The sequence below is a fragment of the Monodon monoceros genome, unplaced genomic scaffold (genome assembly GCF_005190385.1).
Source record: "Monodon monoceros isolate NGI ecotype Baffin Bay Population unplaced genomic scaffold, NGI_Narwhal_1 Super_Scaffold_5, whole genome shotgun sequence".
In the NCBI taxonomy this organism is placed as follows: Eukaryota; Metazoa; Chordata; class Mammalia; order Artiodactyla; family Monodontidae; genus Monodon; species Monodon monoceros.
The window spans coordinates 34342015-34414103 of record NW_021703782.1 but is presented as its reverse complement, the minus strand read 5'-3'; the positions used below and the strand labels follow the sequence as shown (position 1 = coordinate 34414103).

Here is a 72089-nt window from a genome sequence, read left to right as displayed (position 1 = left end):
ATGTTCACATGGCAGAAAGAGACCTAGCTAGCTCTCTAGACTCTTTTTCTAAGGGCACTAACCCCATTCATGAGGACTCCACCCTCATGATCTAATCATTTCCCAAAGGGCCCACTTTCAAATACCATCACATTAGGGGAGTCAGGATTTCAACATATAAATTTTGGAAGGACACAAACATTCAGTCCATTGTAGAACCTAACTAATACAGAAAAGAAGTGGGCAATATCTAGCAAAAATGACATGGATTTACCCTTTGACCCATCAATACCACTGATAGTACTCTATGCAGAAAGATATATGGTCTTTCTTTGAAATGCTATTCATAATAGCAAAGATTGGAGACAAAAATGTCTACCAATGGTACATGCACATAATAGGATATTATAAAGTCATAAAAAGAAATGGGAAAAGGCACTATATACAGCCATGGAGTGATCTCCATGATACGTGGTTAGGCAAAAAAAAAAAAAAAAAAAAAGGCAAGAGGGAGAAAATGTGTGTAGGATGCTGCTGTTTGTCTAAGAAAGGAAAGAATAAGAACACAGTCACGTATTTACTTTTATTAAATTAAGTTGAAGGATAAAACAAAAAACAAGATACCCGTTGGAGGTAGGAAAGAATAGGTTGAAGAAGATTGGGACAGAAGCTAGACTTCTCTACATTTACCTTGTTTTACAGATTTGACTTTAAGAGGTTCTGGTGAACAATTCCACCATGTAGGTGTGTATGTGGAGTGGGGGTCCCCACACCAACAAGCAATTCTTCAACACCAGCTAGGTGTCCTAGAAATCAACTGAACACTGACAGTACCTGGAGATGGCATCAGATCCCACAGGTTAAGGGCTCCATCCTATAAGACTGTCCCCCTGACACCCCCAACTTTAGACACCAATCACAAGCCCAGGTTATCACCTGTGCTTCTGACCAACCAACAGTAGATTGGAGGCTCCAATGACCTTCAAATTCAATTAACTTGCTAGAATGACTCACAGAACTCAGAGGAACATTTTACTTATTTATGAGATCCATCAATTTATTATAAAAGGATATAACTCAGGAACAGCCAGATGGAATAGACACACAGGGCAAAGTATGGGGAAAGGGCATGGAGCTTCTATGCCCTCTCCAGGCACACCAGTCTTCCCAAATCTCCACATGTTCACCAGTCTGGAACCCTCCAAACCCTGTCCTTTTGGGGTTTATGGAGGCTTCATTACATATACTGGGTTGATTAAATCATTGGCTATGACTGATTCAACCTCCAGCCCCTCTCCCCTCCCTAGAGGCCAGGGGGTTGGACTAAAATTTCCAGCCCTAATCACAGGTTAGCTCCTCTGGCAAAGAGGTCCCATCCTTAGGTACTTTCCAAAAGCCACGTCATTAACATAACAAAAGACACCTTTATGCTCTTATCACTCAGGAAATCCCAAGGGTTTTAGGAGCTCTGTGCCAGGATCAGGGACAAAGACCAAACATATATTTCTTACTACAAATCACAATATCACAACTTTGCAACCATAAAAATAATTTAAATAATCATAAATAATATTTAATTTTTTAATGATGTATTATATAAACAAATAAACAAAAACTATATCCACTGAAAAGGCAGTGTTTCTACAAAGACCAATCCAACAGCAATGAGGACCCCTAGTGCCCAGGTTATGACTCTAAATACCATTTCCCACTAAGAGGAACCAGGGCTCCTTTGAGAAATGGCAGATTCTAGGTCAGGAGCAGAAAATGTACAAAGCAAGTAAGGAAGCTCTTGTTATACCAGAAAACAAGAACAGTATCAAGGGACTTCCCTGGTGGTGCAGTGGTTAAGAATCCGCCTGCCAATGCAGGGGACACGGGTTCGATCCCTGGTCAGGAAAGATCCCACACACCATGGAGCTACTGAGCTCGTGCGCCACAACTACTGAAGCCCACGTGCCTAGAGCCCATGCTCCACAACAAGACAAGCCACCGCAATGAGAAGCCTGTGCACCGCAACAAAGAGTAGGCCCTGCTCGCTGCAACTAGAGAAAGCCCACGCATAGCAACAAAGACCCAACACAGCCAAAAATAAATTTTAAAAAAATTTTTAAATAATATGTTTTAAAAAAAAAGAACAGTATCAAGGATGACTGGGTTCTGTCAAAAGGACTCAGGAGTCAACTTGAAGAGATTCTATTAGAATATCTTCATTTGCAACCCCTAATGATTAATGAGTCTAAACATTGATCATCAATGCCTGCTCACATTCACAAAAAAAGAGAGACAGTCAGATATAGTAAGTCCCCTACATATGAACAATTTCTGTTCCGAGAGCAAGTTCGTAAGTCCAATTTGTTCCTAAGTCCAACAAAATTAGCCTAGGTACCCAACTAACACAATCGGCTATATAGTACTGTACTGTAATAGGTTTATAATACTTCGCACACAAAAAATACATAAAAAACAAACACAAAAAATAGAGAACACATTTTTAATCTTACAGTACAGTACCTTGAAAAGTATAGTGGTACAGTACAACAGCTGGCATACAGGAGCTGGCATCGAGTAAACAGGCTAGAAGAGTTACTGACTGGAGGAGGGAGAGGAGGTGGGAGATGGTAGAGCTGAAGGATCGTCAGCAATAGGAGACGGAGGGCAAGCTGCAGTTTCACTCATGCCTGACTTTGATGGAATGCATCTTTGAAATTTTGCAACTGGAAATTTCACAACTTGAAGGTTCGTATGTACTGGACTTACTGTATTATATACCTCCTGATAAAAGTACACAGTATCATCTTTGAAGTATTCTTGTGCAAAACATGGGAACCATAATCTAATCAAGCTTCAAGATACATGTATCTATTTGCAGGGGACAGAAGAACATATTAATGACATCATGGAGATGCAATTAGCAAAATCCAGGTGGTAGAACACAATTATTTCTTCAACAAATAAACTACAAGAAAAAAAATAGAGTGTAAATCTGTAGCTTAACAGAGAAAAGATAATGGGCCTGATTTAAACAAACAGATTGTTTCAAAAACTTTATAAGACAGGGAAATTTGAACATGGAATATTTTATGATTTTTGGAATTATTTTTAACTTTGTTATGTGATGATACTATAGTTACATTTTTAAAACAAAATATATAATACATGAAATTGTATAAAGACAGGTATTTACTTCAAAACTGTCAGGTTGGGCTTCCCTGGTGGCGCAGTAGTTAAGAATCTGCCTGCCAATGCAGGGGACACAGATTCGAGCCCTGGTCCAGGAAGATCCCACATGTCGTGGTGCAACTAGGCCCATGCATCACAACTACTGAGCCTGTGCTCTAGAGCCCGCGAGCCACAACTAATGAGCCCATGCACCACAACTACTGAAGCCCGCATGCCTAGAGACCATGTTTTGCAACGAGAGAGGCCACCACAATGAGAAGCCCGCGCACAGGAACAAAGAGTAGCCCCTCTCGTTGCAACTAGAGAAAGCCTGTGCGGAGCAGCAAAGACCCAACACAGCCAAAAATAAAAAATAAATTAAAAAAATAAAAATTTAAAAACAAAAACTGTCAGGTGTGAGGAAGAATTGAGTGAGGATATAGAAGAAAGAAAATTGTCCAAGAATTTATAATTGTAGAGTCTGGGTCATGGGTATGTTGACTGAAAAAAAACCATATGATGTAAAAGTAGTAAGTTTCAGTTTTATTTGGAGACCTTATTGAGGACAATAGCCCAGAAGACAGCCTCTCAGGTAGCTCTGAGGAACTGCTCTGAAGAGGTAGGGGAGGAGCTAGCTTATATATGAATTTTTTGGCTGGAAAATACATGTAGTCAAGCATACATCTTGGGGAAAGGTTACTGCTAAACAAAAAAAGATATCTCAAACTAATGACTTTAGTGTTTTTCTATGAATGGGAAGATGCAAGAATCTGGGGTCATTGAAATTCTTCCTTAGATATGCATCTTTTTTTTTTTTTTTTTTTTTGCGGTTCGCGGGCCTCTCACCGTTGTGGCCTCTCCCGTTGCGGCTCCGGACGCACAGGCTCAGCGGCCATGACTCACTGGCCCAGCCGCTTCGCAGCATGTGGGATCTTCCCGGACCGGGGCACGAACCTGTGTCCCCTGCATCGGCAGGCGGACTCTCAACCACTGCGCCACCAGGGAAGCCCAGATATGCATCTTAACTATCTAGTGGCCCCATACCCAAAGCACAGAATGCCATTTTCCCATTTTTCTCCATCCTGAATTCCCCTCAGGCGTGCTAACACCAGGCGTGCTAAGACTGGGCGTGCTAAGGCGTGGGAGACTGCAGCGGGTTTCCATTTGACCGTTTGGATCAGGGTGACACTCTTTGTTCTTTTTGTTTACAGGTACATGCGGGTTCATTATAAAGTTTTTTATACGTTTATATTTTCCATAATAAAAGGTCCAGGGCTTCCCTGATGGCGCAGCGGTTGGGAGTCCGCCTGCCGATGCAGGGGACGCGGGTTCGTGACCCCGTCCGGGAGGATCCCACATGCCGCGGAGCGGCTAGGCCCGTGAGCCATGGCCGCTGGGCCTGCGCGTCCGGAGCCTGTGCTCCGCAACGGGAGAGACCACAACAGTGAGAGGCCCACGTACCGCAAAAAAAAAAAAAAAAAAAAGTCCATTTAAAAGGCAAAATCATCTCACTTAAGAACATTTTTGAATGTATCTCTTTGATAACTTTTCCTATTACTTGAGTGATTATTGTACTAGCCAAGTTTTTCATTTCTTCTAGAGTCAACTTTTGGTGATACAATAATGTCAACTTCATGTGTATTTATGTAGATTTATTAAAATAAAAAGCTTAAGCGATACATTTACCACTATGTACAGTTTTGGTTACCTCCAAAATATTTCAGGTGTCAGGGAGAAGGAGAATTGTGATGCTTTTCTTATAATTATTATTAGTGGAGCAATATATCCTATGTTCACAAAATAGCTCTTGAGAAATTCAAAGAATACAGATATTTTAAAACAAAGCAAATTCCAGTTAATGATTTTAAAATAAAATATATTACAAATGAAATTATATGATTTTATAAACATGCTTCAAAATTATCAGGGATGGGAAGCAGATATAGAAGTAAGAAGACTGGCTATGAGGTGAAAATTGTTGAACTGAGTGATGTCTATATGGATGCTCATAATACTAATATCTCTGCTTCTGTAAATGGCTGAGATTTTTCATTATTTTAAATCTTTTAAATAAAGCTGAATAAGTGACGAAATTAAAAAGTTCTAAATTTCCAGCTTTGCAGAATTTGGCACAGCTGCAAGACAAGTTTAATAAACTGAATTTTTTCCCCTCAATGTAAAAACAAAATTACACAACTAAATTTGTGCCTGGTGATTTCAAGCAAACACCAGAGCATCCTTCACCCTCCCCAAAAAACACAGATACCTATCAGGGTTTGGGATTTTACCCTACTTACAAGCTAATAAGAGCCTGTTACTATTTTAGGAATATTGGCAGGAGACAGGAGACTCCTAAGTCAAAGAAAAATGTTATTACTCAAGGCACAGCGAGCAGCATGAGCATCATGTCCTTTCCTCGGGTCCCATGGGAGAGATGTGGAGGGTCCAGAAGGATATAATACATACAATGGGTTTGTGCTGCAGAAGAGGAGCACTGAGCTTGGGAATTCACTGCTTTTATGGTGATAACAAAGTCTGCACTTTGAACCCACATGTACCCATGACCCAGACTCAACAATCATAAATTCTTAGACAATATTGTTTCATCTATACCCTCATTCAATTCTTCCCCCCACCTAGTAATTTTGAAGTAAATGCCTGACTTTATATAATTTCAGTGCTCAAAGCCGCTCTCTGTAATCACCACCCTAAGGAACGGCCTGGGTAAAGAGTAGTCAGGACCTTGTGTACTTGGCATACCCAGCAAAAATGTGCAGGGCTGCTCAGGGCCCATGAAAGTTTGCCTTCCCCATCAATCTACCTGTTGTCCCTCCACGTCTTGGCTTCTGGCAAAATTCACAAACACATGCCACTCTGCTGACCACTCTGATTAATTTAACCAACAGAGGCTAGAACTAAATCTGTTCAAATGGCCTCATACAGCATTTAATTAAGGTTACTATCAATAGGACTCCAAACAAGCCAGACAAAGTTAGCCTGCAGTATTGACCTCAAATATGCCTTTGGGGGTCCTGGAGTCAGACAACTGTCCTGGGGAGACCAGAGGATTTTATTTCAGACAGTCAGGATGTAGTCTAGTGTAAGGCCAGTCCATTATCCATTACAAGCCATGAAACAGAGTTTACACAGACCTGCTGATCTTTGGTGTCATTGCCAATAATTACAGAAGGCAACAGATAAGCCAAAGAAAAAACAAAACACCCAAGACAAAACAAAACAAACAAAAAAAACATCCATCCCCAATGAAGAGATATTCTATGGCCCATTTCCAGTCATATGCAAACCCAAACAGGCACAGGTAATTCTGATCAGGTTTTTCATTAAACTTGATTTGGATCAGGCTTAACATTGGTTAAGTCACACGGGCAGTGTCACTGAGTGGTTGTAGCTGGCATAACCTAAAGCCTCTCAAGCATCAGAAAAGCACGTGAATTTATAACAGTCAGAATGAAACAAGGTTGTGCCAGCCCGTGTGTTTGTACCTGCTTAAAGGGGGTCCGTGTTGAGAGCTGCTCTTGATGGCATCAGGCACAGCAGAAGAATTAAGAATCAGCCATGTCCACAGAATGACAGCTGCAGCTGCTATGTGACTCAAGTGGCCGTGGTGGATCTAGGGGACAAAGGGATTATTAAATGCCCCCACCCTTACACATTTTGGGTCTAAAGTGTTCCCATCAGAGGTGCCAGGGTTGTTTAATCTATGAGTCTATAGTATTTCAATTGGCAGACCAGATAGCAGACCAGGCAGCTAACTCATTGGCAATATCCCAAGAATCAATAAAAAAAAATCTTTCATCAAAAGGAGTATTGGCCAGAGTTATGAGAATGGCCTTGAGTTCTGCCCACTATGTGGACAACCACACCAGTTTTCAAGATGGTATATATTGAGCAGCACTTGAACAGCTGAAGCAGCCCGGTGGACACTAACAGGATCCAACTAAGCCAAACCATCAGTGAACAAGAGTTAGGCTTTAAGGAGAACCTCTGTGAGTCAAGGGCCCCATTAAACCAATGGATTTATTTCAGGTTGTATACGTAATGGAAAAGAAAGTTTCTCCAAAACAATAGCTGCCCCTTTTTCATATACACTGAGATGCTGTTGGGGCCAGGTCACTGTGCCCTTAAATATACAATCTCCATTTGACAAGCAAGTAGACTGGACCTTTTCCTTATTAGTTGTCAAGTCTGAATTGACCCACCCAAAAATGGGGACAGCAGGCTTCAGAGTCCTAAGCCCTCTATGCATGTCAGCTTGGCAACACATTAATAGCCACCCCACTTTTTAAAAGGGGTGTACTTAGTGCCTGCATCCGGCAGGTGGCGATGTTGTACTGGGAAATTGCCTCTCTGAGCTGCCACCATTTAAGTCTTTAGAGCTGTGATTTCCATTTCTTCTCAGATTTTATATTCTTTTGGGAGACCGCCGGGAAGAGGACAGAGATTACCTCTCTACACGCCACAGTGCCTGAATGAAAGAATCCCTTCTGGACTTCATGAGCATTTACAATACAAGCATGTACAACATAAATATCAAGTAGATGTTCAGCAGTGAAAGACTCATTACCAAATCATTTTCTGGAAAAAAGTATTAAATAAGTCAGTAGGAGCAGCCTCAGAACAGTAAAATTACTGCTCCTTATTTCCAACACCTCCATCCCCAGGATGGGGAGTTTCTTTACCTGTGTGCACCTAAATCACAGGGCAGCAGCAGGGATCTCCATACTACCATAAAGGAGAAGCAGCCCTGAAAATTTGTGAATAAGGAATTCTAGACCATATGGGAACAGACCACAGTTCCCTCCTAGAACATTTAAGCTCCTCTTCCTTTCTGCAAAGAATTAATAACTTATAATCTCATGGTATCCAATGATTTCATTTAAATAAAATTGTATTTGTTTGCACAGGGTTTCAAGCACAAGCTCTGGAATTAAGACCAGGCTTTGTTCAAATCCCAGCATCACCATTTACAAGTTATGTGACCTGAAGCAAATTACATAATCATTCTGAATCTCAGTTTCCTCATCTGTGAAATGGTAACATGCCACCAGATACAAAGTGTTCTCGTAAAGATTCAATGGGACATTTAATCACATTTGGTTTTTATTATTAGCTTTGTTGAGGGGAACGGTGCTTAATTGTAAAGCCAATGGCCAGAGGACCCTGGTTCCCTGGGAAGGCAGCTCAGGAGTTCAGGCATTTAGGCAGTAAGAAAGCACAAAAATTAAGACTATGAGAGGCATGGAAGGGGATGGCAGTTGCATATCTGTTGGGGGCCAACATAAGCCTAAGAACTGCCTTTCCTTTTTATGAATGTAGCATTTTTTTGTAGAAGAACAGAAAACATTTATCTCAAACTTCCTCTGGTATGAGGAAGAAATACATTCAGTGATGAACTCAGGCATTCTTGAGTCATACCAAACAGGAATTTCAGAAGGGACCACTTTATACCTCATTCATTGCCATACAGATATCTCCCCTCTACTATGCTAGAGAATACTGAATGGTTCTACTATGCTAGAGAACACTGAACACCAATGGAAAGCACAGAGTAGAAGGCAGTAATTAGTCAGCAAACTTGTACTGAGCACCTTCTATGCGCCAGGCTCTGTGTTAGGGGTGATGAGCAAACTGACATTATCCCACATTCAGGGAGGGTATATTTCCAGCTTGCAGCTCCCTGGGGGCAATATGCTGAACATGCAAGAGCAGAATCACCTGTAGTATTTAGAGTCCTCAAACTCTGAGCACAGATCCTACTCCTGAACTAATTCTAGGTCAGGGCACAGGAGGCTGTATTTTTAATACATTCTAACACCCAGTTTGGGAACCACCACTGGTGTTACTCAAAGGGTAGTCAGACCCTCACACTCAGTCTGTCTAAGAGTGCAGTATAGGAATGTGTTTTTTCAATGAACCTCGAGGTTTGAGAACTGCCATGCTAGACTGCCTCTCTCTCTCTCTCTCTTTCCCTTTTCGGCCACGCATGGCATATGGGATCTTAGTTCCCCTGACCAGGGATCGAACCCATGCCCCCTGCAGTGGAAGAGCGGAGTCTTAACCACTGGACCTCCAGGGAAGTCCCTAGACTGCCTTTCTCTTACACCACTTCCTTTCTATTAGATAATATGTGTGAAAATGCATTATGACAGCAAAGCATGATGCCAAGTTAGTGGGGTCCAGTTTATACAAGCAACTGAAGTCAATGTGGAGTATAATGAGGCATTCCTCAGAGCTTAACAGGTCTCTGACCAAAACCTCATGATTCTTTCTCTTTTTTCTTTTTTAATTATTTTATTTATTTATTATTTTTGGCTGCGTTGGGTCTTTGTTGCTCTGAGCGGGCTTTCTCTAGTTGCAGCGATTAGGGGCTACTCTTCATTGCAGTGTGCAGGCTTCTCATTGCGGTGGCTTGTCTTGTTGCAGAGCATGGGCTCTAGGTGTGCAGGCTTCAGCAGTTGTGGCACGCAGGCTCAGTAGTTGTGGCTCGCAGGCTCAGTAGTTGTGGCGCATGGGCTTAGTTGCTCTGCAGCATGTGTGGGATCTTCCCGGGCCAGGGCTCGAACCCGTGTCCCCTGGACTGGCAGGCGGATTCTTAACCACTGTGCCACCAGAGAAGTCCTCATGATTCTCTTTATAGTAGCATAAGCTTCTGGCAGGTAAGGCTGATAGAACAGTGTTGTTACCTCACTGAAGGCCCTTCTGCCACTGGCCCCTGGAGCAGATTCATGGTGCCTGAGCAGTTACCACACCTGGAGGACTTCCTCTCAGAAGGCCCTTAAAGTCTACACATTCCTCTGGGCCACTTGCAGAATCTTTTGTATCATGACCGAAATATTTATTAGGTGAAACTTGTATGAGCATAGTGATGTGGTTCTAACCCCCTTAAATGCTTTCTCAACACGCCATGAAATCCAAACTCAGGATGTGGGATTCAGGATGAGGAAGAAACTGGATGGGTTGGAGGGGACAGGCAGATGTCTAGAGAAGACACTGAACTGCCACTTTAGATGTAAAGAATGGCAAGTGCCTTGGGAATACTCAGGTGGTGATGCCCCACAAATGGCTGCTGACAAAGAGTGTGGAGATCTGAAGAGGGTTAAGGTCAATGACAGAGGCAGAGGGGACTTCAGCTGGAAGTGTGCATACAGAGAAAGTAAATGAAGAAGAATTCATCAGTGTATGGAGTCACATGTGAAGTGAGAGGAGAAAGAGTGCAGTGAAAGAGCCTAAGAAAGAGGGACCAAATTCAGAAGTGAATCATGAGAGCAGAAGGCTCTAAAGCCAAAGGAGGTTAACATCTCAAGGAAATACCTGTCAACCAGTGTCAAACACCACAGAGCAGTCAGCAAGGGCAAGAACAGAAGAGAGGTCACTGGATTTGCAATCTGCACATCACTGGTGATGTTTCCCAGAGCAAAAGAGCAGAGTGATGTGGGAACTATTTCCTTCATGGTTTTGGCCAGAGTGTTTACTAATAAATCTCAATTCCTTTTATAGTTCTGATTTAATTATTTCCTGTCAAGGATTACCAGTTCTTATATTATATGTATGTTATCACTGAACATTAAGAAACTTTGCTTTTTGAAGGGCTCCCTCAGTAAGAACCAAAATGTAGCTGGATGTCTTTTCTCCCTATCCCTCAGCTTTCCCTACACTCTAACTTCCGAGGCGACCCCAGTATTATTTTTCGGGGTTTGTGGTGAGCCTCTGGTGTATGGTGGCCACTCAAGGTAAGTTTGCTCAATGAATGTGAATGCAAGGACTTTAGGAAGTGGGTGGGAAGAAAGTCTTCTCCCATACAGTAAATACATAATATTTACTATAGTAATATGAAATATAGTAAATATGTTCTTTCAAAATTAAATATAACCAGGGAATAGCTGTACCCTGCAGTGCAACATGATGAAGTGTGGGCTTAGGAGTCAGAGCTGAGGACTGAATCCCAGCTACGGATGTCTATAAAACAGGGTCATATTCCTCACTTCATGGGGCAACTGGAGGAACTGAACTAAATAACATATGTAAAGACCCCATCATCGAAGCCTGCAAAGAGTAGGAGCGTGGTAACTAGTAGAGGTCAGTATCAGTATTAGCTATTAGTTAGTCATCTTATAAGCTGTTCATTCAGATAAGATAGAAAACGACAATAACTCTCTATATAAGTTGGGCAGGAAAACCTCACCTTTCATCTAGAAAGATCTAATCACCCACATTTACCTCAGCGGGCGCAACTCCAACCAACCTACGGAAAGTAGGTGCGGTGAAGAAGGCCCTCTTAGCGTCTGCTGAGCCATTTCTCTCACTTCTGACAGGGTGAACAGCGTACATTAGGAAGAGTTGTTACACGTTAAAAATAAATAAGTTGATTAAACATTGAAACTTTGCACTCCTAGCCACGGAAACGTTGAAGTCCCGCCAGGTCACTCAGCACGCTTTGCAAGGCATTAAAGTGGCGATGGGGTGAGGGCAAAAGGGAGAGAGGGGAGGTGACCACACGTACCGGGGGTGCCAGATAGGGAAGCCTCCAGCTTGACGGCCAAATCATTTTAAAAAGCGGCATTTTCCCCTCGTCCCTTCGGCTCCCCTCCTAGAGAGCTGGACAGTCACACTCCACGTCCCAGAGTGAGCGAGTCACAGGCCTGGGCCCGCAGGGGAGGAGCCTGCCGCTGGCCCCTAGGAACCCTCCCTCCCGTGGGGGGCGAGGTCTCCTTCGCCCCGCAGACCCCGCCCCGCCCCGGCTCCGCCCCTCGGCCGGTGGCCCCGGGGCGACAAGGGGAGGAGCTCGGCGTCTGGAATCGCGCAGCGCACGGGATCGTGCCCCGCAGCCTGGTTCCCGGCCGCCGGTCGGAGCCTGCAGTGCAGTTCGCGGTAAGTGAGTACGTCGCGGCCCGACCGACGTCCGGCCCCGGGCGGGAGCGCCGGCCGCCCTGACCCCGGCAGGGTGGGCGCGAGTCCGCGGCGCCCCGGGCACCTTCCCCGAGCCTGGACTGCCCGGACTGCAGCGCGCCGGGCGGCCCGGGGCGGGGATCTGGGGAAGGCCGAGGGGAAAATCGGGGACTAGTTCCTGGGGACTGACCCCTTTGCCCTGTCCCCAGCCTGTGCTGAGCCGAGGACAGGTCTTGGGGACTGGAAATGGCTCTCCTAGGCCTTCTTTGTCTGGGCTGTGCGGGCCGCCCAGAGTCCACGCTGAGACTGTTCCGGCCGACTGAACTGGGGAGTCCTAACCTCAGGGAGGGTGTGCGGGCCTCACCGGGGAGTCCTCGCCGAGCTGGGGGTGGCGGGATAGGGAAATCCTCAGAGGTTCTGACAGATGGGGGAAAACACACCAAGTGGTAAGAGGAAAACGGAGTGCGGGGGGAAGAGACCCTCGATGGAAGGGGTGGGGATAGAGCCCATCTTAATAGATTCAGAGATCCAGGAAGGAGCACGGGCTGCCTTTACTAATTCAGCCAGCACATCAGAATGGCACATCTTCCTTCCTGCCACATACATAACCCTCCTTACAGCGGTGTGTGTGTGTGTGTGTGTGCGCGCGCGCGCGCGCGCGCGGGTGTATGTGTGTGTGTGTGTGTGTCTTGGCGGGGATGGGGGTAGGGAGTCGGGGACAGCCTCTAGGGTAGCAGTTCTCAAACTTTTCTGGGGGCGGTGCTCAAAAACCCCTTTAGACTCTTAAAAATCAGTATACTAAGGAACTTTTATGTGGGTTATATATTTCAATATTTGCCAAATATAACTAAAACTGAGAATATTTTACTATATTTAGTAATGCATTTAGACATAATAGTGGACGTATTGTACATATCTTTATGAAAATAACCATCCTTTACAAAACAGAACGTTACTGAGAAGAGTGACATTGTACTAATTATATTTTTGCAAATCTCTTTAATGTCAGGTTTAAGAGACAGCAGCTAGATTCTTTTTTTGTTTTTCATTTGCTTTTTCATCAGCTAGATTCTTATATCTGCTTCTGCATTCAGTCTGTTGCAGTATTACATGTCATATAGCCTCTGGAAAACTCCACTGTGTACTCTGGAAAATGTGAGAGTGAAAATGTCAAATAGCATCTTGGCATTGTTACGAAAGTGGTTTTGACTTTGTGGATCCCTAGAGTCCCCTGCACCACACTTTGAGAGCCACCGGTGTAGGAAATGCTTCAGAGGCTTAAATCATTGGGCCTGCTTCTTGTTTGTGATCCTTCCTCTGAATGGGAACACACACCACACCATGCATGGATGGTTAACCTCTGGTAGTTGCAACCAAGCTTGACCCCACTCTGGAAACCAAGAACTAGGTCCCCACATAAGACATGATGAGCCCTGCTGGCCTCCTGAAAACTGGCAAGGCTCTCAGATGCCTTTGGTTATTTCTGTTCCTGCAGAGGTGACCTGTGCGTAAGTCCAGACTGTAGCAGTGATGTGGCACACAGGACCCACGCATTTGGAGACGTGCCCATGGGGACCCCATGCCAAGTGTGGAGGGGTTTGTGTGAGAGTTTGCAAGTGTTTGAGAAGTGATTTGCAAAAGAATAGGGAGGCGTGTTGTTGCCTTCCTGTCCTCCATGATCATTTCTGTTGGTGGTTGAGCAGCCTTGAGTTTATTGGAATATGACTGGTGAATAAGAGCACCCAGCCTTGGTGCTCTTTCACTTTCCACTTTCAGAGGGGTGTCCCTGTGAGTGGCCCTTCCTCAGCCTCTGCCAGAGCCCAGTGCCCTGCATGCTGCTGTGTGGTAGGTGGGATCACTCACTGGATTACTTCCGTGGCTCCTTGTTCTGTCAGCACAAATTCCAGATAGAAATTACATACATATTTAGCCTTATAAATGTTTGGAAGACAGACATACCAAACTATCAACAGTAGCCAGTTCTGGACAGTGGAGTCAGAAGGAAGGCAGGGAAATTATCTTTGTTACTCTTTGTGGTAACATATGTCTGCCTGCCTTGCAGCATTCATGTATTGCTTTTACAACCTGAAAACAAAACAAAAAACTAAAATCCCAACAACCTATATACTTTTTCAAGGAAGATAGGATTATTTCTGTTAGAATGTTACCATCACTCCCTCTTTCCTGATAAAACAAATTACTGCATCCTATTTCTAAACTAGTATATATGATACTAGTATATATTAACTCAAAATAATATTGAGAGAGAGAGCCCTCTCAGACCAAAGCATTTTACTGAACAATATTTGTTTGACATAAGCCCCTGTCCAAGGTTAGAAGCGCCAGATCAGACTTTTTAAAAAAATTTTTTGAATTTTATTTATTTTTTTATACAGCAGGTTCTTATTAGTTATCCATTTCATACACATCAGTATATACATGTCAATCCCAATCGCCCAATTCATCACACCACCACCCCCCCCCGCCACTTTTCCCCCTTGGTGTCCATATGTTTGTTCTCTACATCTGTGTCTCCATTTCTGCCCTGCAAACTGGTTCATCTGTACCATTTTTCTAGGTTCCACATATGTGTTAATATACGATATCTGTTTTTCTCTTTCTGACTTACTTCACTCTGTATGACAGTCTCTAGGTCCATCCACACAGATTAGACTGTTTTCTAATGGACTACCGTGCAGCCCTTAAACTGATGTTGTAAAATGCTGTTTCATTAAATGCCATGAAGTACAGTTTTAAAATTGAAAAACATGTTACCCAAGACTGTTTCTCTGTGATCCTACCGTGACGAGAAAGCATGTGCATGTATGTACAGATGTGCACACGCGTGGACAGAGGCAAAGGATGTGCCAAACGCTGGGTGGTTTTTCTCTTGGAGGCGGGGTACAGTGGCTTTTTAATTCTCTTCACTTTGCTTATTAATATTTTCTAGCAAGTACTAAACAAATATTAAAATTGACTTGACCGGACTTCCCTGGTGACGCAGTGGTTAAGAATCCACCTGCCAATGCAGGGGACACGGGTTCGAGCCCTGGTCCGGGAAGATCCCACATGCCACGGAGCAACTAAGCCTGGGCGCCACAACTACCAAGCCTGTGCTCTAGAGCCTGCGAGCCACAACTACTGAGCTCCCGCGCCACAACTACTGAAGCCTGCGCACCTAGAGCCTGTGCTCCAGAACAAGAGAAGCCACCACAATGAGAAGCCCGCGCACCGCAACAAAGAGTAGACCCCCCTCGCCGCAACTAGAGAAAGCCCACGCGCAGCAACGAAGACCCAACGCAGCCAAATATAAATAAATAAAATTAAAAAATTAAAAAAAAATTTGACTTGACCAAAAATAACTCCTACAGTTATTTGTACATTGAGGGCAACATAGTTGGCTTCGTTTTTCTTAGACTGACTTAGCACCAACTTGGCCAGTAGCAGACCCCTGCTACTCCCTTCCTCCCAGTGGAAAATTGAGAAAGAAGTAAGGAGCGAGAGGCATGGGGAACCGAAAAGAGCCCTTAGTTATGTTGTGCAGTGTCTACTTCCGCCTGGGGAGTCAGCTCCATTCTCAGCCTTGCCCATTCCCTCCAACTGACCTAGAGGTTAGAATGTTCTTATCGGATCAGCACCATCACCTGAGAAGCCATCAGCTGACCAGACTGAATGGCCTTCATTTCTTTTTTAGCCATTTTTAATGGAAAATTGCAGACATCCAAAGAAGTGGAGAGTATAACTGCCCCCCCCCCTGCTTCAACAATTATGAACATTAGCATTTGACCAATCTTGTTTCATCGGGACCTTTCCTCAAACTCACTTCTTTTTTTCCCTCTTCCAGGAGTTAGTATCTTGCCAGGCAGGCTTCGAACACTTGCTGTGTGGTCCCCCTTCTCTGCTTCTGCATTTCCTCTCCTCTCTGCCTTCTAGGCTAAATCAGTCTTCCCTCTTTCCTTCTTCCAATTCTCCTCTGTTAAGCCTTTCTCAACTCCCTTAGTTATAGCTGTCACTTTCCTCTGACCTCTCTTATGACCCTTAGCATATTATAGTTCTTTGTGAGTTTATCTCAGTCTCCTTAGATCATAATCTTCATGTAAAACAAGATTTTCCTTATCTCCCTTTCTCCTATGCTACTTAAAAATGCTTTATGCAAAGAAGATGCTCAAGAAATAGATGCTAAATTAATTTAAATTGATTAAGTTCATTGGAGAAAAATTTTGATTACAAAAGAAATGCATTATGTTCAAAGGAAAAATTTCAGGTATTGCCTAGGACCACGAACATTTTATCTCACCTGCAAGATTTTTAAAGATTTTAAAGAACTGCAACAAAAAGAGTCTTCAATTTGAGCCAGTATAAAGAAGACATCTTTTTTTTTTTTTTTTTTTGAGGAAAATGGTCTTTATGGTCTGTTGTCATTTTTTTCACATATATCTGGAGCGTTTAGGTCTTCTCTTATTCTAGAATGCTTTTTTTCCCTTGGTAGGGAAGAGTGACTCTGACAACATTAGAATATCTATTATGTTTTAAGATGTAGGTTTAAATCTTCAGCAGAATAAACTGGCTATGTTTAGGGTCCACACGCCCCATGAAGTAAGTTGGTATCAATCTCATGAATAACGGCAGCTCATAGGTATAGAGTTGCAGCTCATAGGTATAGAGTTGCTCCCGGTGTTCACCATCTCTTCATCTATTGCCTCCTTTAATTATCACAGTGGCCCTTGTGAGCTGGGCAGGGCAGCGCAGGGCAGCTGTTGTTGCCTTAAATCTGCAAAGAAGTAAACTGAGGCTTAGGCAGATAGAGGGAATCTTGTCTACGGCAGAAAGTGGCAGTGTCTGATTTTAAGCGTAGATTGGAAACCAAAGGGCTTTGGGATTGGATGTTGGGAACATGCAAAGATGGGAAACTCTCTCTCTCTAAGCACTACATATATTTGGGGAGCCAGACCAGGTTCTCGAAGTAAGTATGCATATCCCACTGCGTAGAACTATCAAAGTGATATCACACTCTCTGAGCCAATCACTTCCCAGATTCCTCAGGTTCTGCTTTAGTCTTTGTCATAGAAGTTAATCCACTTTCTGATGAATTGGCAAGGCTGCCGTGCGTGCGTGCTGCTAGGGTTCTCTCTCATTCTCTTTTCGTGACTTAAGAAGAAATCTGGGGAAGCCCATCTTTGAACAGTGTGAATTGCCTGAGCTGTTACTCAGACTGACGTGTATGGAACACTTAATTATTCCTTAACCTCGTCATTCTTTCATGACCATTACTGTAAAATTACAAAGCAAATTGTACACATTGTGGCCTAGTTCATGAAGAAGACATGTTGGTCGAAGAAAGTGTCCTCCGACAGGATTGCCAGGTTTGAATTTTTGGTTGAGAAGCGGAGAAGTGAACAAATCATTGTGGATAGTCGGTTACATGCAAGAGCTACACAGATACGCGCAGGACAGTTCTATAATAGTGGTGGGATAAAGACCAGCCTCCAGACTGGTCTTAGGAATTGCTGTGTTTCATAAAAGCCTTATTTGCTTAGATAAGGAATCAGTTACATTTTAAGGGTTGGTGATGCCTGGTGATGGGTTTTTGACATCAACCCATACTTTAAAAGTTATCTGTCTTACAAATTTTGCCAAAATCAAGGATATTTTAGGGGAAATTAGAGGTTGACTATCTAGTCATCGCATGTGTACCTTAGAGTTTGAAGACTGTTTTAAAGTGCGATTTAACTTTTTTAATCCATTTGGTTAATGTGGGTTTTTGGATGAGGAGTGGCTATAAAATGCTATGCCTATTTGGAAGCAGCAGGGTGCGAGGAAGTTGGCCCTGACATCAGGGGCCCTGGGTTTCACTCCCAATCTGGCCACTTACCAGCCACAGGGCATTGGCAAGTTACCCTCTCTGATCCTAAGTCTTCTCATCTGTATAATGGGATGGTAGTCCCTATCTCACAGTTGCTAAGGGACCATATTAGACAATGTGGATAAGGTATCTGGCACTCCACAGGCACTTGGCACATGTCAGCAGGCTGCAGTGCCTATGGAGTGATATAGCACTCATGGCAGAATGCCTGTCCAAACTTCTCTCAGCCCAGACCTCCTGAGCTCCTGGCACATATATGCTGCTGCCTGCTGTTCCTCTTCATCCCAAATTCCCCATGTCTAAAACCGACATCCCGGTTCCCACTGTGGTCATTGGCTCTGCCAGTTTGCCCAAATGAGGAATACAGGAGCTATCCCAGATCTCTCTTTCTCACCCACCCTCAGTCCATTCTCCTTTCTTAACTCTCCCTGGGATTTATTGCCCCTGCCCCCTTCTTCCGACTTGATGACTGTAATAGCACCATAACCTGCCTCCCTGACACCCATCTAGCATCCTTCTCCCAAGTCAGCTCTTACCACTACCAGAGTGATCTCTGAAAATCAAATCAGGTCTTGAAGATTCCAGTTTAGAATCTTTTAATGTGCTTCCTTGTCCTCAGGATAAATCCGAGCCTTTCTGCGAGGTCCCTCATGATGTGGACCCCGCCCCTCCCTTTCCCTCTCCTCTTACCCTGCCCGTCGTGAACCCTGTCCTTCGTCCACATGGAACTGCTTTATGGCTCCCACAGGGTCACGCTTCCGCACCTTTTTTTTTTTTGCGGTACGCGGGCCTCTCACTGTTGCGGCCTCTCCCGTTGTGGAGCACAGGCTCCAGACGCGCAGGCTCAGCAGCCATGGCTCACGGGCCTAGCTGCTCCGCGGCATGTGGGATCCTCCCGGACCGGGGCACGAACCCGTGTCCCCTGCATCGGCAGGCGGACTCTCAACCACTGCGCCACCAGGGAAGCCCTTCCGCACCTTTACATGTGCTGTTTTCTCTGCCCGGAATATTTTTTCCCCAACTCCTTCCCTCAGTGTAGTTCTGGAAGGCTTGTGCATGGCGTGCCTGTCCCTGGAGGTCTTCCTGACCCCCTCCCATGCTGGATTAGGTGCTATCCCTAGATGCTTCTTTTTTTTTTTTGCCTGCACCGTGCAACGTGCAGGCTCTTAGTTCCCCAACCAGGGATCGAACCCGTGCCCCCTGCAGTGGAAGCTCGGAGCCCTAACCACTGGACCGCGAAGGAATCCCAGCACCCCTAGGTGCTTCTTTATCGCTCTCCATCCACTGCTGCTGTAGCATGGACTGCTTGATAGTCTCATAAACTCCTGACCAGTCTGTGTGTGACTGAAGAGCAAGCGGACTCATCTCTTTTTCCCATCAATGTCAAATCAGTGTCTATCAATGTCAAATGTATGAATGAATCTGGGTCAGTCCCTTTTCTTAGACAAGCCGGCGAGGCCCACGTAGTAGATGTGTCATGGTCGAATGCTGCTCTATTACTTGTCACATCTTTGACCCAATGAAATGGCCATTGCGTGTAGATGCCATGCCACTCTGTGGGCCGCTGAGATGGGACTAGAGCATCATTGCTTAAGAGCTGGGCTTAAGGCCAGATGAACGTTCCCTCCATCTGGGTTGAGTTCCCTCTCAGCACGCCTGCAGTCTGGCTGCAGCTTCCCAGCTCCTAACCACATGGCTATACCACTGCGGGGAAAGAACGTGCTGGTCAGAAAACAGGAGCTTCAGGTCCTCCCGGCAGCTGCCTTTCTTCTCAAAAACCAAGAAACATAGGCTTATACCGCAAGCTTCTGGGAACTCTATTAGTACGAGTCATCATTCTTGGGTCTGAGCAGTGCTGAAGTGGGTTGGGGTAGATGACCTCAGAAACATGGTGAATTCATGGAAAGAAATGCTGCCCTGTGAGACCTCCGGCAGCCTGACACCCAGCCTTTCGTGGTGACACTCTTTCTAATTCCTAAAATTTGAGTTAGAAAAGTTTGTTACCAAGGATCTACGAGATGAGTTTGGAGCTTGAGGAAATCACGCCACTCTTAAAGGATGGCTATCGACGAGGCCTGCTCTGTAATGCTAGTAACAACTACAGTTGCTGCCCCCTCGCACCCCCTACTCTCAGGACTTAGATGCAGTAGGACTTCGGGGCTCTGCAGGCATCATTTTTGAAGCCCTGCTGGCAATGGTGGGTTGCTGCAGGGTAGGGGACCCACAGTCTGAGAAGGGGCTGAGGACTAGCCTTAAAGAGGAGAGGATGGAGCTTCCCTGGTGGTGCAGTGGTTGAGAGTCCGCCTGCCGATGCAGGGGACGTGGGTTCGTGCCCCGGTCCGGGAAGATCCCACATGCCGCAGAGCGGCTGGGCCCATGAGCCATGGCCGCTGAGCCTGCGCGTCCAGAGCCTGTGCTCCGCAACGGGAGAGGCCACAACAGTGAGAGGCCCGCGTATTGCAAAAAAAAAAGAGGAGAGGATGAGGTCAGGAACTGAGGACTGGCCAGGACACCTGGTTCTGAGGGGGTCCTGCCCTGCTTCTTCCTTTACTTTCTGGACAAATGTTTCATGACCCCACAAAGACTTTCCTTTCTCAGTGCATCTCTGGAATAATAAATCTGAAGTTCAGCAAGACTTTTTGTGAAACTCTGTTTATATTAGTTCATAGTGATACCAGAAAATAAAGGTAACTATTTCTGTTCTTTGTTGTTTGTGCTACTGCAGTTAATTTAAAATGAGCTTAAAGGATGTGTCAGGCAAGTTTTCTCTTTTGGGAATTTCATATGATGTTGTGCTGTCTTGGCCACTGAGCACAGCACAGTGCTGGGGCAGGGGCTGCTTGATCAGACAGTGCCGTGGTCACGGCTCTGGTCCCCCAAATCCTGACTATTACCTTTGGCAGTGGCTATGGACATCTGCTGAGTGAGTCATGATCATTTTTATGATACATCCTGAAAATTTCCAGTGTTACTTAATGAAGTTCAGGGAAACAGAAGGGTTAGATTTCAGGAAGGTAGCTACTTTTTAAATGACAACCTAATGTTTTCATATTATGAGTTAATATCTTACCAAACCTAAATTCTGATGTTGGAAATGTACAATTTAAACCAAGTGTAAAGTTAGGAGAGTACTTTGTAGTTTGTCCTTAGTCAGAGTTCCTACAGTAGCTGACTCTACCACTCCCCACCTCAATCTTTTCCTTTTCTGCCCTCGCTCACTCTGGCCTCCTTGCCTTCTCTCAAACCCACCTCAGGACCTTTGCACATGATCTGACCCCTCCTCAAGATTGCGCTGAGCTTGCCCCCTCACTTCCTTCAAGCTTGTTCTCAAGTGGCTCCGTATCATTGAGGCCTTCTTTGATCTCCTGATACCCTTCACGGCGACACTCCTTAGTGCCCTGTCCTGCTTTATCCACAGAACTGGTCACAGTCTGACGTTCTGCTTCTATGTTTGTTTATTGTTTAGTCTATCTACCTCCACTGAAATGGAAGCACCATGAGGGGGCTTTGTCAATTTTGTTCCCGGGTTCATCCCTGGTGCCTAATACAGTTCCCGGCACATATTACACAGTTAACATAAATATGTGTTGAACAAATGAATGAATGAAACAGAATTTTTTCACCCAGAAGGGACTTTTTAGATCATCAAGTAACCTTATATTACAGACTGGGAAACTGAGGCACAGAAAGGTTATTCAGAATAAGGCACATGTGGCTTATTCAGAATGAAACTGAATCATTTAAAAACTGTTATAGCTCTTTTTAGAACTCTGGGAATATATGTGGAGCATTCTGGTCAGTGGTCCAGGATGAGACAAAAGAGTTAGTGAAAACAGACTGATAACTTAAAATTTTAGCAAAAAGTGACAAGTTATTGTGTGATGGCAAAGCTTTTTGAAAGCAGAGTCTTGTTGACTTTTGTGGTATAAAGTGCACTTTGCATTAATTAGTGCCCAAGAAAAATGTGTTGATGGATTTGGTTATACTGTTCATAAAGTCATTCTTTCTCTAAGACCCTCCTTCTGCACTGAGACAGGAGGGACAGGGGCAAGGCACAACCTTTAAAAGAATGACATATCCTGAGGATACGACAAAAACTCATTAAAACCAACTAGGTCCAAGATGGCAGAAGATTTAACTTCCCGTATACCTTGAGCCTCATTATACACTCATTGTAATATATTAGCATATGCTAAACAACACACAGACAGGCACCATGACAGTTCTGAGGCCAACCATGAAAGGCCAAAAGGTGGGTGGTGCCCTAATTCCTGGAAATCCCCGCCCCCTCTCCAAGATAGAATATTCCACTCGTTAGCCATGAAATTGCCCAGCGCATAGAAACTAACCAGCCCCACATTTCAGGGGCTGCTCTCACTTTCCAAGAGGACCCCAGCCCTGGGGCTGCTTCTTTCTGTGGAGTGTGTAGCTCTGTAAATAAACCCACTTTCACTTTACTATGGCTCACTCACTTGGCCAGCCATCCCAAGGACTCTAGGCCTGGGACATGACCATTCTCTCATGCCCCATTTTTCCTACAACAGTACTACTCTTTTTCTGTTTTGTTTTTTTTTTTCCTTTCTTTCTTTTTCATTCTCTCCCAAAATATACAATTGCACTTATGGCTTTAAAATTCTTTTGGTTACAAGTATCACATTTAAGAGATTTTTGTGTTGTTTTTGGTGTGTGTGTATTTTTTTTTTTCAATACTTTTATGAACAGCTAAGAAGATCAAAGAAGTGACTTGGTCTCTGGGAAAATTCAGAGCTATTCAGCTATTCCATTTTTCCAGATGCATCTGCATCAAATAAAGCAAAGAACTAATATTTCTAGCTCTCCACTTTGTAAAAGAACCGAGTTGACAAGCCATGGTGGTTTGAGGGCCTGAATGGTTCTGACCTCAATCTTGTTTATAGACATCCTTGGAATCTCACTTTTGACAAAAAGTTGTTTATAAGTAGCATGATGTTTAGATACACAACAGTTTGGGGGTGGGACCAATTAATTTCTCTTTAAACAGAAAAAAATGAAGCACAGCTAATCTTTTTAGTGAACTGAAGTAAACCCTAAAAGATGCAGTGATACTGCTTTAACTTTGGAGTTGGAAGCCATGAAAATTCAGGGAGGGTATATTTAGGAAAATGTGAGAAGAGAAGAAGAGAGGTGGGTAAACCACATGAATACAGAAGAAACCTCTTTCTGTTGTTAGCATAGATTTTAAAAAAATCTACTCTTGTGTCTTTAGATATCCTAAATAAACAATTCTGAGGGTGTGTTGTCTGTACTTTAGACCACACAGAGCAGTGATTCTCAACTAATCGCCTGAAGGCTCTTTCAAACTATCCAAACTCTCCAGGAAACTAATTACACACAATCTCCACCCCACCCCCCAACTTTATTCTCCCCATCCCATTACTGAGGGGAATTCTGCTGCCCAGGGTTACGCCTGTCCTCTGCTCTTTCCCACTGATGCGTGGAAATCCTGTGGTTGGTGGTAGGGCCCATTCATATGCATGCCTCTTTCTCTATCATAAGACAACCTAAGAAGATTCAACTCCGACAGCATAAGCAGCTAAATCTTAGATTTATCTACTCCAAAGGCTGGAAAAACACCTGAAAACGTGACTCTTATTTTATCTGATCGTTGGCATTTAGCTAAAATCAGTCGACTATTCCAAACATCTCTACAAATCTGGCTGTACCAAACAGGCATCATGACTGTCAGCTGGGGTATAGTCCCAGGCGATCCTCTAGCAAGAGAAGTGATTTAGCATTGTACTACCCATATGCTGTACTCGGGCTCCCTCACAAAACCCATTTGCAAGACTGCTGCCTGGGCTTGGAAATGGTCTGGGTTACAGGTAGCAAAGCTCACTGACCCCAGTGGGGATTTTGCCTGTGAGGTAAGCTAATTGGTCACTTACTTTGCTATAACCAACTAGGTTCACAGTGCACCTGAGCATGGGGTCAAACTGTGCATTAGATTTTAGGGCTCCCTTCAGGTAAAGGGGAATCTTACAGACTGCAAGTCTCAAGATCAGGTAGAGGCCACAGGCAGTCCTTGCCTCTCCAGGACTACAGAGCTGAGTCTCATCCACAGGAACAGTGCAGTGAAGTCCCCTCGGAGATGAGAACATTTGGTCACCAGAGGCCATCTTAGTGACCCTCAGTTTGCCCTTTCTGGCAGACAGGGAGTTTACCAAAGAAGAAATTCAGATTCTAACAGAGGGATGGAAAGGTATTCACCTTCACTAGCAATTAGAGAAATGCCCAAGGTTAGCTTTTTAATCTCTCAGTTTGGCAAAAGGTAAAAGACCAATTATGTTGCCTGGTTTAGGCACCTTCATTTACTCACTGCTTCAGAGAAGGGTCATAAAATTGGTACAGCCTTTCCCTGGCAACCTGGTGATGTGCAACCCAATGGACATATCAGATCCTTTCACCCAGCTGTCCTACTTCTAGGAACTGAGAGCTACGAGTTTATTTTAAGGAAATGGATTAAGGAGCTATTCGAAGAAATGTATACAAAAGTTGCAAGCGGTATTTGAATGTTAGTACTTGGAAACAACCTATGTATTTTAATAATAAGAGATTTAAATAAATTATATATCTGAATGATAGATTTTTATGGTGTAGTTAAAAGTGATATAAAATATCACATGATGGCTCTATAAAGATGTTTGTGGTCTACTGCTGAGTGGAAAAAAAAGCAAGTTACAAAACAATGTGAGGTCTAATCATTTTTTAAAAATCCAAGTACATTTAAAAGTCATGTTAAATGAAACTCCAAACCATGGTATTACAGGTGACTTTCATTTTCTTCTTTTTGTTCACTTGCATTTTCTTTTTTTGTGTGTGTGAGTTGTGTTTTTTTTTTAATTAGGTTCTACTTCTATACATTAGTGCAATCTGATCATACAGTATTTGTCTTTTTCTGACTCATTTCACTTAGCATAATGTCTTCGAAGTCCATGTTGTCACAAATGGTAGGATTACCTCATTTTTTATAGCTGATTAATAGTGTTTCCACAATGAGCATCTATTTTTAAAATTTTCTTTTAGGGACCTCCCTGGTGGTCCAGTGGCTAAGACTCCATGCTCCCAATGCAAGGGGCCCGGGTTTGATCCCTAGTCAGAGAACTAGATCCCACATGCATGCTGCAACTAAGACTTCGCATGCCACAACTAAAGATCACACATGCTGCAACTAAAGATCACACATGCCACAACGGAGATCCCAGGTGCCCCAACTAAGACCCAGCGCAGCCTAAATAAATACATAAAAATTTTGTTTTTAAAATTTTCTTTTAATGTATTTTTCTGATCTTTTTTCTAAATTGAAGTGTAGTTGATTTATAACATTATATAAGTTTCAGGTGTACAATATAGTGATTCACAATTTCTAAAGATTATACTCCATTTATAGTTATTATAAAATATTGGCTATATTCCCTGTGCTGTACAATATATCCTTGTAGCTTGTTTATTTTATACATAGTAGTTTATACCTCGAAGACCCCTACCCCTGTCTTGCTCTCCTCCCTTCCCTCTCCCCAATGGTAACCACTAACTTATGCTCTATATCTGTGAGTCTTTTTTAATACTCACTAATTTGTTTTATTTTTTAGATTCCACATAGGTTATAACTGGTCTCATTTTTTAATTGAGTTGTTTGTTTTTTGGTATTGAATTGTATGAACTGTTTATATATTTTGGATATGAACTAACCCCTTATTGGTCATGTCATTTGCAAATATTTTCTTCCATTCTATAGGTTGTCATTTTGTTTTGTTCATGTTTTCCTTTGCTGTGCAAAAGCTTTTAAGATTAATTAGGTCCCATTTGTTTATTTTTGCTTTTGTTTTCTTTGCTTTAGGAGACAGGTCCAAAAAAATATTGCTATGACTTATGTCAAAGAGGGTTCCATCTACGTTTTCTTCTAGGAGTTTTATGGTTTCTGGTCTTACATTTAGGTCTTTAATCCATTTTGAGTTTATTTTTGTATATGGTGTTAGAAAATGTTCTAATGTCATTCTTTTACATGTAGCTGTCCAGTTTTCCCAGCGCCACTTTTTGAAGAGACTGTCTTTTCTCCATTGCATATTCTTGCCTCCTTTGTTGTAGATTAATTGACCATAAGTATGTGAGTTTATTTCTGGGCTCTATAGTCTGTCCCATTGATCTAAGTGTCTGTTCTGTGCTGTTTCTGTTTTGTTATATTCATTCATTTGTTTTATTCTTTAGATTCCACAGGTAAGTGATAACCTTTCTCTGTCTGATTTATTTCACCAAGCATAATACCCGCCAAGTCCAGTTGTTACAAATGGCAAAATTTCATTCTTTCTTATGGCTGAGTACTATTTCATTGTATATCTTCTTTCTCCATTCATCTGTTGATGGACACTTAGGTTGCTTCCATATCTTGGCTACTGTAAAGAATGCTGCTTTGAACATCGGGATGCATGTATCTCTTCAGATAAGTGTTTTCGTTTTCTTCGGGTATATACACAGCAGTGGAATTGCTGGATCATGTGGTAGTTCTGTTTATAGTTTTCTGAGAACCTCCATACTCTTTTCCACAGTCGTTGCATCAATTGACATTCCCACCAATAGCGTACGAGGGTTCCGTTTTCTCCACATCCTCGCCAACATTTGTTTTTTGTGGTCTTCTTCATGGTAGCCATTCTGACAGGTGTGAGACTGTGGTTTTCATTTGCAAAACCACTGACATTGTGGTTTGCATTTCTCTGATGATTAGCAATGTTGAACATCTTTTCATGTGCCTGTTGGCAATCTATATATCTTAACTTTACTCTGTATCTTTCTTTTTTGTGTTCATTTGCATATGAATGGTATGTGGGTCTGATATTTACATCAACAGAATTGATTTGTCATTCCTCTGCCTCTCTTGGAATAAACTAGTCATCAAGAGCAGTTAAAAACTTAACCACAGGTTGTTTTCCCAAAGTTTAGCTGTCAATCAGTTCTCTGGAATTTTGAACCACGGAAGGTTCAGTGAATGATTATAGAACTAACTCACAAAAGTGCCAGAAGACTGTGATACGCCTAAGTAGTACTTTTTTCAACTCTACTTACGAAGGATTTTAAGGTGTTTTTGTTTGTTTGTTTGTTTTCTCTGCCAGAAATTTGCTTTTTTACTGGAGGGAAAATCAGCTATATTTCTCCTGGTGCTACCACTTATAATCCTGTGACCCCAGGCCATCAACTTCTTTTTAGGGACTCTATTTTCTCATCAGGGGAATGTTGGTCCCCTGATGTAGTCCTAGGTAAAGTTCTTTAAGGTAGGCTCACCATTCTCTGATTTATCTCATTACCTCCTTAGCATCTAAGATCAAAGTGTCCCTGGCCTGTGGTGACGGATCAATGCCAAGCCACACATGTACAAGTGAAGGTGCCTCTCCAAGTAAGTCACATGCCAGTGTCCTAAATTGAGGCCAAAGGTCAGTTGGCAGCAACACTGTCTGTGGCTGGAGAGGATCCCCAGCACTGAACTCCCTCAACCTTTTTTACTGGGAGCGTAGTTCATGTGTTAAGTGTCTCAGATCTGCCTGCCTGTGCCTACTATTTAGTATTTTTAGTAATTTACTTTAAAAATCTGGTGTCCAGCACTCCCTTCCCCACCCCTACTCTTCGATGTACAAAATGTATCTGTAAGGATCATGCCAAGTCACCCAGCTGGTATTTCAGGATGGGTTAGCTTTGAGAGACACCGTTTTGCTACCAAATAATTATCTTTTCTTTCCGAATGTGAACAGAGGTAGTGAAGAGTTTCAGAGATGGTGCAAGTGTCTCTTTTTGGATTCCTTTTCTTTGAGAACTGTCCATGGGTCCCACTTGATTCAGAGGCCAGGCAGATATCAGCAGTCCTAGCCTTCTCAACACAAGCAGGAAGGGCAAGTTCTGAGTGAGCTGTAAACTCGCTGCTTAAAAGATATCATTTGCCCTTCTTTGCTTTTTTTTTTTTTCTCTTTTTTTTTTCCTTTGCCTCCATGCAGTACCACCTTATTCTGTGGAACACAAGAGGCAGCAACCCGAACATATTTCCATGCATACTAATTCTTCCCTCTTCCAAAAGAGAAAAAAACCTAGGATGACACTCCACCCTCTCCCCCCAGATCCTCTCTGTTTGCTCATTCCTCTCTTTTATTAGTATTGAATGGGGATTAGACAAAACAGAAAAAAAGGCAGGAACAATGCAGATAAGAAAGGAATTGAAACAGTCTGTGCTTTCTGTGGTTGTGGAAGTAGACAGGATTCCCTGGCCAGTTGGTGGCGTTTCTAGCAAAATCACAGATCTTGGGATAATTTGGGGTAATACTCAAGGTTTGGGGATGGGCTAGGATTCTGGCCAGGGTAAGGCAGACCTAGGTACATTCACAATGCCTAGATTCTACTTTGTATCTGGACTGTTCCCAAACCAAAGATCTTTCCCCTCACACCCTGCTTGGCACGTGGTTGTTTTGGCTCCCTCTTGGGATTACTAAAGCACTGGGAACTCCTATAAGGTCATTTGAAACGAGAGTGATAGAATGAGTGAAACTGTGGAGTGGCTCTGATTTCCAGAACCCAGCAGGCTTATAAGGGGGTGGTGGTGGTGGGGGGAGGTCCATTTCCCAACTTCCAAGCAAAACCAGTTTGGGGTTGCAAAAACACAGCTCCTGTTGCTTTCCACTGACCTGTGGCTCAGAGTGGCAAGGGACATGTGACAATCAATGCCTGGCTCAGGCCACTGTGCTGGGTGACCCCTAGAAAGAAGGAAAGGCAACTCTAGTATTCAAAACTGCCTCTTGGAGGAGGATTTCTCAGGCCCATGCATCTCCTGGCTTTTTTCAGCTCTGGGGGTTGGTTGGTGACCTCCAGCCAGCGCCATCTTCAAACCAGGAGTTGCCACACCTGGAGAGGCAGCCCCAAGGGGCTGGTGGAAAAAGCCAGAGTTCAAAACCTAGCTCTGCCTCTTACTGGATGTATGCCCTGAGGCGAGTTTTTCCATCTCTCTGAGCCGCAGTTTTCTCAGCTGTAAAATGGGAGTAATGATAGGCTGGAATTTACAGAGATGTTGCCAGAGTTATAGAAGATGGTATGAAGCACTTGGCACGCACTGATACTTAGTAATTAGTCACTGGCTCTTCTCTCTCCTAACTTCTGCAAGTATAATTTCCTTCATTTATATAGTGAAACTACACAATTATCTAGTCTCTAAGGAAAAAAGGAGGCAGATGGAGAGTGCTTTTATACGACACATTTTCTACAAGAGCCATACTGGTCACTATATCCATCCTGAAATACCAGCTGGCTTTGTAGGGTGGTAGGAACAGCAGGAATTGTGTAAGGCTTCCAGAGTTCTGCCAGGGCATTTATAAGGTATGGGGAAGCAAACTGACACGTTGTGTCCTGTGTCCTCACTGCATCATGGCAAATATGGGTACAATTTGGCAACTGGTTTAACCATAGAATTTTGGCAAACTGAGCCCCTTTAGGGATGATTCAGTGACTTAAGGCTTTTGAAAGATATGAACAGACCACCGTGCCCAGTTCAGCGAGGGGTTCCTACCACTTCCGGAGTTTCCCGCCTGAGTTTTCTCTCTGTAGTTACCTCCCATTCCTCCAAAACATCTGCCAGGCTAAGTTAGAACACAGGTCAGGTAGTGCCCCTCAGGCATGTTTGGTTTGGCCATTGTGCTGCAGGCCCACTCAGTAGTTTAGAAAAGTCTAGTTACTGACATTTATAAATCAAGAATGTTCGTATAGAAATCCAGATTGCCAGCCTCGCTTGAAAACTTGGCTCTGTCCACACTGGGCTGGCATATTCCAGCATGCAGCCCGCGGCTGGAGCCAAGTGGCTGCCGCTCCCTTAGCCGGGCAAACGTTGCCCAGGCTGCCAAGCCCCCGTGCTGCCAGCTTCACTTGTTCAGGCCCCCTTCCTGAACCGTGTGGTTATTTTGGTTGCGATTCACTCCCCCTCTCAAACATATTCTTTCCATGGTACCTCCCTGCTTTCTGAATCAAGTGTACCTTCTTCACCTGGTCCTCCACGGTGTCCAGCAATGATTCTCAAACTGGACACGTGCTAGAGACACCTGGGAGATTGTCGAATTCCTGGCGCCTCCCCCAGTCCCTTCTGATTCGGTAGCTCAGCGGTGGGACTCGGGAGCCTATTTTTAACAAGAAAGAGCCCCAGGTAATTCTACTGCAGATGATCTAGAGCATGCCCCAGCATCCCGTGCTAGGCTTTCTTTAGTTTCAGTTCCGGAATTCCTAGAGACGTCAGTTGGCCTTCCCTCTCCCCCACCAAATGGCAGCTCCTGCAAAAACCACGTGGGACTAGGGGAAAGAGGCGATTCCTAGTAAAAAGGTGCTCGGCAGACCACCGCACTCTTCCTTCTCATTCTCTCACGCCTGTTGCCGTTGCCCGGCTCATGCCATTGTCTCTGCACTCGTAACTCCAGGAAGGCAGGGGTTGCTTCTCACTCAGCTGCCTCTCCCCAGAACTGCCTGGCACTGGACTTCAGACACAGTGGGTGTGCTCATCATCTGTCTCTTTTAAGTTTTTAACTAGCTTTCAAGCAGTTATATTTGTACAGTTAAAAATGCAAATAATACCAAAGGATATACAATGAAGCTGAGTCTTTCTCCCAATCCTGACTTCGAGGCCGCTGTCCCTCTTAAAGGAACCAGTCTCTTGTGTCTCAACGAAGACATGGGCCTGTCTATGGAGACAAGGCCCACTTGTCACTTTTTATCCCCACAAACAGTCGTTTTCTGTACAAATGGTCCTCGACTCACAATGGTTTGACTTACAATTTTTTGACCACTTTGGTGCAAAAGCAATAGGCATTCAGTAGAAACACACTTTGAATTTTGATCTTTTCCCGGGCTGGTAATATGCGGTGCAATACTCTCTTGTGACGAGTCCCAGTCAGCCACACGATCAGGAGGATGAACAACCAACACCCTTACAACCATTCTGTACCCAGACAACTACCCTGTTTTTCATTTTCAGTACAGTATTCAATAAATTACATGAGATATTCAGCACTTCGTTATAAAATAGGCTCTTTGTTAGATGATCTTGCCCAAATGTAAGCTAACGTAAGTGTTCTGAGAATATTTGAGGTAGGCTAGGCTAAGCTGTGATGTTCAGTAGCTTAGTATATTAAATGCATCTCAACTTACGATATTTTCAGTTTACAACGGGTTTATCAGGGTGTTACCCAATCATAAGGTGAGTAAGATATTGTACTTTGTTTTCATCTTATAGTAATATGTTGATCATTCCATATCAGTCATCCCCAAAATAGGTTTTATGAATATTTATTCATAAAAACCTTGGATTAGATAGGGGAATGTTACTATTATTATCTTAAAATTAAGACTATTGGAGAATGGATCGATTAAAAGACTTTTGCCCAAGGGGTAGGACTAGAAAGCAAGTCTTCCGACTTCCACCCCAGAGTGTTTTGCTCTAAGTTATATAGTTATTTGAAATCGCTGTTTATCTGTGTGGTGGAGGCCAGGAACACTGTCCTTTCTTGTTCACCACTTATAATTTATAAAAAGATAAGGAGAGGGCTTCCCTGGTGGTGCAGTGGTTGAGAGTCCGCCTGCCGATGCAGGGGACACGGGTTCATGCCCCGGTCCGGGAAGATCCCACATGCTGCGGAGCGGCTGGACCCGTGAGCCATGGCCGCTGAGCCTGCGCGTCCGGAGCCTGTGCTCCGCAACAGGAGAGGCCACAACAGTGAGAGGCCCGCGTACCGCAAAAAAAAAAAAAGATAAGGAGAAATTCTGCCCAGAGCTGGGGTAGAGGGTCTTCTCCAAACACATCTGGGGAGTTTGGGCCTTTATGCCACCACAGTGTACCTTAAAGATTGCCTGATGTGAACTCACTCTTGCTACCAACTCAAAAGTGAGTTGGGAAGACTTCCAACTAACAGGTTTATCTAAAACGCTGCAGACACAGTTACAACAGAAAACAGCTGCTTTCAAGTCCGCTCTTCCAGAGTTCGAGTTTTATACGATTGCACAATGTCACCTGCTCCAGACCTCTTAACCTCCTATCAAGCAAAACATGAGTCCAGCTCAGAGGTCTGTCCACATATTCGAGATTCACCATGCAACACATCCTTCATTTCCCTTCTTCCTCATGACTTATCAGTGCAAGAATTTTGGAAAGTTGTATACAGATAAGGCAAAAGAAGTTTGGAATTGTATGCACCCTTGAGAGGTGAATCCTAGCTTTCACAAATAGCTTCACAGAGCCCACTTTCTCTGCTAAGGATATCATTTTTTATTCATTTATGTCCCACCTTTCCCCTACTCTGAGAAGATAAGTGATTTCTTGAAGTGAATGTATCATAATCGTTAAAGAGGGCAAACACTCATTGAATAAATAAGGTCCAGCTTTGAGAGTAGAAATTAAATGTTCTCTGTCCTTTTCAGGGACACGTGGCCATCAGGAATAATGAGCAACCCATTTGCACACCTCGCTGAGCCTTTGGATCCTGCACAACCAGGAAAGAAATTCTTCAATTTGAATAAATTGGAGGATTCAAGATATGGTAGGTACATGGCTCTATGATGTAAGTGCTCTGATAGTAATTGGAATATCATTTGCATAATAAGTAAGCTACTTAATAAATTAGGCTTTAGGAGAGTTGGAAGAGGGAGTAGCAGAGATGGCTGAATGGTCTTGGGTTAACCACACAAATACACACCTTTCTTACATTGCTCGTTTTCAAGTAGATAATAATGATTATATATATGTAACATTTACATAACATTTAGTATAGAGAGTGTTTGTACATATATATTGTTTAATCTGAATAACAACCCTATCATGTTATGTTTAGAAACATAAGAAGTCCTGAGGAAGCTGAGGCCCAGAAAGAGTAAATGATATGATTAAATAACAACTATGTAGGTAGCAGAAGAGGATGAAAACACAAGCCTTTTTTATTCCAACTCCTATGCTTCTCTACCTTTGTAGTCTTGCCTTTTCTGGATAATACTGGTAAATAATTCTCATGTATCCGGATGGACCATTTCTTTTATAAACAAAATAACTTTTCTTAATGAATTACCATTGTTTTATTCTAGAAAACACAGTTACCAATGACCACACTACATGGTGTTTAGGGGTTTATTTCCTTTGAAAGATGTATCTGACTATTCTTTAGTCTTATTATAATAATTGTAAAGGGGTTATCTTCTCATTTCTTAAACACTAGGTTTCATAAGAAATACTACTGTATGTGTGTGTACTTGCTAACAGTAATACAGTAAATTATCTAGACTCATGTCTTTCATGATGACTTAAGGAAAATTCTGTTACTGGATTCCAAGGCTAGGCAACCATTTATTATGAAAGATTTAAGTGTAATATTTTCTTTTTGCCTAGGCTGTTGGTATTTTCTAGTACTGAATGTCTCCTAAATCCATTCAATAGTCTTATATTTTAAACTGTTGGAATCAGTTTAAATTTACTCTCTTTCCCTGCTGGAAGAATAGTGTGATGCCTTGTATCAAGTTTGTATGGAGTTTGGCTTTAGAGAGCTCTTATAATAAGATGTCTCATGGGTTTGGTTTTGTTATACTTTCTCCTTTACTCCTAGGACGACTACCATTTTCTATCAGAGTTCTCCTGGAGGCAGCCATTCGGAACTGTGATCAATTTTTGGTGAAGAAAAATGATGTTGAAAATATCCTAAATTGGAATGTCATGCAGCATAAGAACATAGAAGTGCCGTTTAAGCCTGCCCGCGTCATCCTGCAGGACTTCACGTGAGCCTCATGTCACTTCACTCTGTTTTTCTCTGCATCCCTTGTCAGCCTTTAAAGAAAGCTTCTTAAAAGCAAAAATAAAAAACACAGTGACTGTATAATTTTTCACTCAACATTCAGAGACGGTTGAAAGCAAAAGAGGGCAGTCATCCCAGACGGGAAGAGATAATCTCAGGCAAATCAGGATGCATACTCACTCCACCTTTTCCAGTGGCAAAGATCTTTGTCCTTGGTCTTCAAGATCCTAGTTCTAAGTGTACTAGCAAAAGTTGAAAGAAACAGTATGGAGTGGAGCTATCTCGGAATCTTTTCGCCCCTATGTCCTATCACCCAAGGAGCCAGGTTTCAAACAGCTGTCCTTGGAACGTTGATATGTGTCACCTGAGGGGAGATACGTAGTTCACAAGGCGTGATGTGTTGCTGTTAAGCCTCTGTTCACATCCTGCTATTCCCAGGAATTGCTCCCTATCACAGCTTCATTTTGAGACATTACCGTTTCATTTTGAAATGATGTTATTTTATTCCTTCTGGAGAGCAAATTTCATTTTTTTTAGAGGAAAGATCACCCAAATTTTATTCTCTAATAAAAAGGAAGCATTCACTTAGTATAAATTTGATTCACAGCCTACTTTTCTGAATTATATCCATTCCTTTAAATTTGGTCTGAAGTTGAAGGGTGTGATCCGTATATCTTGTACAGGTCTTTGTCAGCCCACCATATGAAAAGGGAACAGTGATGGCAGAAAAAGTTCCAGAATTTTTAATTGCCAGCTTTCCCACAGCTTCTCTGTTTAGACCATATTGGCTGTGACCTTCAATGCAGGGATAAAATTGCATATAGAGATACCACTCAGTCGCGGCACTTATTACTGATGTGATTTCTGCTGAAGGGAATGTGTTTAGACACTTTCACTTTTCTAACACATCCATTGTTAGCACCACTGATGAAACAGCCGATGAAACAGCCCCATTGCCAATATTATCAGCAGAGGCAAAAGCTGAAAAATCCCATGGCACTTGTTTAACCGATTTGTTTTCTGCTTAATCTCCCTTTTCTTAGGGGTGTGCCAGCTGTGGTTGACTTTGCTGCCATGCGTGATGCTGTGAAAAAGTTAGGAGGAAATCCAGAGAAAATAAACCCTGTCTGTCCCGCTGACCTTGTCATTGATCATTCCATCCAGGTTGATTTCAGCAGAAGGTGAGAGACTAGGATGAATAGTTGGGTTTTCTGCTTTGTGCAAAATCTCAGAGTGTAAGTCTTTTTTGTGTGTAAAAGGGAACCCTCCTGCACTGTTGGTGGGAATGTAAATTGATACAACCACTATAGAAAACAGTATAGAGTTTCCTTAAAAAACTAAAAATAGAACTATCATATGACCCAGCAATCCCACTACTGGGCATATACCCTGAGAAAACCATAATTCAGGAAGAGTCATATACCACAATGTTCATTGCAGCACTATTTACAATAGCCAGGACATGGAACCAACCTCAATGTCCATTGACAGATGAATGTATAAAGAAGATGTGGCACGTATATACAATGGAATATTACTCAGCCATAAAAAGAAACAAAATTGAGTTATTTGCAGTGAGGTGGATGCACCTAGAGTCTGTCATACAGAGTGAAGTAAGTCAGAAAGAGAAAAACAAATCCCGTATGCTAACACATATATATGGAATCTAAAAAAAAAAAAAAAAAAAAAAAAGGTACTGATGAACCTAGTTGCAGGGCAGGAATAAAGAGGTAAACATAGAAAATGGACTTGAGGACACGGGGTGGGAGGGTGAAGCTGGGGCAAAGTGAGAGTAGCATCCGCATATATACGCTACCAAATGTGAAATAGTTGGCTGGTGGGAAGCAGCTTCATAGCACAGGGAGATCTGCTTGGTGCTTTGCGATGACCTACAGGGGTGGGATAGGGAGGATGGGAGGGATGCTTGAGGGAGGGGATATGGGGACACATGTATGCATATGGCTGATTCGCTTTGTTGTACAACAGAAACTAACACAGTATTGTGAAGCAATTATTCTCCAATAAAGATCTATTAAAAAATAAAAAAAATTAAAAAAAGAAGAAAAATCTTTAAAAAGTATATTCAGGAAAACTCAAACTTAATAAATATTTTCCCCTGAAGTTTTTTTTTTTTTTCAGGGTGGGGGCAGGGGGATTAAGTCTTTTTTTTTTTTTTTCTATTTACTTCTTGGGTGAGAACAGCCTGTGTTTAAGCTTGAAGTCTGGATGAAAAACACATACAAATTCTGCCATGAGAGCTTGTCAGTACAAGTATGTGTTTGACTTTAAAAGAGTTTGGCTTTTTTTTTTTTTTTTTTTCCAACCACTGGAGTCTTATTCCTTTTTGATTCCAAGTAACTATTTCATATCTGGCCATCTCTGCCTCTCCACGTGGGTGTCCATAAACTCTATCCTTTTCCTTTTTTCCTTCTATTGTTCAGGATATCCACTTCTCTCTTGCTGCTAAAATCGTACCAACAACCTACCAATCCTACCAATAAAATCTCACTAGCAGAAGACAATAAGAATTTATTTCTTACACATCTACAAGTTGGGTGGGAGCTCAGCTGAGCTCAGCTGAATGCAGTTGGGCAGCTGTGCCTCACCCAGCCTTGGCTGGGTTGACTGCTTACACTGCACTGCACGTCGGTAGGGCAGCTGGGACAGCTCCATTCTATGTGTGCTTCTTTGGGAGCCCAGGCTAAAGGAAAAAGCAGCTATGTGGTGATCACAGAGGCTCAAGAAGGCAAGCGGGACCCTGCAGCATCTCTTGAGGCTTAGGTGAGGACTGACATAGGATCACTTCTATTCACAATCACATTAATCAAAGCAAGTTGCACAATTTAGCCCAAAGTCAGGGGTGAAGGAGTACACTCCAGTAACTGCAAGGTTACACAACGAGGATTTGGATACAAGGAGGGCAACCAGGTACTACTAGAAGGCTGATATCTTAACCTAGAAGTATAACTAAATAAAATTATTTCCAACTTTAGATAGAACTTTAGTTAGAAAGAAATAACTGTTCTGCATACAATGCTGGTAAAATTATTTGGTAGAGAGAACAGTTCATATGATTTAAAGCATTAATATTTTAAAAATTAAATCATCAAAGATTTTGAAGAAAATTTAATTATATAATGTCAAATGTCTTGATGAGAAAAACCTTTCTAAATTTAGAAGCAATGAATGAAACAAAGGGGGAAAAAAATCTATAGATTTAATGACTTCAAAGTTACCAGGAGATAACTTGAAAAATATTTTCAATAAAGAGTTAATATCCCTAATATATAAAGAGTATGTATAATCTATTAAAAAATAGTAAAACCCAGCAAATAAATGGGCAAAGGAAAGTGGACATTTCACAATAAAGGGAAATACAAATGGTAAACAATATATAAAGCCTTTTCAACTTTACAAGTAATAAAAAGGTAAATTAAACCCTTGAGATACCATTTTCTCTTAACATAGTTTAGAAAATAAATGTTATTAATTATAAATGTGTCATGAGGGAGACACTTTTATACACTGCTGATAGCACTACAAATTAGAAATGATGAAAGCAATGTGCCATATCCTTTGTCCTGGAATTTCCACTTCTAAACATACACTTTATAGATATCTGAAATTCAGCAAAAGCTTAATGACTAAATAGTGCTTATTAAAGTATTATTTATAATAGTGAAAACTTAAAAGCATTCTAGGTGTCCAACAAAGGAGAGTGATTTATTAAATTATGGTACATCCTTAAAGTAAATTATTAAGTAACCTTTACGGTTATATTTTAATCCTTAATAACATTTGGAACATGCTCATGTCTTGGCTCAATGAGCTAGATAAAAATTGCATGTATAGAGTGATCTCAGCTCGATGAAACTCTAGGCAAAGATTACAAAATTGGAAAGAGAAGTGCCAAACTGCTAAGCGATTATAACTATTCTTTATTTTTACAATAAAAAGCTACTGTTTTTATAATAGAAAGTCATTTAAGAATATGAAACCAACCACTCAAAGGAAAAAAAAAAGCAAAAACGTTTATTTGCTTCCTTGGGGATTTAAGTGGGTTCCATACAGCCTCAAGAGAAATGTAGAAACCGGTCATTCTCAAATTAGTATTGCCAATATCCAAACCAGAGAAATTCAGGAATAGAGAGAAAACTGCTTTGTCCCCTGAATTGATGGTTCTTGGAACAAACAGACTGGATACTTGCTAGCTCTTTCCTTTTCTTTGGACTCAACCCATCCTTGGGCAGCATGTCTTTTTTTTTTTTTTTTTCCTTAAATCACATGAGCTCAATTTAATGTTTTGATTTCAAAGGGAAGAGTTAAATTTACACAAACTATTATCCTATTGGAGAGTATGTTTCCTAAAGTCCCACTTCAGAAATTATTGAAAGGAGCCTCACAAAATCATGGGCAACTTTTTCTTGAAGACTCATTGGTGTTGATGGATTTACCTTCATTTCCCTGGCCTGGAAGGTGAAAGTACTGGTGGAGACAGAATTGTAATTGTTTTAATGTCTAAAGTTATTTGACTCAAAACTCGAAAGAGCTCCTGACAATTAAGCAGGTAAAGAATCTGAGTCAGCACCAAGTTCATTGTGACTTGGTTTCCTCCTTAAACCTTGACATCCATCAACTCTGGTTTCAATTTTTTATGGACCTTTTTCATTTATACTGTAATACTAAAAACATTATGATGAAAATAGCAAAGTCTAAGGGTGAACTTTGATCCAAAATGATATCCAAATCTAGCAAACACTTCTTTTTTTTAATTAAAGAGAAACACTTCTATGAGAAGTATTTTCTTTTTTTAATAAATTTATTTATTTATTTATTTTTGGCTGTATTGGGTCTTCGTTGCTGTGCACAGCTTTCTCTAGTTGCGGTGAGCGGGGGCTACTCCTCGTTGCGGTATGCAGGCTTCTCATTGCGGTGGCTTCTCTTGTTGCGGAGCACAGGCTCTAGATGCATAGACTTCAGCAGTTGTGGCACGTGGGCTAGTCAGCAGTTGTGGCACGTGGGCTCAGTAGTTGTGGCTCGCGGGCTCTAGAGTGCAAGCTCAGTAGTTGTGGCGCATGGGCTTAGTTGCTCCGTGGCATGTGGGATCTTCCCGGACCAGGGCTCGAACCCATATCCCCTTCATGGGCAGGTGGATTCTTAACCACTGCACCACCAGAGAAGCCCGAGAAGTATTTTCATTGCTAGTGTTTTGTTTTTATTTCTTGAGTTTGGTTTTGCAATTTGACCTCCCAGTCTCTTTCCTCATTTTTGTAAGGAATTAAGTGTGATATCTCAGCTTTTGTGGAACTGTGTGCTGTGGGCTTATTTCCAGCTATTTCCAGAATGAAGTAAGGAGTGGTGGGATGGTGAATTTTCTCAGTTAAGTATTTCTAAGCTCTTTCCCTGCTGTGAATAATAGTAATTGGCTTCACACCATCTTTAGGAATCGAGGATCTAACTAATGCATTATTGTAATGTTTTACAAAGTTATCTCAGAAATAACCTTTTTTAAAATCCCAACAAGAATATAATAGCAATTTCTGACCAGATTTCATGAGTGTCAAAACTATCTTCTCTATAAATACTGTCTGTGAATTTCTAGAGTACCATTAAATGTAATACTCAGAAACTTTGAACTACATCCAAATCTGATTTCAACTTACGTAAATAAGGAGAAATTTCCTCTTTAGTGTGTGAGGCCATTCACATTCAGAGATCTTATTGAAAGCTCACCAGATTGGGTAAATCTAGGAAAGTTCTGAGTGGTGGAAAAATCTGAATTCTAGGTCTGTTTATTCATTCGAATAACTAGAACTAAGTTAACGAGCCAAGGTTAGCATGAAAGATTTTTTGTCTTAGTGAGTAAATAGGGTTGTTTTTTAAATTTTATTTTTAATTTATTTTTCATCTTAACTTTTTTTTTACCTAGAATTTAACATATCTTAAAGCAGCCTAAGCATTTCTGGCTTCTGCTTGTCCTGTGACTATGTCATGTATATCGAACTGATGGTCCCAGCATTCTCTGGGGTAAATGGTCCTCTTCCAACCTTGCTTCTGTTGTGAGAAACTCTGAAATCCTTCTGGAGACAAGAGGACAAGGCATAATGACTGGGAGTCCACATGGGCTCAGAGCTCAGCAGAAGAGATGGGGCAGGGCCATACATGATTAAGAATAACGTTCCAAGATGCCTTCCCTTTTTTTTTGTAAAATTAAATCCATTTAACAGACCTACTGTATGTCAGTATTTATTCAAGAAGCAGGTTAGTCTAGAAAAGTAGAGAGATTAGGGAATGCACAGCTTGAATGCAGTTAGTAAGTGTAGGAACCAAATCACTAACTTGGAGAGTCAGGGGGGCTCTTCCAGGAGTGTCACTTAATCTGGGTCCCCAGGCATGTTTACCAAAGAGCAAAGAGCTGGAAAGACATTCTACAGAGAGAGAACAGAGCATGCAAAGGCACGAGGGAAGTGGGGTGTGAGAGAGTATGAGGGCCACAGTGCAGCTGAAACTAAAAGTTTGGACTGGAGGATGAGAGAGGACTCATGAAGGAAGTCTGACGTCAGACTGAAGGACCTTGTTTTTTGGGTTTTTTTTTTTGCGGTACGCGGGCCTCTCACTGCTGTGGCCTCTCCCGTTGCGGAGCACAGGCTCCGGACGCGCAGGCCCAGCGGCCATGGCTCACGGGCCCAGCCGCTCTGCGTCATGTGGGATCTTCCCGGACCGGGGCATGAACCCGTGCATCGGCAGGCGGACTCTCAACCACTGCGACACCAGGGAAGCCCGAGATCAGCAAACTTTTACTGTAAAGGGCCAACAGTAAATACTTTAGGTTTTGTTGGCCACATACTGTCTCCGTTTATTTGTTTTCCAACCTTTAAAAATATAAAAATTATTCGTTGCTTGACAGCCAAACATACACCGTATTGGGCCAGATTTGACTCATGAACCATAGTTTGTGGACCAACCCCTGCTGTAAGATACTCTCAGAAATTGATTCCATCAAAGCAACTGACACTTATCTGGAAGAATATTCACATCAAGAGAAAAAGAAAAAAATCCGCATGGTAACTGAATGTGTATTTGTAGAGTAAATAAGTGCCTCCGGTCTTTTTCTTCTCAAGCAGTGCCTGCCTACCCATGTTCATCTGGCAGACTCCCCCTCGCCCTCCAGACTACATCGATGTCATCGCCTCCTGGAAGGCATCCCTGGCTCCCTGGTCTGAGTTCATGGCCCTTTCTGGGTGCTCCCATGGCACCCTGTACTTCCCATATCATGACATTAATAATCACACTCTCATGGTTGCCTGGTTGCTGCTCTGTGTCTCTCGCTAGGCTCTGAGCTCCAGCTGGGCAGCACACATGCCCCTTCTGCACATTTGTATGCCCAGCATGTGGCACCAGGTAGGCTCTGTAGATCATTAACAAGTGACAGAAGAAAGTGGGTATAGTGGTTAAGTTAGAGGCTCCAGGACCAGTCAGACCTGGGTTCAGGTGACCACTCTGTAATGTACAAACGTCTGACCTTGGAGAAGTTAACTAATCTTTCTGTGCCTCCGCTTCCTCTTCCATACATTGGGGTAATGGTAGTACCCACGTGAGGGGTTGTTATGATGATTGAATGAGTTCATGTGTGTAAAGCACTTAGAGCCTACGATGCACCGTGCAGTCTTGCACTTTGGCTCCTGCTGTTATTATGGTAGTTGTTGCTATTACCACCACCACCATCGCTGCTACAGTTTCTGCAACTACTACTACAGGGAGGCAGCACAGGGACTTAGAGCATCATTCTTGAGTCAGACTGCCTGGGTGTCAATACCAATTCCATCATTTACTAGCTGTGAGGTCCTGAACAAGTTTCTTACCCTCTCTGTGTCTGTTTCCTGTTTTGAAAAATGTGGATATTAGTTGCTCCTAGCTCAAAGGGCTATTTTGAAGACTAAATTAGAAAATAAATGTAAAGCACTTTGGGGCCTAGTTCCTAGTAATGTCAATAAGTGTTAACTATCAATTAGTGAAGTCTGACTTGGGTCTTAGCTATTAATTTCACTATCATATCCTATGTTCACTCAATCCATGACAGTTTGTAAGCACTTCCTGTGTGCTAACCATGCCGAGTTGTCACTATGACTTACTCTACCTCAAAACAATGTAGTTTGATTATAAAAATTCTGGAAAAGCTTCCTGATGCCCTGAATTGTCCATGTCAGTCCTGATGAACTGAATGACTTGGAGCAAACCTCGGTATATAATCTGCGCTTTACTCACGTTCTTGAGTGGCACCATCCTCCTCATAAACCTCCTTTTGCAAGATAGGAGATTGTGATTCTATAAATTCCTGTGCCTCCTGGCATCACTGGTTCCCTACCTCCCAACATAAAACAGATGAAAATGCCAGCCCAGATATGGCTCAGCTCAGAGAGGTGTTGTAACAAGGTCATAGGTAAGAAAGGAGTACAGAAAGAAAGCTTCTTTAAATATCTAAGCTGCTACTGTCATCATAAATGTCTTGAGTCTGTTCCTAAGAGTCAGACTTTATGATTAGAATAGTTTTAACTTAAATCCACTTAATGTTTTCTACCCACCATGTTTAAAGGCATTATAAAAATCACCTGAACCAAAAAATAATTATTCTTTAATTACCTCTTTCCCGTGTTAACGAATGCACACCACCACCCAGCAAGCCTGCACATGAAACTGCCATTTTCTTTATTATCACCTATAAATTTGACCAGTAACATTTTACGCCTCAAAATTTAAACATTTAGTCTTTCTCTTTGACAGGGCAGACAGTTTACAGAAGAATCAAGACTTGGAATTTGAAAGAAATAGAGAACGATTTGAATTTTTAAAGGTATGGGCAGAGTTTGGCTCCATTGGTTGATTCTTTATGTGTGCGGGGTATGAGGAAGAGGTGCCAAGGAGGTGAGCTGCATAAAGGTGTGTCTGGTATTCATAGTGTTCTCCCCATTTTTCAATCCTAGTGGGGCTCTCTGGCCTTTCGCAACATGCGGATTATTCCTCCTGGCTCAGGAATCATCCACCAGGTGAATCTGGAGTATTTGGCAAGAGTGGTATTTGATCAGGATGGATATTATTACCCAGACAGTCTTGTGGGCACGGATTCGCACACTACCATGATTGATGGTTTGGGCGTTCTCGGTTGGGGTGAGTGTTCTTCTGGGCTCCTATTCCACTTATGCCGTTCTATGTAAATACCTTGATTTACTTTGATACCCTTATACCCCAGCAGCATGAATTTGAGTGACCACAAATATCAGAGAGGTTTTTTTGGTCTGTTTTCCAGTAATTTCCAGTACCCGGAAAAGTGTCTGATGCCTTTTAGGCACTCAGTATAATGTTTGGAAGAATGAATTGGAATCAGCAGCTGGAATTAGAATAGGCGAAAATCAGCTGGGGTGTTTGTTAAAAACAGCGACTCCTGAAGCCCATTCTTCTTTTTAGTGTGGAATCAAGGGAATTTTGACACAGGTGTTTGGGGGACCACACTTTGAGAAACACTTGTTAAAAATTCTATAGAGGGAAATAGAGAAAAGATAACTGTCCTTTATGGAAATATAACTCTACACTAGTAAAACACTATAAGTGGGTTGACTACTTGTTAATGACAGTGAACTATGCCTGAGGGATATCGTGAGGACTAAGGAAAGCATTACTCTGTCACGCCTTTCCACACAGGTGTGGGTGGTATCGAAGCAGAAGCTGTCATGCTGGGCCAGCCAATCAGCATGGTGCTTCCCCAGGTGATTGGCTACAGGCTGATGGGAAATCCCCACCCCCTGGTAACATCCACTGACATCGTGCTCACCATCACCAAGGTAACAATGTGCTGCCTCTTCTGTGGTCTGAGTCGCAGTGACAAATAGGAGGAAAGTCCACGATGGAGTCTCTCTTGGTTTCCATGTGCTCTAGAAGTGCTAGGAAACAGTACGTTTATGACTTTAAAAGAGATGACATAAGGAGAGAACTCTGCAGTTAGGTTCCAGATCATTATGTTCATTTTACTCTTCTGTTGCTGCATGGATCTTTTTCTTTAAAAAAATTTTTTGAAATTATGAAACAGTTTAAATACACAGAAGTTAAAATGACATTTATATGCCCACCATGTAGACTTAACAGATGGTAACATTTTGCTGTATTTGCTTCAGAGCTCTCTCTGTATGTATATTTTTTAAGAAGTGAAATGTAATATTTATGGCTAAAGCCACCCTCTTCATTTCTAGAGAGAATCACTGTCTTGAGGTTATAAGAAATCATTTCCATGCATATGTTTATACTTCTACATTTTTTCCACATGGTTCTTCTTTATATGAAAATAACTATGAATAATTTTTGACTATTTAAAATTCCATTCTCTGTATTATAAGTTATATTATTGTAACAGATGTTTCTCCAAGCTGGAAAATATTAGTTTTGTTTTGTTTTTCATTTGCCCTTGTCAGAAATAATCCTTTTTGGTGATTTGCTTGCTTTGCAAAAAGAAGGCAGTTTCATTTTGAAAGACTATTAGAAAAGTAATTTTTTTTTTATTATCACACAAGTTTTTCTGGTTGTATAGTTTGAAGGCTTGGGTTATGTGGGATGGATGCTATACTTTTGATTTAATAGTCATGGACATCGGAATCAGATTTATTTGAACACTATAGCTCATCAGAGATGTCCGCATCGTTCAAGTGTGGAATAATATAGGCTCTGCCCACAAAATTTGGCAGAATTCCATGTAACCAAAAGGGCCTGTCCGTGTGGTTGTCCACACTTCATACAGCTGATTTCATGCAGAGCCAAGCCAGTCATGAGGCTCCAGCCCTGGCTGATGGCTTGTATGGAAAAGGTGTGAGAGTCAGACTGCCTGGATCTTTTGGTTACATTTGACTTACACCTGTGTTCAGGATATTTGTTCATTATACCCTTGAAAACAAGGCATTTGCTTATTCAACAAGTGCAAATCATAATTTATTCACGTTGAAAGAATTTATTTAATTTTTAGAAAGAAGTTTTCTCATTTGGCAAAACTTTTCTTATTATTTGTGTTTTTATATTACTTTTTCTTTCTTTTTAAAGAAATGTTTCAACATAATTTTAGATTTACAGGGGACTTGATGTAAAGGTAATACAGAGTTCCTGTTACCTTTCTCCCAGCTTCCCCAGATGTTAACATCTTACATAACCATGGTATATTTATCAGAAACAGAAGTAGTTAACATTGGTATGACATTTTTAACTAAACTAGAAACTTCACCAGTTTTTTCAGTAATCCCTTTTCTGTTCGAGGATCTACTCCAAGATACCATGTTGTATTTAGTTGGCCTTACTTTTTAAGTTTTATTTTTAAAAGTAATCAAACATATGTTGGGCTAATTCATTTTTTGTGTTTACTCACAAGGCTACTTTATGAGAATTGCAAGGCGATAGTTCTGCATTTTAAATACAGGTTATCAAGTCTCAAACTCTGCTATTGTTCTGTTGCTCAGCACCTCCGCCAGGTTGGGGTAGTGGGCAAATTTGTCGAGTTCTTCGGGCCAGGGGTAGCCCAGTTGTCCATTGCCGACCGAGCTACAATTGCCAACATGTGTCCAGAGTATGGAGCCACTGCTGCCTTTTTCCCGGTTGATGAAGTCAGTATCAAGTACCTGGTGCAGACAGGTAAGTGCAGAACCCTGAAAACAGAAGGCCGTTTCTAAAGTTCATAGAACGCTGAAAATTGGAGCACTACCTTCTGCCTCTGTCCCTCGATTAAATAGTTGAGGCACTCAACCTAAAGAAGAGAAGAGAAGGGATGGTGGGGAGGGGAAAGCTGCAAAATACATCCAGAGATGAGATTAGTTTCTATGGCTCTAGAGGTGGCCACCGAACCTCTTACTGATCTGGTACCGAATTTGTAACATCTACTGATTTGAAACCAATGGTTTCAGAGAAGTTGAACACTTTCTTAAACTGAAACCTAAAAGAAATTTCTCCTGCATGTCTTCGTGGAGAGGATGACGGGATGTAATGAACACTGGGGCCCAACAACAGGTCATGATAAATGTTAACGAAGATCAGACAGTCATCTGTTATAAGGTCCATGCTGAAAGCTGATGACCTTTACAATTCAGTTAAAATGAAGAGGTGAAAAAAAAGAATGCTGATCTATTGTGGATCCAAGAATCAAGCTCTCGAACAGGCTTATTTGTCAGAAAACTGGGAGAACTCCGTGTCCATTGGGCAAACCGTGCGTATTATCTCCTGCAACCAGGGTCTTGATCAGAATGAAACAGCAGAGCTTTCAGGGTCATATTCCTGGTGATATAGCATCACGAGTTAGGACTTTGAACTCAAACCTAAACTCAGCTTCGGGTCCTGGTTCTGCCATTTACGGCCTGTGTTCCATGGGAAAGTTAATCTTCTTGAGCCACTATTTCCCCATCCATAAATGAGGATAATAACAGTGCTTTTCTCATAAGGTCATGATAAAGGATTAGAGAATGAAATAATGCATTTAAAATGTTTAGCACACAGTGCTGGGCACACAGCTGGTGATCTGTGGTGGGAGACTGCGGGGATTACTATAACTAGAATCATGTGGAATGCTGAGGGTCTGTGGCCAGTTGAAGGCAGATGCGTCGGAGGTATGCTTTGACAATTCGCTGAGGCTTAGGATCCTCTTAATTAAGACCCATAACCAAAGAGAGACGAGTGCTTATAAGTGAGAATCTTCTACAGAAAATGGTCACTTCGATAGAACAGCAGATCAGTTAATGGCCCCCAGTAAACAGCAGCATCGGCTAGAGAGTCAGACTGTTAGCCTGAAAGCTGCAATATCAGCAGAGCTCTTGGTGTGTGTTTAAGTGAAATGCCCGTTCCTTGTATAGCTTCTGGTAGAGGCATTAGTTTAATCAGGAAATATTAACATCTGTTACTTGTTACTTCTTAAAATGCCCATTAGGTCGTGATGAAGAAAAAGTAAAGCATATTAAAAAGTATCTTCAGGCTGTAGGAATGTTTCGGGATTTCAGTGACCCCGCTCAAGACCCAGACTTTGCCCAGGTATGAGAGTGCCTTTCATAAGGTCATGATAAAGGATTAGAGAATGAAATAATGCATTTAAAATGTTTAGCACACAGTGCTGGGCATGTGTTTCCTCTTTCTCAAGCCTGTGGTTTTAGTTGTGAATGTTTTTTCTTGGGGGGTGTATTTGTAGGAAATTAGTCACTGCCAAGTTATCGCAGAAGAACAGGGTGTTAAAAGGCTAAACAATCAAAAAGGAATTGTAGACATAAAATAACGTAACTTGTCCCATTCTTCCTGGCCATTAGGTTGAGTATGCTCCCGCCACACACCGCTTTTTTTTTTAAATAAATTTAATTAATTAATTTATTTTTTGGCTCCGTTGGGTCTTCATTGCTGCGTGCGGGCTTTCTTTAGTTGCGGTGCGCGAGCTTCTCACTGCGGTGGCTTCTCTTGTTGCAGAGCATGGGCTCTAGGTGTGAGGGCTTCAGTAGTTGCAGCACGTGGGTCCTAGAGTGTGTGGGCTTCAGAAGTTGCGGTGCATGGGCTCGTTAGTTGCGGCTCGTGGGCTCTAGAGCGCAGGCTCAGTAGTTGTGGCTCACAGGCTTACTTGCTCCGCGGCATGTGGGATCTTCCCAGACCAGGGCTTGAACCCATGTCCCCTGCGTTGGCAGGCAGATTCTTAACCACTGCGCCACCAGGGAAGCCCTGCTCCCCTTTTTTGCTTTACTCCTCTTATGTGGAAGATCTTTGGAAAAGGAGTTTAGAAGGACTGGAGCTATTTAAAGGCTGATAAGCACATCATTATTATAGATGGGGAAAGAAATGGAGGTGCAAGCGAATCAATTTGTTCTGATTTACCCATCAACGTACTTATCTTCATTCATTTTCTAGGGTGCAAACTGAATCCACATTTTTCTCAGCAGCCAAGATTGGAGGGTAAACCAGATGTGGGATCCTTGTTTTGTTTCACATTACATTGATGGAAGGAAATATTCAATTAGACTAGGGCCCATTTCTTGGCATTGATGAGTTAATGGCTGCATTCCCCCAGTCATCCTAGAAAAATTACAATGGTTTATCTATCATTTCAGTAGAAAATCCATCTCATTGACTAACTTAAGCAATAAAAAGGATGTATGAGCTGCTTTGCAAAGATGGCTGAGTGAAAGACCCTGGAGGCAGCCACAATCCCCACCCTGGTCTTTCTGAGAGGTGGCAAGGCTTCTGCCTGTCCCATGCTACCAAAGTGCTCATCTGGAACTTTGGAAATTCATCCCTTCAGTGTAAAATGGACATTGACTTCCTTGGTTTTGAATGTGGTAGTTTAGTTTATTTTTATTGTTGTGGTGTTTTAAATTCTCTGGCATGGCTGTGTTTTTTTCTTTGTGAGTATAATGTCAATTCCACGGTTCCTTTTCTTTTGGGTGCACAGGTTGTGGAGTTAGATTTGAAAACAGTAGTGCCTTGCTGCAGTGGACCCAAAAGGCCTCAGGACAAAGTTGCCGTATCTGACATGAAAAAGGACTTTGAGAGCTGCCTTGGAGCCAAGGTAGGGACCTGGGAGAGGTGGGTGGAAATCCTCCCCAATCCTGCCCCATGCTTGGCTTCTTTGTGCACAGGCTTCACCGCCCTCGATGATGAGTCTTCCTGAAGCCTTGGTGCTGCGGGCGTTTCCTCTCCATCCTATAGTCCTCGATGCCTCCCTCTGCATTAGCTAAGAGCCAGGCAGCCTCCTTAGAGCACTTGATTGCCTGTAAACACAACTCAACCCTCCTTTTCAAAAGCATACCTCCTTTTCACATGACTCACCACGGTGTTCACTCGGCTTGCCCAAACTTTTCTGGCCACTGTACTTTTGTTCATGCCATCCCCTGCCTGCATGTCCTTTCCCTGTCTGCATGCCCTAATCTCTCAGCTCTTCCACAATGTGGCCTCAGATCCCATAGCACAAAGTCATCTCTCCCTCATTTGAACCTTCATGGCATCAGTGGGAAACCCTGTGATGGTGTTTCATAGCCTTTAATTTCATTGTTGGTACTGTATAATATGTGCATGTCTGATTTCCTTTACTGCACTGTAGATTGAGGATAGGATTTATGCACAGTCACCTTTGTATCCCACAAAGTGCCCAGCATAGTATCCTGTACACAGTAGATTTTCAATGAAGATTTTTCAAATGAATAAGATTTGTGATGGATTTTATCCACGGGATGCCAGCATTTTACCAAATGTTCAGCTGCACTGTGTTAGCCTTACTGCTTATGATTGGTTGAATCTGGCCAAAATGGCACCTTTTTCTAAATTTCCATAAAGGTTAGTATCAGCGCCCTCAGTGTAGCCATTACATCTGTACTAATTAGCTCTAATTAGACTAAGCTAAATTTGTAGTTTTAGTCTTTCAGTATTTGAGGTGGGGAAGAATTGTTAATAATTTCAAAGCAAAATCAGATTCAGAAATCATGACTCCCTTTTATAAAGATTTAAAAAGAGTAAATTTAATTTTTCTGTAGCATTTCAGAGTTTACCAGCTGAGATGTTTATGTTTTGTTAAGAATTGGCCTTTAAAACTATAGTTACCAAAGTATTTCTTCTTCTTCCAAAGTGAGAACTTTTGATCATATATTTTTTTTTCTTTTTTTCTTCCTATAGCAAGGATTTAAAGGATTCCAGGTTGCTCTGGACCATCATAATGACCATAAGACATTTATCTATAATAATAGCGAGTTCACCCTTGCTCACGGTTCTGTGGTAATCGCTGCCATTACTAGCTGCACTAACACCAGTAATCCATCTGTGATGTTAGGAGCAGGTAAGTGCCTTTGATGGTCATGGGGACGTGTGGGTGAAAATTTCCCAAGACATGACCCAGGGGCTTAACTGAGTTCTACATATAGTTCCCTGAACCTTATCCTTTCCAGATGCAGAGATTAATTGGCCCAGAAATGTTTACACAATAAATAATGCAAAGTATTTAAAGTAGTATAGTCTTTAGAATCAACACAGAAAAGAAGGAGAAGAGAGGAAAGAAAGATGAATTTCTGGTAAAGCCTAGAATCTTATGTCAGACTTTAGAAGAAAAAACCTGTTTTCATTTCACAGACTGTTTTCTCCATAAAACCCCTGATAGGCCTTTTTGTACAGTAGAATTTAGTCTGTCTTAGATGCATTGTCAAGTGCATCTGAATTATGGCACAGGGCACTGGTCGATAAAACTTATCTACCTATTATGCAATTTTGTTTAATTATTTAATATTTACATGCAGAGTTTCATTACTCTAATGTCCCTTTAGTTTCCAAATTTTAAAATATCCCTAAGAGTTCCTCTTGTGTCCACAAACAGTTCTTTCTTTATGAATTGGACAAGTGCGTAAGGAGAACCTTCTTTGTCCAGGAATTCATCTGTTGCCACCTAAGCTTTGGACAAACCAGTTTCCTTAAGATAAGACACCAGCTTGTCTGTAGCCTTTTATCTCTTTATACCCCTGACTCCTTATTTCTTTCCTACTTCCCTGATATGTCCTAAGTCAGAGCACCCAGTGTCCCTGTAATAGTCTCTGTATTTGCCCAGAGTCAAGTGGCCCAAGAGCCCTTGATCTTCCTCTTCAAGAAATATCTGAGGACTAGATTTAATCTTCTAGGCAGACTGTATTCCTCACCAACAAGTACACAATTCATATACTTTAAGAAGGGGCCCTTCCTATTATTTTTCATCTAAATAAAATATAATTAGAAAGATTGCTTTCCCTCCAAAAATTAAAAACTCATTCTATAATATAATCATGAATGGTTCAGGTTTATCTCTTTTTTTAAAAAAAAAAAAAAGGCACAGCTCTTTTTATCTTTTTCTTTATGTCCATGGCTAATTTTGAGTTTACTGAATACATGTAAATGACTTTGGGCCAGCGAGCTTTTGATTTCTGTCAGGCAACAAAAATGGCAGAAAGCATCAACATGAATGGGGCTCTGTCAAGCAGTGCAGGAAGTGCAGACTGAAGTCAGTCTCTTTCCTGAAATGTCCGTGGCACCTAGAGTGGGCAGCCCCACACACCGTGTCTGTGTTTACCATTTCACAGGCTTGTTAGCAAAGAAGGCTGTGGATGCTGGCCTGAACGTGAAGCCTTACATCAAAACTAGCCTATCTCCTGGAAGTGGTGTGGTCACCTACTACCTGCGAGAAAGTGGAGTCATGCCTTACCTGTCTCAGCTTGGGTGAGGGAGAAATCTCTTACACCATTGCTTTTGTTTTATTGTATTCCACAGGTATTTTGCTAAGTCACCTTGTAATGGATGTAAGCTTATCTGATGGTGTCTAATTGCGTAGTCTTCTGTCAGATGGTAAACAGACAAACCCTCAAATTCCGACAGAGCAGGGCCCTCCTGTACAGTTGTACTGGTTGTTCATCAGACAAGGGTGTCTGTGAAGAGAGCAGGGGCTGATATCAAGCCTGTGCTCTGCTGTAGCGCTGCACTCCTGGGGCAGGGGGCGTCTTTTCTCAGTTGTATGAGGGTGTGCTATGGGCTAGTGTTGGCTCTGCAACTGAATCTGCCCTTTGGTATGAAAATAATTATTTCCCATGCCTGAAAATGTTCTGATTCCTTGAAGTCAATTAGTTATTTGTTGCCAAATACAGTTTCTCCAATTAATCCACTATTCCTAATTTGGATGACATAGATTTTTGTCATGTGCCTCATAAAAGTCAGAAGTCCTTGGGATTATATAATAAGAGTAGTGAATAAAGACATCAAATGGCATATCTGATTTCAACTTATAAAAATTCCAGATCATTCAGATAGACTCCTTATAATTTTCTTATAAATTTAAAAAGTAAATTACTTATAAAAGTAAATTATATGGAACAGAATAGAGAGACCAGAAATAACCCATACAGCTATGGTCATTAATCTTCAACAAAGAAGGTGAGAATATTGCAGAAAAGACGGTCTCTTTAGCAAGTGATGTTGGGAAAGCTGGACAGCCTCATGTAAATCAATAAAATTAGAATACTGTCTCACACCGCATACAAAAATAAACTCAAAATGGTTTAAATATCTAAATGTAAGACGTGACACCATAAAACTCCTAGAAGAGAACACAGGCAAAACATTCTCTGACATAAATTGTAGCAATATCCCAAGGCAAAATAAATAAAAGCAAAAATAAACAAATAGGACCTAATCGAACTTAAAAGCTTTTGCACAGCAAAGGAAACCATAAACAAAACAAAAAGACAAGTTACCGAATGGGACAGAATATTTGCAAATGATGTGACCGACAAGGGATTAATTTCCAAAATATACAAACAGCTCATACATCTCAATATCAAAAACAAACAAACCAACAACCCAATCAAAAGATGGGCAGAAGACCTGAATAGACATTTTTCCAAAGAAGACGTACAGATGGCCAACAGGCACAGGAAAAGATGCTCAACATCACTAACTTTTAGAGAAATGCAAATCAAAACTACAATGAGGTATCACCTCACACCAGTCAGAATGGCCATCATCAAAAAGTCTACAAATAATAAATGCTGGAGAGGGTGTGGAGAAAAGGGAACCCTCCTACACTGTTGGTGGGAATGTAAATTGGTGTAACCACTATGGAAAACAGTATGGAGCTTCCTTAAAAAACTAAAACTAGAGCTACCATATGATCCAGCAGTCAGTGGAATATATCCAGAAAAGACAGAAACTCTAATTTGAAAAGATACATGCACCCCCATGTTCATACCAGCACTATTTATAATAGCTGAGACATTGAAACAGCCTAAGTGTCCATCAACAGATGAATGGATAAAGAAGATACATATACACAATAGAATACTAGTCAGCCATAAAAAAGAATGAAATATTGCCATTTGAAGCAACATGGATAGACCTAGAGAATATCGTACTAAGTGAAGTGAGTCAGACAGAGAAAGACAAATATATATTACCACTTGTATGTGGACTCTAAAAAAAATAATGCAAATGAATCTATTTACGAAACAGAAACAGACTCACAAACATAGAAAACAGACTTATGGTTACTAAAGGGGAAAGCAGGGATTGGGGGGAGAGGTGGGATTAGGAGTATGGGGTTAACAGATACACACTACTATATATAAAATAGATATGGGACTTCCCTGGCCATCCAGTGGTTAAGACTTTGGGCTTCCACTACAGGGGGTGCAGGTTTGATCCCTGGTCAGGGAACTAAGATCCCACATGCTGCGTGGTGTGGCCAAAAAAAAAAAAAGATAAACAACAAGGATTTACTGTATAACATAGGGAAAACTATTCAATGTCTTGTAATAACCTATAGTGCAAAATAATCTGAAAAAATATGTGTGTGTGTGTTTGTATATGACAATCACCTTGTTGTACACCTTAATACTATAAATCAACTATACTTGTTTTTTAAAAAAGTAAATTATAAAAAGGACTCTTAATTGAATGATCTAGAATGGATGAATAGTAGATCAAAATGTTCCCAAGAATGAAAGCTTTATAGAGACAGCCCTGTACTAAACTTACTTAAGTCAGTGGTCTCCAGGAACTGTAACCAACAGGTGAGCCCACTGAGAGTCATTCTCCATCCTGTGCTCCTCTCTTGCACCTAGGTTTGATGTGGTGGGCTATGGCTGCATGACCTGCATTGGCAACAGTGGGCCCTTACCTGAAGCTGTGGTAGAAGCCATCACGCAGGTGATTACAGAGGAACTTGTGGGTCTTCAGAGCTGTTGTCATGTTTCATATGATGTGTGATCAAAAGGCTGGTAATTTTAAGAAGGTCCAGGGAAGCATGGGATGTGGTTAAGAGTACGGTCTTCGGAGTTGAGTGAAACTTATTAACTGTATACCTTTGAGCAAGTTAATTAACCTCTTTGTGGCTCAGTTTTCACAACTGTAACTGGAGACAATAATAGCACCTGTTTCATAGAGTTGTGAGCACTAAGGTGATAGTGGACACGAAGGACATAGTGCAGCGCCTGGCACATGCATGCTCCCTAAACGTGGTTTTGACTGCAGAAGGCGCCAGAATCGTTTGTTCCTGTTGTCTGAAAACTGGTTCCAAGTCAGACAAATGAATGTAAACTAAATTGCATTGGCTTGATTTTTGGCCCATAAATTCTGTAGCGTTGAGAAATACTATTTGGTTTGCTTTGCATTAATTATAGAATCCCTGTCAGTCAATGTGGCTTCCTTTAGCTTTCAACTTGCAGTCTTCCCCGCCTGTTCTCAGGCCCCAGCAGCAAAATAACCAGGATGCTGCCTCCTGACCAACCTGCTATTTTCTCATGAGCAGAAACCACTGAATGTGTCTCTCAGCTGCTTTTGACCCAGAGTGTCTCCCACAGGGTCACCCTGTGTGCTCTTCTTCCCAGGGAGAGGACCAGGTGAAGGGGAAGCTTAAAGGGAAAACTTTGACAAATGGAGCCTAGGCACTCTCTTCTCTTTGCGACCTGCTTTTCCCCTTGCCTCACACAGGGGGACCTTGTTGCTGTTGGAGTACTGTCTGGGAACAGGAATTTTGAAGGGCGAGTCCACCCCAATACCCGGGCCAACTATTTAGCCTCTCCGCCTTTAGTAATAGCGTATGCAATTGCGGGGACCATCCGGATCGACTTTGAGAAAGAACCACTGGGTAAGATCTTTTCTGGGGGGTTACAGTTTTTCCAATGTATCTGAAAACATTACTGGGAGAAAGTTATTGCTTTCCTTAAGAAATAATGAAGGCTAGACCCTCCAGAGATCAGAGGAGGAGCCTTTTCTTTATGCCCCAATACACAGCTAAGACATAACTGAAACAGTTAAACAAGAATTTACTAAAGGGGGAGGGACAACAAAAGGGAAAGAAATACCCAAAGTAGTGGAGATCTTGCCATTCTGGCTTCTTCTCCAGTCCCTTCCTTTCCAGCTCCCGCTTTAATCTAATGATAGGCACTGTTTTAATGTCTCCTCTGTAGGAACACGTCCACGTAGTACAGCTTCTTGAAATTCTGGGGACAGGATGCTTTGTTTCTTTTCCTCTGGTCTCTTTGCTGTACCCTCCTCAACCCATGCTAATAAGCAGATTAGATAACATGAAAATGGTGCCCTGGAATTTACTTTCAGGAAATCATAGCTTTAGACATACAGTTGATCCTCATTATATATGGATTCCATATTTGCAAATTTGACTACTCATTAAAATGGATTTTAACCCCAAAATCAATGCTTATCACTCTCCCATGGTCACTCACAGATGTGCACGGGGTGGGGGCGGGGAGGGGTGCAGGTGTGAAAACCTTGAGTTTTCAAGGTGACTCACAGTGAGTCCCTCACTGTGCCTGCTCTCAGCTGAGGTCGAACAAGGCAACATTCTGCCTTTTTTTTTTTTTTTTTTTTGCTGTACGCGGGCCTCTCACTGTTGTGGCCTCTCCCATTGTGGAGCACAGGCTCCGGACGCACAGGCTCAGTGGCCATGGCTCATGGGCCTAGCCGCTCCGCGGCATGTGGGATCTTCCCGGACTGGGGCACGAACCTGTGCCCCCTTCATCGGCAGGTGGACTCTCAACCACTGCGCCACCAGGGAAGCCCCATTCTGCCTTTTTATTGCAGGTCTTATACTGCAAACAAGTGTCCTGTTCGAGCTCTGTTTAGCACCATGTTTTTCACATTTTTGTGCTTTTTATTGGTGATTTCACTGTTTAAAATGACCACCAAGAGTAGTGCTAAAGTGCTGTGTGGCGTTCCTAAGCCCAAGAAGGCTGTGACGGGCCTCGCGTTAGACAGGCTCGCAAGTTCAGTGTGAATGCACCAACAGTATGTATGAAGTAAGGCGTCATGAAACAGAAACACACATAAAACAGGGTTATGTCTTGATCAGTTGACGACAGTGTTGTGGATGGAGGCTCTTGGGAGCCTAACATGTGTGTCTCCTGGGGGCAGTGACTGAGTATTCTCTGAGTGTGCACGTAGGCTTTACAGAACGTAACTACCCTGAACGAGACTTGACTGACTGTATGTGGTGATGAAAATGGGGTATGAGATGTTTTTCTCACTAATAAACATTTTTTTCCCCAGGGGTAAATGCAAAGGGACAACAGGTATTTCTGAGAGATATCTGGCCAACCAGAGATGAGATCCAGGCAGTGGAGCGTCAGTATGTCATCCCTGGGATGTTTAAGGAGGTCTATCAGAAAATAGAGGTGAGGTCCCAGCCCACCTGTGAGGGAAAGCTGCTCTTATGCATCATCTCTGCCACCCTTGAGGCCAGTGGCGGTGTCAGCTATACAAAGTAACATTTCTTCAGATGATTGGGGAAGTGGTTATCCATCATTTTTCTCCTAAGACTCACGTTTTTCCAGACCCCACACTCCCCAGATGTTCCCAGAGTTGGACAAGTGAGCGGCAGCCTCAGGAGGAAAGGCCTCAGCTGTGTGTGGTTCCTGGCCAGCTCTCCACAGCTACTCCCTTCCTCAGGCAGCCTGGGGCGTGCATCAACTATGGTTGAGGACCCCCTGATGTCACTGTAGTGTGTCACTGAGGCATCAAATGGTTGAATGCACCTCTCAGATGTATTTGCATGCTTAAAAAATAATAATAAAAATAAAAGCCACTCAGTAGGAAACACCACCCTATCAAACTACCGAAATAAAAAAAAACCTTGCTGTGCATTTTACAAATACAGGGTAAATGTATGGGACTCAGCATCATTTTCTGAGCCCCTTGGATGTTACCACTTTCCCTAGTCTCTGTGATAGGCTGACCCAAGGGCTTCAGCCTGGGGCTGGTGGTTTGAATGAAACAAGAGGGCAGACTGGGTAGCAGAGTCACACGGGGGTCATATTCACGCACTGTGAATCCCACAAGCTGCTCATTGGGAAATGGTACAAGGGAGTTTGGTAGATATTGGGTTAAATGTGTTTCTCCAAAGTCTGAGTCAATGGACATGTAGAGCTAATTCAAGCCAATTTGAATGCATAGCAGCTGCCTTTTACTAGCTAATGTCCTTATGACCTGGAGGTCTACTTCCCAGAATCTTCAGAGCATACATAATTTCCCCTGGGGTACAATCTGGATTATTTCATAAATTATATTTATAAGTATATGTATTAGTTATCTATTGCTCTGCAACAAATTACCCCCAAACTTAGTGAGTTAAAACAGCAAGGTTTTTTTTTTGTTTTGTTTTTTGTTTTTGCGGTACGCAGGCCTCTCACTGTTGTGGCCTCTCCTGTTGAGGAGCACAGGCTCCAGACGCACAGGCTCAGCAGCCATGGCTCACAGGCCCAGCCGCTCCGCGGCATGTGGGATCTTCCCGGACCGGGGCACGAACCCGTGTCCCCTGCATCGGCAGGCGGACTCTCAACCACTGTGCCACCAGGAGAGCCCGCAAGCATTTTTTAATCTCACAGTTTCCATGGGTCAGAAATGGAGGTGCGGCTTAACAGGGTGTGTGTGCCTTCACAAGGCCCCAGTCGAGGTGTCATCTGGGGCTGCAGTCTCATCTGAAGACTCAACTGGGGGAAGATCCATTTCTAAGACCACTCATGTGGTTGTTGGCAGGATAAAGGACCTCACGTGCTGTGGGTGAAGGCCTCAGCTCCTCACTGACTGTCAGCTAGAGGCTGCCCTCAGTGCCTTACTAGTGGGTCTCTTCACCTGCTCTTCACAGGATGGTAGCTGGCCTCCATCAGAGCAAGTAAGCAAGCAAGCGAGGGTAAGAGGGTGAAAGTGACAGAAGGCAGAGTCTCTTTATATCCTAATCCTGGAGGTGAGTCACTAGGCCCAGCCCCTACTCAGCAGGAGGGGATCACTTAGGGGTGTGAATCCTAGAAGGCAGGTCCGTGGGGGCCATTCCAGAGGCTGCCTATCACAGAGCACATGTATTTTTAAATTACTTAGCATGGTGTTGTCTTAGTATAGAGGAACTCTGTTGTGTGACCATTTAGAATAAGAATGGTTTTCACCGTGCTCTTAGCTTGAATATATGTTTGTGTTCGCATGTTAAATTTTCCTTAGGATGGACTGTGATTAGATCTGCCTTTCCTTTTTTCTTTTTTCCCCAAGACTGTGAATGAGAGCTGGAATGCCTTAGCAGCCCCATCAGATAAGCTATATTACTGGAATCCCAAATCTACATACATTAAGTCACCACCATTCTTTGAAGACCTGGTAGGACTTTTTACTTTTTAACAAAATGAGTTCTTCAAAAAGTTTCTTGCCTTGCAAAATCCATATTTAAACTTTATATCCATAAAAACAAGGGAAATCTTCTCTGAAACTGATGATCAAGGAGTCTACACTGCCCTGGGTGGGGCGGGGAGGACTCCTGCTGTCCTCAGCATCTGAGGCCTTCTCTGGATGTGGAGAAAGAGAATGTCGTTTGCAGCAGCATCCCTGTTGCTTTTGAGGGGACAGTGCCAATACTTCACCTCCCTTCAAGAGTGAGATATGAATATTTTGCATAAATTCACCTCACCTTTCTAAACACCCCTGAAAAAACCAATAAACTAGAATTTTCTATGCGCTGATATAGGGCTGTCATCTGGTTCAGGTCCATGGACCGCTACTGTTGGGGTTCCCCTGGTGACATGTTGGAGAAAACCTGGGCAAACACTGACTTACTGTGTTCTTTGGTAGACTTTGGATCTTCGGCCCCCTAAATCTATAGTGGATGCCTACGTGCTGTTAAATTTGGGAGATTCAGTAACAACGGACCACATCTCTCCGGCTGGAAATATTGCAAGAAATAGCCCTGCTGCTCGCTACTTAGCTAACAGAGGGTGAGTAATGAATAAGGGGAGGAAGGCCTGAAGGCAGAAATGGAGACAGTGAGGCCAGTAGTTCTCTTTTCATGAGGTCTCCTTGGAGTCACACTTCGGTTTTTCACTGAACCCTGGGGCTTGAAAACCAATTGGTCTTTCTGTTTGCTGCTTCGAAGCTTCCCTGGGAGAATCCATCAGCACGTGAACCCCAGCAGGGATGAGGACCTTCTTTTTGAGCAGGTGTACTCATTAGACTCAGCTGTCATCCCAACCCCCAGCTTGGCTGACTGTTAAAGTACAAGGCTCTGCTCTTCACCTGTGGCAGAGCCTGGTTACACTTGAAGCACTCGACAGGGCTAGAACTGGAAATGCATTGATATTTCCTAGTTGAGAGACATATTCTTTACAGAGATCCACTTCAAGGATTTGCAGTTTACGCATCCATTCAGCAATCCTTCAGTCACATACCGATTTTAACAGTATTATCCACTGTTATTTAATATACCACTATCAATCAATGTCGGTCCCAAATGGGACTTTCCATGAGAGTCGTCTGGGGAGATAAAAGTTCCTGGTTCCTGTCCCCACCTCCTGAATCAGCTTCTTCAGGGATGGGGCCCAGAGCCAATTTGAGGAATGAAATTCAACACCTTTTTTTTTTCCCAGTAGGAGAGGATAGCTGCCTTGCCCCTCATCTCACTTGCCTGGTGACTAACCCATTTTCTTCATGAATTTCCCTTTCTATCCTGCTCACTCATCTCTGCCTTTTCCTAGTGCACCCTATGGGACAGTCTATTCATTCAGACCAAGAATATTTCATATTCCCCAGAAATGTGAGTGTTGTAAGTTTAAGAAGATAGCCCACATCTAGAGGAGATGATGCACAGTGGTCTGTGTCATGACTTTTCTTTAACGCAGGGCAACTACTTTTCAAAATGTATGGGAACTGCCTATACACAGATACATATTGTGAGATTTTACAGGGATATGATTCTGCTTTGAGTGGGAGACACAAGTCCATCAGCAAGTAGAAAAGGGCAGGTGATATTCAAGATGAGTCAGTGAGTCCCTGCTCTTCCACTCACCCACACTGCTCGGGACACATTGCCCACCACCTTGTTCATTGAATGTTCCAAGCAAGGCCAAGTACCCTTCTGCCTGAGAGCCTTTGGTTGAGCTGGCGGTTTTTTCCTCTTGGATGCCCTTCCCCAAGATACCCTCTTAGCTAACTCTCTCGCCAAGTTCAAGTCTTCTTCCATGAGTTCACTCCCACCATACTCTTGTTCTCCTTGCCCTGGTCTACCTTTTCTTTTTTCTAAGGTATTAACCACAATCTAGTAACACTTGCGTAGGATGCTCTTTAAAAAAATTTCTTTGTCTCCAGCTTCTAGAATGTAAGCCCTGCAAAGGCAGAGATCTTAATTTGTTTTGCTCATTGTTCACCCACAACAGCTCCTGGCACATAGTTGGTGCTCAATAAAAAGTTGTTGACTGAATGAATGGGAGAAAAGGCTTCTAAGAACAAACAGAGAAACTAGAGAAACACAAGATTGAGGCTGGAGGAAGAAACTAGAAAATGAGCAGTGACCAACACCTTTTTAGACTGGTGATTATTGATACTCTAGAGAATTGAATGAAAGGAGATATACCTTCTCATAAAAATGCACATGCACATTTTGGACATAATTTCAGGGGTTCATAGCCACACTCACCTACTCCTGAAGCCCACTCATAGACTCTCAATCTTCAAATTAGATCTAACTAATAAATCATTAACCACACGCTTCCTAGCATTATACGAAACAGCCCAGTGAACTGGTCACCATGTTCATTTTAAGATGTTGTTACTCACTTTGCAAAGTGTCCTTTCATTGGGACCCACAGATAAGATTTTTCTTTGATTTTAGGACCACCGATAGCTATTCCCGTCTGCCTCTTTGGCACTGCCCTGATTTTGATCTTATGAAAATTCTAAGTCATGTCGCCAGTTATGTGTCTTTTCACTGCACTGAGTTCCTGGTAACTCGGGGACAAATTTGAACCTACTTCTGTTTAGTTTATAGAATGTATTTTATGTGTCCCCATTCTTGGCTCTACCTGACTGGCCTACCCTGAGTATTCCCTTTGCTTCCTTTGTTTTTCTTACCCATTTTTAGTATTTTACTTTTTGTGAAGCTTTATAGGCTACCCTACTGAATCAGTAAAATAAATACTCTTATTAAAGTCCCTCCCGATTGCTCTACTCAGATTTATAAGACTGTAGGTTGCTGCTGGGAGCATACTGATTCACAATCCCACCTGCCACCTCTCACTCTGCCCTCAGTTGAAGCCATGGGAACAGCTTTTCTGCCTTGGAGAACAATACTTAGCAGACACAGAGAAACACCTAGGTTTGTGGGTTTTCTCTTTTCTTGGGGTAAGCCAAGTTTAATCTTCTCTCAGTTCACTAAACCAGCTCCCCTCCTGCTTTCGTTATCAGCTTGACTCCACGAGAATTCAACTCCTACGGCTCCCGCCGAGGTAATGACGCCATCATGGCGCGGGGGACATTTGCCAATATCCGCTTATCAAACAAATTCTTGAACAAGCAGGCACCACAGACTATCCATCTGCCTACTGGCGAAATTGTGAGTATTGTGTCTTCTACTTCATTAAGAAACCAGAATTTCTCAGGCTCTGGGTGGGTGGATGTTTGCACCATCACTTTCCTTTTGGTCTTATTTTTATTTCACAGCTCATCCTACCTCTTGCTTTGTACAGTCCCTCTTGCCAGGTGTCCATGTATATAGAGTTCATCCTTGATGGAGAGGCCCTTTAAACTGGGAAAGCTTTTCCTGCTTAGAGATTCTGCTTCATGCTTTAACTAAGTCTAGTTTCCTAGGAGTTGAGCTTAAAAACCTCTGAGTGAAATTTCATCAGTTCAGAGTACTTGAAGGGGAAATTCCAGGTTAAGGTGCAGGATATTTATTAAGAAGTGCTATTTTATTGGGCTGGCCAAAAAGTTCGTTTGGGTTTTCGGTAGCCTCGTATGGAAAAACCCGAATGAACTTTTTGGCCAACCCAATATAACTTTAATAGCATCTAATTCATTTACCATATCACTAGGAAAAGAAGGAATGTACGGGATTGTGCAGGCCTGCTTGGGTCCTAATGGGAACCATTTGGAGTTGGCATATTACAGCTGGAATTGTCCGTTCACAGATGGCAGGCATATGAGAGGTGGGGAAGCCTGTACTTTAAGTCAGACAAGCCTGGGTTCGAGTCCCAGCTCCACCTCATATCAGCTGTGGAGCCCTCAGCAAGTTATCTCCCTCTCTGAGCCTCATTTTTCTTACTTGAGAAGTAGAAATAATATCTACTTTTTAAGGCTCTGAGGCTTAACCTTGAATGGAATGACACGTAAAACACCTAGCATAGCATCTGGCACAGCAGTAGGTCCTCAGGGTCACTTCCCTTCCCAGTGAATGCTGTGAAACCGCATGAAAACTGGTTAAGCTACTTAAGAAATAACCCTCACAAATTATTTTAAAATGATAATGGCCAAATACGTCTGTGGAACTTACTCCATCCCAGGTGCTGTTCTAAGCTCTTTGCATATACTGACTTGTTCAATCCTCATAACAACCCTTTGAGGAAGGTACCATAATTCTCCTTGTTTTAAGTTGGCAAGTGGAGCCTAGAGAGCTCATGTAACTCCCTAAATTCACAAGTCTGAGGAGCTGAGATTAAAACCCACAGGGTCAGGCTCTGTCCGAAGTCAGCGCTCTTTACCACCAAACACACTGCCTCACTTGTAACTGGTTCTATGTCTGAAAAAGCAAATTCATCATAGATACTCTGATCACCAGGATCCAGCACAAAGTCAGTGCCCAGGAGATATTTGTTCAGTGAATAGCAGGGATGATAAACTATTAAGTGAAAAAGATACAAATAAATGGTAAAATCCCCGAGAGATGAAGGGGAAGGACTTGCAGCTACAGACTTTGGAGGCCTCCAGGATACTGACTGTCACAATGAATCTCCCTCATTTACAGCCCTGCCATTGCACAGAACTCCTAGTCAGTTGCTTAGTGCCTCAGCTTAAATAAGGAGACAGAATGAGAGATGAAGAAACATTTGAGTCAGGCCTTGAACTTGGAAGACAGACAAAGAACAGAGGAATATAAAGGACAACAGACAATGCAAAGAGTAGAAGAAAACTAAGGAAAACAACTGTCTCCTCAGAGTGATAAGAGATAATTTTCTGTTGCTGTAAAGTAATCAGAAGACAAGAAAGAGCTCCTTAAAAAAAAAAAAAAAAAAGCCCCTAAAATTTCACAGGAAAAGTTGATTAGTTGAGAATATCTTCTAGAATATAGAAAGACAAAGGGGAAATTAGAAAATGTAAGAAAATTAAAGACTGAACTGAGGAGGGCCAACATCTGACTGAAGAGAGATGCTAAAAAGAACAGACAAGATCTGAGAGGAAATTATTAGAGAATTAACACAAGAAAATTCCTCAGCTGCAAAATCTGAGATTCCAGATTCAAAGGTCCACTGAGTGCCCAGCCACATGATTAAAGAAGACCCACTCCAAGTGACATCATTACGAAATTAAGACAGCAAAGTTGGGAATTCCCTGGCGGTCCTGTGGTTAGGACTCCGCGATTTCACGGCTTGAGGGCCTGGGCTCGATCCCTGGTTGGGGAACTAAGATCCCACAAGCCGCGCAGCACGAACAGCAGAGGCAAGGAGATCTAGAAACTTCAGAGAGGGAAAAACAGCTTATGTGCATTGTCCTGGGGATCAGACGCGCTCACAGCAGCCCAGGAAACAGACTGAGGAAAGTTACTGGGACCCTAAAATCTGTGTCCCTCATACTTCCAGCCAAGTGAGATTAAAGTAATAACACATTCAGATATTCAAAAACTTTAAAAATACCCTTAGTCCCAGTCTCAAGAAGCTACTTAGTAAATGTATTACACCAAAATGAGGGAATAAACCAAAAAAAGAGGAAGATGTAGGATCCAAGAAAAAGAAATACAGGGAATTGACAGGATGTTGGGGAAAGAATAGGAATGCACCATGTCCTCAGAGAGCCATCAGTCCACACAGGAATGTTGGGTTCCAGGAGTGACACCCCATGAAAAAGATTTTTAAATTAGATTGCCTGATAGATTTGAATGTCTTTAGAGAAGACTTGTATTGATACTTTAGGCAGTGCATTTGGGAATTAATTAACAGGTAGGGACACAGAAATAGGTGAGCACACATGCAAAAAATTTATTCCGGTGGAAAAAAAATTTTTTAATTGCCAAGAAAAGGAAATCAGAGTATATTATATGGCTCAGCTATAACTGGCATTTACATAATCAAAATGTATGACAATGATATTAGAAGGCCGCGGAGAGTAGGGGGGGGGGGAGGGGAAGGAGCGCAGTGGTTAAAAGAACTAAATCATCAAAATAGGAAATTAACAATAAAAAAGGAGAAATGAAGAACTGGCTGATTAAATACTTAGGGATACAGAGGCACAATAACAGAAGAAACCACTAAATTTTATGTTTTCTTCAGAAGAGCGGGAGAGTACAGGAGCTGATGCTTTATAAGCTGCTTACTACTCTGTTTGGCTCATGTATGAGAAAAGCCAGGAGCTCGCAATTCTAGACCTGCTTAGTCCCACTCATCTTGGGTTCCAAGACCTGCTTTGCCACGGGATTGTCAGCTTTGTGGTAGTTTTGAAAGCACTTTAAAAAACACACACTCCCACAGTCTTAAATACAAAGCTACTAATAGATATCTCTGAAAATATCAGGTAGGTTGTTTCTTTCTGGTCTTTGAAAGGATCCAGGCTATTTGGCTAGGGCAGGCTTTCAATGGTTTTGTTTGTTTGTTTGTTTTTAAACAGTTTCTATATTCATGAGCTCTATCCAGCTAAAGACATAACAGAATCCTACCCAGATTTAGGCGATGCCGTGTGACATCAACCACAGTCTCCATCCTTTCACCGCAATAGCAATTTGTGAAAGCCTACTTGAGAATTTGATTAGACACCTTTCTAGAGCTCCTTTCAAATCAAATACTCCTTCTTTTGGACAGATCTTATTTTCTGACTTAAGTAGCCAGGAGAAAACAATGTTTTATTACTCACCAGCAATGATATCATCTCTTTGTGAAGTCTCAGCTCAGCAGAATATTCAGAGTTCCTGTGAGAAACAAATGAATCTATTTGTGTAAGATGTTTCTCATATATACTAAAAGATCCATTAATCCTTTCCTGTCCTTTATTGATTGGTGCTTCCATCAGTGTTTCTACTGTCTCTACCTTGACCTCCATGTAGAAGGGTGACAAATAAGAGTTTGCATTTTATGTAATTCCTGAACACATGACCTTCTTTCTGTTTGGCTGCCCTTCACAACTGACCATCACTGAGCTTCTGGTACTCAGTCAAAACCCAGGTTTAGGTGGGATTCTCTGCTTTAGCTGTAAAGTATTTTAATCAATGGAAGAGTTTAAAAAAAAAAACTGATCTAATTTCCTATTTTTCCCCTGATGCCCTAGGATTTGAATGTTTTTCTAAAACTAGGATAATTAGGCATTTCACTTAAGAGTATAAAATTCAATTTGATAGAGGTACGTAGATGGAGTTAACTGGAAATTTGTAGACCAGGCAACTGACTGGTTGAGTGTTCCATTGACTTTACGTTGGCTTGGCCGACTACAGACACTTCTGCCCCTGCATGTCCCACCAGGACTCACTGCCCTGTGTCCACACTCTGTGCCTTTACTGTGTCTGTAAAACCTTCCTCTTCTCTTCCTCAGCTTGATGTGTTTGATGCCTCTGAGCGGTACCAGCAGGCGGGCCTTCCCCTGATAGTTCTGGCCGGCAAAGAGTACGGCTCAGGCAGCTCACGAGACTGGGCGGCCAAGGGCCCTTTCCTACTGGTGAGTAGGATGCAGAGACATCCCCGCAGGCAGCTGCCCCTCTGAACCAGAAGGGAAGCTGGGAGGGAGGCCAGAAATAAAATGCTTTGCTTTACTTTCCAAGATGTAGAAGAGCAAAGCAAGCTCGGGAAAGCAGGGAACGTTTATTCATCTCCTGCTTCTTGGTAGATCAGGATTTACTTCACTGAGTGAAGGGTAATCTAGAGTTCACCGGCTTCCCTTAGATCAAACATTGCTATCCTGGGAGCTGTGGATCTTTGGGGGTGTCTACAGAACAGTTGGGGGGAGGGTCCCGAAGTCTATCCATCCAGAAGTGTGTAGTATGTGTCTTTTTTTTTTTTAATGGGGAAAGTTTCATGGTTTTCATAACGTTCTCAGAGGTTATCACCTGAAGTTTATTCAAGGCTCTTGTCCCAGGTGAATGTGAGGAATAATCTACTGCTACTGTATCGTCAGGTTCACAGAAGGGAAAAAGTAAGGAGCCTGAGCTTTGGATAAGCTCGGGGAATGCACTTTTTAACAGTTGCTTATCACTGCCTGTGAAAAGTCTGCATACAGGCTCAATAGAAAAGGAAGCCCTCTCTGTATGTAGACAGTCAGCTCTTTGGAACCTTCAGCCATTTCAGGGCTTGACCTGCGTCAGGTGTCCCTGTGGGAGGGGCCACGCAGGAACTTTTACCTCTCGAGCATTTGCTTGCCCTGAAAGCAGGGCACACTCCTGGTGACTGACTTTAATCCTCAGGATAGGGTAGAATAGCTTAGCTGATATCAATTTAAATAACGATGGCTCGAGCAAATCAATGCACTTGGCAGATGCTAAGTAAGTTGATATCCACAAGTACAGTAAAAAAAAAAAATATGGCTGTCTGGCAGGCAGCCCTCCAGACTCCCAGGCTTCTGAAAAATGTCTTTGAATATCACACCTATTTTTTTTTAGGCAATCAGTTTGCAGTGGGTGGGGAGGAGATGTTCTTATTGGTAATTTGTCAAAGGCCTGCCTTTTCTAGAAACTGCTGAAAAGAACCTAAGAAATTACAGAAGAAAGGATTTTAGGAAGGGAGCTGGGCGCTGCAGGGAGCAGTCAGGTGGGGACAGTGAGATCTGGGAAATAAGAAGAGACCTGGCACCGAGGGGCTCTCTAGAGGCTCGCTGGGCTGCACCAGCCACGAGACCAAAGAAGGAGCCCGGATACAGCGACAGAGACATCAGTGGTTTAATAGAGGGGGGCTCTTACACATCGGAAGCAAGGTCCTGGGGCAACACCCCACCATGTGCAGCAAACAGCAAGCAGGACACAGCAAGTCTTCCCTCCCCTGGGGGAGAAGGAGGCTACCATTTATAGGGGGGATTGATGTCAGGTTGGCTCATCAGTTACCAGGGAAACCAGCAGCTGGGGCCTGTGCCTCACAGCCCCTCAGGTTAACCACCACCACTAGGGCAGATGTTTCCCTTTACTAAGCTAGCAGGTAGGGCCGTTCTGACTTAAGGGGCAGGGGGCAAGCACATTCATGTGAGTAGGGCAGAGGTGAAGCAGGGACTGGTCGAGCAGGGGATGTACAAAGAGCAAGAGAACAGCCATCTTGAGGGGCCTGACCATACACGTCTAGACTTCTCCACAGAACTGCTCCAAGTTCTGTCTGCCCAGACAGCCGTACACACTTCATTCTGTAGCTGCCCAGCCTCGGCCACTAGGCAACCCCGGGCTGTCCTCATGCAGAGAGGGACAGACAGCTGTGATCTGCAGTGCTGCAAGGCCCTTTACACAGAGCTTGAGACGTGAATGACCTGTGTTTACAAAGATTACCACTTCCCCCAAAATAAGTATACAGTACATATATACATAAATCCATACAAAATATCTACTGTCCTAAAGAATCTGCCCTTCCTCTATAAATTTGCTTTTAAATTTGGAAACACCTTGAGATTTTAAAAAAACACCTGTGCCTGGATCTCATTCCCAGAGATTCTGGTTTAACTGGTAAGGGGAAAGGCCAGGACATCGGGCTTTTAAAAGTCTCCCCAGTGATTCTAATATTCAGCAGAGTTTGAGAACTACTGCTCTATAGCCATGGTTCTCCTAAATTAAAAGAATCACTATCTTCTCCCACCCATGCTCCCTGTTAGAGATTCTGATACAGTAGACCTGGGATAGTACCCATGAATCTACATTTTTTTAAATTAATTTTTATTGGAATATAGATTTACAATGTTGTGTCAGTTTCGACTGTACAGCAAAATTAATCAGTTATACATATACATATGTATAACTCTTTCTAAGATTCTGTTCCCATATAGGTCATTATATTGAGTAGAGTTCCCTGTGCTATACAGTAGGTTCTTACTAGTTATCTATTTTATATATAGTAGTGTGTATCTGTCAATCCCAATCTCCCAGTTTATCGCCCTCCCTTCCCCCTTGGTAACCATAAGTTTGTTTTCCACATTTGTGACTCAAGAATCTACATTTTTAACAAGCTTCCTGAGTAACCCTGATTCAGGGGATCTTAAAAGTGTACCCTAGATATTGAGACCTTTTAGGGGTATCTTACTATTATATTACAGTTAACTAATATTTGAGGATGGGATATTCTAGTTAATCAAGTATCCTGGTTTATTGATCACTGCTGTACATTGCCAGTTATAGATCATAGTAAAATGTACTTTATAGGAAGCTTTGTATCAAGATTATATTCAATGTAATTTGATCCCTGAAACAGGAAGTATAAAAGCAGCACACAGTAGGTAATCATTTACTTTCTCTGTAGTATGTTCTGAAAGTTGTGTTTTTATTAAATCTTCGGTGTCTGCTGATGCACCTACAATAATAGCAAAATTCAAGGGGAAAAATGAATTTTCTTTATGTTTCTTTGTGCTGAGGTTTCCAGATACAGTGAAAGTTTGCTGAGAAATGTTGTATCACAAAGTGGCTAAGTGTGTGGTTAGACTGCATGGGTTCAGATATTGGGTAAACCACTGACTACTAGGGTACAGGGGCACAATAATAGCGAGGGTTGGGGGAGGGTGGGAGGAGAGTTCATTTCAGCGCCTACATGCTGCCTACACAGTGCAGGCAATCAGTTAAGCCTGGCTACTGTGTTATTTATAACTAGCGGGCAACATTTTATGTAAACGATTAATTGGTACTTATGAAGAATTTAGGTGTGAGAAGAGTTCTAACTTAAGAAGCCTTTGAAAAGTGTCTGTGTAACTAAAGAAAAACTGTCCAAACTACTCTGTTGGCTCATCAGGGAATCAGAGCTGTCCTGGCTGAGAGTTACGAGCGTATTCACCGAAGTAACTTGGTCGGGATGGGGGTGATCCCCCTCGAGTATCTCCCCGGGGAGAATGCAGACACCCTAGGACTCACAGGGCGGGAACGATACACTATCAGCATTCCAGAAACCCTCAAACCACGAATGAAAGTCCAGGTCAAGGTAAGTCGGCGCCTTTCCATGCCAGGCCCAGCTCAAAGGCCCTGTGTTCATCATCAGTCGTGTTAGAAGGAAATCAGTGGGATTTGGAAGGAAAAATAAATCCCTCAGTAGACGTGCTTTAGACTTAGGAGATCTACTAGCACCTTTCTGACCTGCCAGCACAGTGATGCCACACTATGTCGGTTTATTATTTATTCTGTTTACTCATAGAGTTATCAGTTCCATCCTTCTTCCCAAACCTGCCAGCCCCACTGTCTCCTGTTCCTCCCAATCTCAGCCCAGAGAACGGTGATGAAAGCTCAGCGATAGGGCATTTTCACATTACCTTAAAAACACCTTTTTAGGGGCTTCCCTGGTGGCGCAGTGGTTGAGAGTCCGCCTGCCAATGCAGGGCACACGGGTTCGTGCCCTGGTCTGGGAAGATCCCACATGCCGCGGAGCGGCTGGGTCCGTGAGCCATGGCCGCTGAGCCTGCGCGTCCAGATCCTGTGCTCCGCAACGGGAGAGGCCACAACAGTGAGAGGCCCGAATACCGCAAAAAAAAACTAAAACACCTTTTTGGGGCTTCCCTGGTGGCGCAGTGGTTCAGAGTCTGCCTGCCGATGCAGGGGACGTGGATTCATGCCCCGGTCCGGGAAGATCCCACATGCCGCGGAGCGTCTGGGCCTGTGAGCCATGGCCGCTGAGCCTGCGCATCCAGAGCCTGTGCTCCGCAACGGGAGAGGCCACAACAGTGAGAGGCCCGCATACCGCAAAAAACAAAACAAAACACCTTTTTAGGGCTTCCCTGGTGGCGCAGTGGTTGAGAGTCCGCCTGCCGATGCAGGGGACACGGGTTCGTGCCCCGGTCCGGGAAGATCCCACATGCCGCGGAGCGGCTGGGCCTGTGAGCCATGGCCGCTGAGCCTGCGCGTCCGCAGCCTGTGCTCCGCAATGGGAGAGGCCACAACAGTGAGAGGCCCGCATACCGCAAAAAACAAAACAAAACACCTTTTTAGGGCTTCCCTGGTGGCGCAGTGGTTGAGAGTCCGCCTGCCGATGCTAGGGGACGTGGGTTCACGCCCCAGTCCAGGAAGATCCCACATGCCGCGAAGCGGCTGGGCCCGTGAGCCATGGCCGCTGAGCCTGTGCTCCGCAACAGGAGAGGCCACAACCGTGAGAGGCCCGCATACCGCAAAAAACAAAACAAAACAAAACACCTTTTTAGGGCTTCCCTGGTGGCGCAGTGGTTCAGAGTACGCCTGCCGATGCAGGGGACGTGGGTTCATGCCCCAGTCCGGGAAGATCCCACATGCCGCGGAGCGGCTGGGCCCGTGAGCCATGGCCACTGAGCCTGCGCGTCCGGAGCCTGTGTTCCGCAGCGGGAGAGGCCGCAGCAGTGAGAGGCCCGCGTATCGCAAAAAAACAAACAATCAAAAAAAACCCACCTTTTTATTATAAACCTGTTAACAGACACACTCACCCTATCCCTGAGCCTCACCCCCAAGTGGCCGACTTTGATTAGTCCAGAGGTGAAAAAGACAGTGCCCTGGATGAGGTAAGGATGAAGAACCAGCACCATGGTCCCAGGGTGACCTAGCTGCCCAGGCAGACTAAGCTGCCGAGGGTGAGCAGCTGGGCCAGTGCCTAAGGGACAACCTTAATGAAACATCTGCTGGCTGCTGACACTTCCATACTCGGGCAGTCCCTGGAGGAAGTTTAAAAAATATCCCAAACGCCACTACTAGCTACTGCCCTGAGAGGCTATTTCTAATTCTCAGGTGTCTCTCACTTCCATCACTTATTCTCTGCAGTGCTTGCTTTACCGTGTAGATCAGTACACTGGGGATCTTGTTAAATAAAATGCAACTTACCGCTCAGCAGGTCTGGGCTGGGGCCAGCGTGAGCCTGTCCCCGGCACTGCCGGAGTGTGGACCACACTTGGAGGGGTAGCCTGAGGGCAGGCCGGGCAGGATGTCTCTGGAAAGGGCTGGCTCGCTTCCTCCCTCAGCGATTCTTCTCTGCTTCTTCGTCCTCCCAGCTGGATACCGGCAAGACCTTCCGGGCTGTCATGAGGTTTGATACCGACGTGGAGCTCACTTATTTCCACAACGGGGGCATCCTCAACTACATGATTCGCAAGATGGCCAAGTAGGCCCTGGTTTCCTCGGAGATGGGCATCCTGGCCGCAGCGGGGAGGAAGCGCAGTGCCTACAGCCCGCAGGCCCTGGCATGGCAGTCTCTCCACCCCAGCCTTTCCCCTCCCCTCTCCTCCCCTCCACGCAGGGGCGCTTCCAGCCCAGGGTGCCCTAAGGTTCCGGTGTGCATCCTCTGCACACAAAATCAGCAGTCTCTACATGCTCTATTTTTGTTAATCTTTTAATCTTTTTCTAGAATTTGGAAGCTTAGAATGGTGGGATTGTCAGTTGTGCCAGGAAGGGAGAGCTGAGCCCTTTACAGTTACTGATCACAGAATATGTTGATTTTTCACTCTTAGCCTGTACTGTTCAGCTGAACACAAATGTCTCCTGCCCGATTTTTGGTTCCTCTGTTACCCTCTGCTCAATGAAACCTTTCCCTTGAGAGTCCTTTGCCTCTGCATACTGTCCCAAAGTTAACTGACAAGGCAGAGAAGAACTTTTTCACACTTCAAATCCTAGCCGTGACTGTGATCCCCTCGCCCCGCCTTTTCCTCCAGAGTGAATGATCCAGACACCTCGTGGATGGCTCAGAGGTTGAAATTTTTTGATTATGTACCTTTTGATAGATCAACATTGAAGAAATATGGAGGTTTCTTTTACTATATTCAAACATTTTCCCCAGAAAATGTTTCATGTATCGAGAGAACTTTAGATGTGGTTTTGGAGAGAGATGCAGAACATTTCTAATTTGAACACGATTAAATCTATTTTCAAGGAAAACTTTTTGACTTTGATACTGAATTCTGCTGTGTGTGTGCCCCTCGTTTTGGGATATGTAGAGCAGAGCAGATCTCAGACTGCAGGATCCTGAACCCTGGATGACCTTCGAGTTCTCCTCTTTTTGTAACCACGTCAGTAATATGCAGGTTAAATGGCTGTGTTGAACCTCATTTGGGAGCAAACAAGAAGGTGGCAATAGCCTGGTAGCAGTAGCAATCATGTAGTCTGGTGAACGGATCATAATTTTTTTATTTTCATCTAGGTTATCTGCTCATTTTCATCACTGAAGTCATTTCAGGGCACATGTCTTAAGCTACTCCAGCTGCCATAATGAAATATCATAGGCTGAGTGACTCAA

General features: G+C 43.0%; 1 protein-coding gene and 1 long non-coding RNA gene across 3 annotated transcripts; one reads left to right on the top strand and one right to left on the bottom strand.

The window, feature by feature from the left end:
- The first annotated feature begins 11929 nt into the window (after window positions 1-11929).
- Window positions 11930-71731, top strand: ACO1 (aconitase 1). Of its 2 annotated transcripts, XM_029201813.1 has the most exons (21): window positions 11930-12030; window positions 32372-32490; window positions 33544-33712; window positions 34773-34910; window positions 42511-42580; window positions 42711-42894; window positions 43426-43565; window positions 45219-45390; window positions 46673-46773; window positions 48170-48286; window positions 49387-49546; window positions 50811-50946; window positions 53340-53424; window positions 54208-54364; window positions 55786-55910; window positions 57775-57879; window positions 58348-58490; window positions 60952-61099; window positions 65275-65397; window positions 68646-68831; window positions 70852-71731. In XM_029201813.1, exons 2-21 carry the CDS (start codon window positions 32394-32396, stop codon window positions 70963-70965), a joined length of 2670 nt encoding a protein of 889 aa, XP_029057646.1. In that variant the 5' UTR covers window positions 11930-12030; window positions 32372-32393; the 3' UTR covers window positions 70966-71731. The 2 variants fall into 2 exon arrangements, with proteins under 2 accessions (XP_029057646.1, XP_029057647.1); XM_029201814.1 differs by lacking the exons at window positions 11930-12030; window positions 32372-32490; window positions 33544-33712; window positions 34773-34910 and adding an exon at window positions 40501-40793.
- Window positions 38816-69232, bottom strand: LOC114883795. Its single transcript, XR_003790675.1, has 3 exons — window positions 69157-69232; window positions 64603-64657; window positions 38816-39809 (listed from the first exon to the last, which is right to left on the bottom strand). It is a non-coding gene; the product is annotated as an uncharacterized LOC114883795 (long non-coding RNA).
- Window positions 71732-72089: the final 358 nt, after the last annotated feature.

Excerpts from the sequence above, each read along its gene's own strand:
- ACO1 (XM_029201813.1), top strand. The coding sequence starts at position 32,394 with ATGAGCAACCCATTTGCACACCTCGCTGAGCCTTTGGATCCTGCACAA. Across the intron at positions 54,365-55,785 it reads CTTTGAGAAAGAACCACTGG|GGGTAAATGCAAAGGGACAA; the intron begins GTAAGATCTTTT and ends TTTTTTCCCCAG. Across the intron at positions 65,398-68,645 it reads CCAAGGGCCCTTTCCTACTG|GGAATCAGAGCTGTCCTGGC; the intron begins GTGAGTAGGATG and ends TTGGCTCATCAG.